This window comes from Ischnura elegans, chromosome 1 (assembly GCF_921293095.1).
Source record: "Ischnura elegans chromosome 1, ioIscEleg1.1, whole genome shotgun sequence".
NCBI lineage: Eukaryota > Metazoa > Arthropoda > Insecta > Odonata > Coenagrionidae > Ischnura > Ischnura elegans.
The window spans coordinates 129,563,870-129,635,958 of NC_060246.1; the positions used below are offsets into that span (position 1 = coordinate 129,563,870).

The following is a 72,089-nucleotide window of genomic DNA, read 5'->3' on the forward strand; positions in this document are numbered from 1 at the left end:
AACCTGTTGATTTGGTAATTTTGATTGATAATAAAATATTTTACGTCCAATTTATGGCTCTATTGGTGTAATGGGGTCGATGAGTTGATGATAACGTAAGATGAATGATGACAAACGCTGAAAAAGATCGCCTATGACGGAGCAGTATTTGAGCTTCGACTGGATGCCGCTGAGGGAGCCCAGAATTTGCTTTCCGTCAATGGCGTAGGCCAACGTGATACTCGTTTTTTATATGCCGTGTCACTCGTAGGCGGAGACCTTTCACCCCTTCCTCACACAACAGAAAATAAATGAGGGATCACTGCAGATCATCTAAATGAGGTTGTTACTACACAGCTGTTGCATTCCCAAAAACCATGTTTGAAACTATAGGTACTATTTTATAATACGAATTTGGAGTGTCCATACTTTCTTCATTACTTTGGTTGGAGTTATAATAGTTAAAATATAAATCTATTTCAGCATTTTAAATGCAACAGCTTGAGCAATCGGTCAGTGCAATAATGGACGACGTCTAAAGTCAAAAGAAATCTGTCTCTGCTTGGAAACTGTAGAGAGTTTACAGTGGCTACTAACGTGCCTGAAGAAACTTAGACCATTAGTTATTTAAACAGAAAGTTATTGGAATTATCTTTTGCGCTATATACAGAGGTACATAAAAATATTCACTATAAGATGAAATTGAGATGAATTAAGTAGTAAGGTTATCTGCAATATTTCCTAAAAAAGCATTGTCAATGTAATTGTGATGGACGTATTTTACTACGCAAACAATATTGCAACGAGTATCTCAGAAGTTTTTATCAGGGAAAATTTTAATTACTTATCCTAAACATTTTATTTATACTGCAGTTTTAATAACAGAAGTTAACTCTTCGATAAGTCAAGAACTCCCCCTTTTCAGGAGATAAAGTTAACTCAATTTAACCGCACATAGGAAATAACTTGCATGCCCATATATGGCACATCTTATCCTTTTTAGCCCCAATATGCCAAGATCACGAGAGTAATACTCGCATACAGTTTTTTTCTGTCAAGCGAAATACGAAGGCAAAATATATGAGATATGTTGTATTTTTATCTGGCATAGGCAGGGTATTTGCTTCTTCCTCTGAGGTAAAGGGTGCGGCAATGAATCAACTAGGAATTTCAGGGAAATTGATTAATTCTTTACCCTTTTCCAACGGTTTTTACGGCATTCAGAAGTTTTACTCTCAATTTGGCCAAATGAAGCAATAGCAATCGTATTTATCACAAGTACTGCATGTGAATAACGATAACACTACGACTTGAAAAACTAGAGAAAACTCTCGTCAACAACACGACTGCATTTAAAGCCACCGCCAATCATCTTCGAGCTTCCACTCATCTCCTACTTCGTAAGTACAAATATAACAATAGATCTTGAGCGTGGCGACGTTGCCAGGTCGTGAAAATCATCCCGTGTTGATTTGCGGATCGGAATGGAGAGGGTGCGGGAATGCGTCCCGCGCCCGGGAGCCGAGGGGAAAAAGCGAATGGGCCGCCATGGAATGCCAGGAAAGAAAAAAAACCGACCGACCGGAATGCAAAACTCAACAGAGCACACGAAAATGGCGCGGCGAGGATGCATCTGGACTGAGAACTATATCAAAGGGCAACGAAAAGCAAGTGTACTGTAGTATGTAAAATAAAACAACGATATAGTATGAAACTAAATTGTTTTCGCGGTAGTATCTGTAATCGATAAAAAAAATCGAGGTAACTAGCAATAATCTAAGATGAAAATACAGTAAGAAAGCAATAAAGGAAAAAAATAGTATGTGAATAGGTTATCTATCGTATAATGGTTTTTTGAAAAGATAAATATAGTTCAAAATCCTGGCCTGGCCCCATTCCCACATTAAATCACCATCTTGTACTCGGCACTTGCAATAACGAAAATGGGGTAATAATTTTACCAAAGTTTTTATGAAATTATGCATTACTGAGAATCTATTAATGACCATAGTACTATTAACGGTTTGAAATAAAATTTTACAGGGTTTACAATTGGCGGTTAATAGGTGCGAGAAGTAAGCAAAAATCACCCCATGAACTTGAAACGTTGTGTGGGTTGCAGTATTCCCAGGGGTTGAACCGATCCACGGAACTACCGCGGGCAGCGCATAGGGTACGACACGCAGTAGAGAGCGCGGACGGAATATGTGGGGGGGAAAGAGGGGATGATATTCGCGAAGGAGCTGTAAGCCAGGAAGGAGAGCGAAAATAGAGAAAAAAGAAGAGAGAGGGAGAGAGAGAGAGAGATGGGTGAAGACGGGAGGGTGAGGGGGGTTTGGGAGGGGAATAGTTGGGAAGGGGGGGGAGGAGATGAGAGGGGGGAAACGTCGTGCCAGGAGTGATTGATTGTGTTGTGGCTCGGGGGGAGGGAGGGGTGGCACATGAAAGGAAGGGGGAGGGAAAGAACGTCGGGTGAAGTCACGTGGTCCTGAGACCTGCATCTCTTTCCTCCTCATATCCTTCCTCCATTTCCTCTTTTGCGCCTCTCTCCTTTCTTCCTTTCGCAGCCCTACCGTTCACTTTTACTTCACTCTCTCCTTGGCTATACCGGACACCTCGCCATATGCAGTTTCAACGTGTTCGACAGTGCTCATTCGAGACAGCTGAATGCTTACACTGGTTGCCCAGCTACTCCTTTCACACTTTATGTGCGGTGTAAGCACAAACTCTGGAAAAATTATTGTAATAATGACTATTACCACTAAAATTCACACCAGTAGAGTCATAATTAACTACATTGATTATAGGGATGTATTTTATAGATGACATATTGTACGTACAGATTCCAGGTTAATTTCGGGATGGAGGGAATATTTCAGTCACTGGTATGTGTTATAATAAGTCAAGGTACGCCAAGTTCTCTTGCTGTAAACGTGGTTTCATACGGACAGTGGGTACATGCTACCCATTGCCAGAACCATATTGTCGCATTTCTCGGGAATGTTGCATATCACTAGCATTCAAAAAATCGATCTATCCCAATGAGGAACTCTTCCAAGCATTTATCATATTAATATTTTCATTTAGAAATTATATGCGCATTCCTTATTTTTATTTTAGGCTGCGAAAAACAAACTGAAAAACTGAGGGGAAATGAACGAGTATGTAAAATAAAATTTTTCCTCGGTTTAGATAGAGCACGGTTTATCAGAAAAAATATGGGTAAAAACAACGTAAGCGAAGAAGTTAGTCCGCTCAAAACCAGAATAGCCACTGGTTTGATGATTTAAACATCGTATTTTACGCTTTAAGTACTGCCAAGAGTGGCTAGTTAACGTCTCAGGAAGGGCAAAGTTAAAAATAATTCGTTCAATAAATTTTTGTTATTTCTGAGAGTGCAAAACCACGTACTAACTACCTCTGACACGGTATATGAGTGCAAATATACCCGACTAACTTCTTACAAACCGGACCCTACGTCCTCTACTGATTTCATTAAGATTTACCTGAAGTTTATAATTTTTCATTCGACTCTCTGCCCCCATTTTTTAATCTTGTTCTCCCCTTTTTACCTCATGACTTTCCAAGTCATGTCTCATTCCGAACTTTTAATTCATCTGGAAAGTACTTGCACGTGATCACGCACACAGAACAATTGCGTAAGTGCCCATCACGCGAAAGCACAAGAGAGAGATAGTGTCGCCGCAAGTCCGTGACTCCCGACCCTCCTTCCCCCAATGCCTGCTTCCCCCACCATACCGATCCCCCCTCCTCCTCCGACTCGAGGATCGTTACCATTGGAGGGTTCTTCAAAGGCGCAGCGCGCCTTCAACCGTACAGCCAGATCGTGATTCAGGGATTGCTCCCCCCTTTCCTTCGGGCCAACTCCTTGCTTTGCTATCCAGCCATGGCGGTGAGAAAATAGGTATCGTGGATGTCTGAGAAAAATGGAGAAAAAAAGAGAAGTTCTAAAGTAGTGATTCGCTGACTGTGGCCCACCAACGCTTGGGGAACCGTAGGGACCGTTGTGATGAAGATAAAGGAAAATATACCACAAATGCCTATTTCATATTTTAGCCCTAAATATTATGAAATTTTATCCTATACTTAGTGAACACAATTTAAAATTGCGTGCACTAAATACAAAAATTTACGATACTAAGATACCTAAATGTAAAATAGAAATTTTATATACATTTATTTTTTGTATTTAGCTATCTTGGTGACCAGAGGGTAGTTATGGGCACCATATTTTCAGATAGTATTTGATGAAGAAAATTAGAAATCATTACATACTATTAAGTTAATATTAACTCAACTCCCTTATTATATGCAACATAAATAATTTTAATATTATTATATATTAGATATTCTATAAAAGTATTAACTATGTATTATATTTTGAGGAGTCCTTTCCTTAGGAGCGTTCCTTCTCTGGTCCTGTTCCAGATCATCCCCCTCTACCTCTCTCTCTTCCACCGTTTCCCCGGTCTCATTCCCATATTCCTGACTGCAAACCTCAGCCCCGAGAACTCGACTCATGGAACGCGGAGCAACGCAAAGCGCGGCAAAAGCGTGAAAGTATCCGGCGTATTCCAAGCTAAAACTTTTTTACCAACCAAGTCAACGCCCATTACGGGAAAATATGAAATTTTCCCCATGCGATAGGAATAAATAACTAGACGGTGAATCATTTTGGAGATTTTTTTGGCATTAATATAAAAATTTACCGCTCACTTTAAGACTTTATTAAGATCGTAAACTATGATTCTCATGGCATGAATAAATTTCAGCATAATTATTTTCAGTTGATGCATCTTCCACAATTCACAGTCTTACACTCATGGAATGGAAGATATATATTCGGGAGAATTAAATCAAAATATTTCCTCCGCGCTAAAACTTTCAGGAAAATAATTTTAAAGCTATAAGATTCGCTAAAATTGAGCTATCAATCAGGTTTGAATAAAAAGGAGATGAACAAAGAGGATAATTGTTCAGAGAATCATTAAACTGCTTCAGCAGATTTCATTCGAAAGAGCTAAGGAAGTTAACCACAATGTCATATGCAGATTGCCTTACTAAATATACAAGCGTTTTGAGGAACCGCTATTCGTGATAACTAACAATTTCCTGTACGTAGATAGTGAAAATAATTCAGGGATATTTACTTGCCTAATAAGCCACAAAATAGTACATTCCTCCAAGCCCTGGTAACGCGATCAATTTCGGGACTAAGGTTTGAGCAAATTTCCCAAAAGTATTTCTAACCTGTCCGAATCTATATTATGATAATCAAGCAAAATGGCACCAATCAAACCACATGACAAATATATATTGATTGTATAAAATATCGTATTAACTCCATGAGAATTGTACCTCGGTCGTTGAAGTTTTTTTGGGCAATAACCCTTCAAAGCGCATACTCATAAAGAGCTAGCAGAGCGACGGCAGAAGACTTGAAAAACTACAGGAACACGCCTTGTACCTGCCGAATATGAGGAACTGATATAAAAACGTAACTACGTAGGTGAGAGGAAAACTCTATATGGAGATGCGGGTGGTCAAGAGTGATAAATGGGAGGTGTGGTAGGTTATAAATTCATTCAAAATGAATATAGTCTGTTTTCACCTAATTTTTCTTATAAACGGATTCACTGTTCCGAAAAGGTGAACGGTAACCTACTTTTCGTTGTACTTGGAGGTTTCAAATGCGCAGATGACTTGGAAAACTAGGTTTATTATTGTCATTTTTAGGAATATTGGGTGAAGGGTTGCGCTTTTTGCACTCCTTTCAATTCGCAACCGGAATAAAGAATCGCTATCCATTTAAAAAGGACTTTAAACTGCAAAGTGGTCAATATATTAGTTTTCTAGACCTATTTAATCTCATCTACCTTATGAGACTCTAATAGGAGAAAGGATATTAGACAAATTAGCAATCCTCCTTGTCACCGCTCTCATCACTATCAATCACTAGCGATTCTATCTCAACTGAAGCTAAAATATGGCTCTCATTCGGGATTAAATAAAAAAGTGACAAAAAGATGCTTGGCTGGTGACACATTTTACTGATTCAGCATACTTTTTTGGCAGAGCGAAGGATTTAACCAGCAATTTTATCGGCTGGAGGTCTCATTTAACATGAGGGGATCAACCATTTCAGTTGGGTTGATCCCCTCATCGTGGATACAACTAAAGGGCACGTTTTCCGCGACATAGGAGGGTGGCAGCAGTTTAGAAAATACAGAATACCACCTTCTCACCTATGGAGCCTCAAGCAGTCACGAGACGGGACTCCTCGTATCCACACCCTTCTCCTCCCGAACAGATATGCCGCGTCTCCCGCCTAATGGGCGATATCCCGCTCCCGATCAGTTGACACGGCACCCGCCCACGGCCGATCCGCCGACAAAAGCGAGCGGCGACCGACCGCGGCATACCTGGGCCGGTAAGGACGCCTCCCACGCCTCCCCACCACATCAAAACCCTTTCCCTCCCCCCTCTACGTAATCCTCTCCCTCGTCCACCTCTCGCCCGTCCGCTTATACTCTCCACCGGCATCGAAGGAAAGAAGCCACGCCTCTGCCGTGGATCGGGAAGGGGGGAATCCTCGGAAGACCAGCCCACCGCAGACTCTCTCCCCGCCGACTCCACAGAGCAGACACGTCCTCTTGCCGCCTCCGATGCCAGCCTCCTCCCTCCGCTTCATTCCGCCTCCCCGCCCCCACTCCATTGCAGCCCCACAACGCACCGCGGCAGTCGTCCCCATCTCCCGCGGCGGCACAAACTCTCTTGACGGCGGATTGAGGAGGTTTGAAGAGGGTAAGGGAGGCACGTGGGGTGGGGGTTGAGTGGGAGAGGGTAAGGGAACGTGGGAGGGATGAGGAAATGAGGGGTCGTCGAAGGCTACGCGGAATTCCGATAGGTGAGAGAACGAAGCGCAGAAAGCAAGAAAAAAAGTGAGTATGAAAGTGGGGTACAGGTATCTCTGTCGGTCAATGTGGTTATCATATGAATGGGCTATTAACGTTCGTATGGACGTGAAGTATTAGTATAAGTATACATACCTTTCATAAAAAAGACATTTTTTCAAACTTATCCCAATGGCCAACATGGAGAGAATATAAAACACACCAATATTTCCATGGGAAATGATTACGGGTGGTTGAAGAATTTTGCGCAATGGCACTTCAAAGCCTATCATCGGGGCAATGAATAGAGCGATAACAGTAGATTTTTTAATGGAAATGCCAATGAACGCGCATAATACATGCAATATTTCTGAGATAGATGTAAAATTTACTTACATTTTATAAACATTTTACTTCCCAATCTGATAGTTTGGAAATAATAAATTGTGAGAAAAGTTTTATTTTTTATCGATCTTCTATTTCTCGAATTATGGACAGCCGACTGGCAAAGGTCTTGATCTCATCGGCTTAAGGGGCGAGAAAACTCACTGGTGTCACTATCATCTACCGTCAAATTCCAATAGGCGTTATTGACCACCCCTCTTACTCATCTTTCCAGATTAAATTAATTTCTTTTGTATTTGTGAATCTATTTTCCATTCACAAAAGGGCAGAGATTCAAATTTTATCCAGAGGATAAAATTGCTACCTCCATAACTGAATTTGTGGAAAATTCTTACCAATAGCTCATTGCTAGTAGAATCATGGATACAATATTTTTGAAATCTTTATGGGCGCTTTGACTTTTAATGAGGAAGTATATGAAAAACAAAAAGAGAACGTTTTCTGGAGTCTGCGCGATACTAATTGGGAATGCTATTAAATAGTGCTGTCAAAAATTTTATTAAAATTACTGAAAGGGATAAAACAGAACGCAGGTTTGGTGCCCGGTCAAACGAATATTCTCAGCATGCTATATTTAAGGTCAAATCTGTTGTTGTTAGTTGAATTATTATCAGAATTTAACATATTTAATTTTTTTCCAAATACAAGACTATATTTTCCTGAGTGAATTCCGTATAAAAATCGGAACGCCTATTTCCATTTTCTAACTTCTGCGCCCGCGATAAATCTATTAAATTAGTCGAAGTTGAGGTCCAAATGCGTCAAATACAGTATGAATTCAATTTTCAGGTTAATGGCAGACAGAGTGACGGATCACAAGGCATTTTATTGAATCTCAGTAATTTCTGCGATTAGTTGACACATACATTCACTGAAAGATAACCGCGTGTAGCGGCTTAAGCGTAGTACATTTGGAATTGATGAACAAAAAAGACCGATTTTATGCTAGGAGAGGTTGCGGAAGAGAAAGAATGATTTTGTGTCACATCTCTTGGAATTTTAGTTTTTTTATACCTGCTATCGGATTGAACTTAATCAGAAGCAAGTAGGTAATTAATGTAGTAATGCGAGAAAATTAATAACCAACAAATACCTACATGCTCTAGGAGCATAACAATATCAATCTTTTCACTCTTTTAATATGGGCCATTCAAGTACAGCATAAAATGTTTGTGAAAAGAGTAACGTTTGGCATGCATAGAGAGGACTCGCTTGACTAAATGGCATATTTTTCATGGGTCACCGCAATGCTTCTCTTATATTTTTCTGATAACTGCTCACCTGAGTATCACCCTCTGTGCTTAAAAAAACGTTATACGTACAATTGAAATGAACCCCATCCTCTTCTGTCGGTTATTTCTTGAAACCTAGGCAGCAAGAGTATATAGATCAAATAGTATATATAAGACCAAATAATGTGCATGTTTGTATTTCCATACATTTTTCTTGAATCACCATGCGTTTGCACGCCATTATGTGCTTATTAGACTTAGGGATTTATGATTTCAACCTTGTTTGTTCCTATGATGATCATTATCAACGCATATGACTACAAGCAAAAAATAATGCAAGGCAGAAGAGGAAAGGCAAAGAAGGAAGAACAGTTAATCCAGAGTTATTGTCATTCTTATGGGGGGAGATAGAAGGAAGTACAAATCGTCTCATGTATTCATTATTTAATCTACTCTAATAACGATAACTATCGAAAAGTATTAGCCACCCAAGATAAGTATTGAGATACCCATAAATCGCATCAAGCGGTTTAAAATTTAACGAAAGTTGGTGGGGGTGTTTCGGTGGAACTCATGTACACTCCTTTCATCGTCGAGATAAAATTTGCATGGATTCTTTCAGTTAGACTAAATAAAAATGTCATTAAAAATTTCGGTTTTATGTTGCATCCAGAATTATATTCTAAACAAATGTATGCCATAGTTCACACAGGTCTCTACCCAGAAAGAGTAATGGAAATATCAATCACTAATTCCTGAACTTGCTAGCTCTTTAGAAGATTAAGTTTTCAATGCATATTTATTTTCACTAAATGAATAGTCTGAAAGGAGTATTGCATGCATTAAGTTTAACGCGCGAATGATAAGGGATTTTAGCGACCTTCTAGTTAATTACCGGCTTCCCGGGATACCAATTTGTTGCAATAGAACTGCAAGAAAATCCTAGCGGCACACTAAATGTATTGAAACGCTATTAATTCAATAGTATTTACGTACAATTTCAATCCGTAAAATTAAGCAACGAGGAAAATTATTTACTTTCAACGAATATCGACTCAGTATTTTCCAAATCACGCCAGGACATCATTGAAAGAAAAAGACTGCGATTATCATGAGCAACAATGGCAATGTCATCTGAAATATTGAATAACGTACTCCCGGCCTCGGAAGTGTCCAGGTAAAATATTCGATGGAGGACGCAGGATGGAGTCCCATCTTAGCGGAATCTTCACCAATCATGGGTGGGGCATAATTGTGGGTAAAGTTCTTTTGACTAGGTCACTGAAAAATTTAGTCAGCCTATGCCGAGTAGGATCAGGAGCTATCGGCCGATATACAAAATAAAATTTTTTCATCACCCATGGGGGATGTCTCAAATTAAGTGCCAACGTTTTTGCTAATCCTCGTCGTGCAAAGTAAACTCGAATCCAAAAATATTTCAACAAATTGAGCAGCGCCACTTTTGCCATAGTTCGTTTATTGAGTTTGCCAAATTAGAGATTTTTTACGGCCAAGTTTGGAGAGAAAAGCGAACAAAATTGAAATCTACAATAATATTATCATAACTTCGCCATTTTACGGACGCATTCGTATGAGGCTTCATTTTTCATTAATTTTGATTATCATACTTGAAATGAAACCCAGTACCATTTCACCAGGTTTGCACACCGTAGAATTTCTCCTCACATTTCTAGGAAAGGTCTCATAGCTGCCTACAGGGAGTTACGGAATAATAGAAAGAGGCAGGCGTTGATCATCCCCTTCACACTCTCCCGCCCCCTAAACCAATTCAGTCGAGAAAAAAGGCCCAGGTTTGAGAGTGAGAGAGCCGGTCGTCAGCCCCTAAGCGCACCGACACAAGAGCGATAAATATACACGGAGAGTGACTTGCTCCCAGCACCGATCAACGCCTATGAAGACCCCGGACGGTGAGCGAGTGTGTGACTGTTGATTGAATCGATTAATGCCGAAGCAATGAGTCGGCCGATCCTCTCCGGGCAGCACGTTAGGGTCCCTTCCGCGCACCGCGGGGTCCGCTGCTTTTTCCGAAGTGTGAGGGTCGCGTCCATTGACGTCCGCCTGAACGGTGGATTTTGGGCTCGTCATCCCGCGACCGAAATGCGTGAATGTGCGTGGATCCACGCGTGGGGGTGAGTGAGTGGTGTTGGGGACCCCGCGAGATAGCACGGGCGGGGGACGTGTGTGAAAGAGATCGCGGGCTTTGGCGCCCCGCGCGCACGCTAAAACAGTTGCCGCGAGCCCCGCGTGTTTGTGTTTGTCCCCACCCTCTTCCCAACACCTCCCACCCCCATCAGTTCTCATTCAGATCCGCTGAGTGTTTTTCATTTTTCTATCTCCCACCATTTCCCTCCCATTCTCCCTCAACCCGGAAGCAATCGGCAGCGTGTCAAATGAAAAACCAGAAAAAAAACAGAATGACGAAACAAAGTTCCGACGGTTTTATTGCCCTCTCTTTTTTTAATATTTTTGATGCCGCTGCGAGGTATGCCCCTCAAAAACGTCGACGGGGGGCATGTGGCCTTCGTTAGTGGAAGATAACGCCAGCCCACCCCACTCCACCTCCTCGCATAAACCGAACCGATCTCCATAGTATTCGTGAGGGGAAAGTTTTTGGCATTTTAACCCTCTCTCTCTCTCTTGTCAAATCATTTCAAAAATCCGCGTCAGACCGTTGAAAGCTGAGTTATTTAAGCGACAATTTTAATCTGTTACGCGGTTCATGAAGCGGTCGCTGCCGTCGATAAAAATTGCAGCGGGACAATATTTCCCGCTTCAAATCTCTTGCGCAAGTGTTGAATTAAACCGCGTATCACGGGAGAGGTAGGAGAAAATGACTCATAGAGTAAAAAATGAGAAATACATTCATGAGATTCATTGCATTGTTCAGCTTCGCTTTTGGCAATTATAAACTATTCTTCGGTAATTCCGGCGATGTTGTGATTTCATCATGGAGAGAAATAGTATTCAGCATAAGATGCGGAAAAGGGGTTGTAGGTTCACCTACTTCGGCGCATCGGGAAAGAATGGAAAAAATAATCAGGGCGTATGCGGCAAGGGTTCGCAGATTGAAAGAAGAAAAGATCGCCCAGAAAAGAATCAGGGGATGAACAATCATCGCCAATCACGATAAATGGAAGATCGTTCCACTCCAACGGAGGAAGGATCGAAGTAGCAGACGGTAACGAGGATGACTAAGAAGAAGGAGACCGCGGCTGGGGTCTGAAGGAACCACCAATATCATTCACCCCTAGTGGGGCCCCGGTCGCGAGGGCTGCGGAGTCCGTGACGCGCGGTGGATGCATTCGCGAATCCTTTCACGGGGGGTTGGTCCTCTCTCTGCCGACAAAAGGCTGCTCAAAATTGTCACTTCCCTCCCGTCGGGCCTTTGTGTCTCCGCACCACCACCACCACCCACCAGGCTGACACCAACCTTCTCCTCAATTCAGAAGCGGAGGCAAGCCTTGTTTGCTGTGTGGCGGTGACGTCACGCGCAACTCATTTTTTTTTCCTCCGGGTCCCTCTACTCTTTCCCTCCTCCTCCCCCTCCAGGGCCCCTCCTATATCAAGCAGGGCCTATCCCCTTCCCCTTTAACCCCTTTCCACCGAAAAGCCCTCCCACCCAATCTCCCGCTCTTTATCGGGACCCCAAAAAGGCCCACCCTTTTTCCATTGCACTCGCTGACAGACCACTATCCTCCTCCTCCCCCGTCCATCCAGGCAGGGATATCTCCTCCCCCTCTCAATCCTCACTCACCTCACCCCCTTCCCCCCCTGGGAGATCTCTTCCTCCCCACCCCAGCAACACTCCTTTCCATCCACTTCCCCTCCTCCTCCCTTCACTCTCTTTTCCCTTATTTCGCCGCCGCTGCTGCCTGTCAGTCAACGGTTCCGCCCTGCCCCCACCGCTCCGCCCCTCACCCCACAAGACCGCCCCCCTCCTCCTGCTGCCTGCCACAGCGAGCCCGCCCCCTCCCCCTGGCCCACCAACACCTCCTCCTCCTCTCATTCCTTGCCTCCTCCTCCATCTCTCTCCTTCCCTCCGCTCACTCCTTACTAGCTCCGTACTCACTGTCAGCCCGGCAAGCGCACCGGTGAGCGACAGAACTTCGGGAGCTCCTCCACGGGTGCGAAGTCGCGAAAGGGTGGAAGAGGGAAATGAGGTGCGAGTGAGACTCCGAGGTAACAAGAGTCCACGTGCTACGTTCATCCACAGACGACCCCACGAGAGCATTGCTTCCATCGTCAGTCATACCACGGAGGGACCTCATGTGAGGAGTTGGTGGTAGTTAGTGCTCGTTTACGTGATAGACTGTTGCAGGGGGCGGGGCGGACTTCGGTGATGCCCGCCGGGAGAGGCGCCGTCGTCCGACAAAGGTGCCGAGACCTCGGCGGACTCCGCGGGAAAGGAAATTCCCGCGAAAGCGTCGGTAAATTGGGAGATAACTTGACCACTGTCAAGTGAACTCAGTAAATAGTGGATCGAGAGTCAATGAGAGTCTCGGGTTTAGAGGTGATGGCGCCAAATCGGTGTAGGGAGCGCCCACCCAGACTAATCACTATTTATTTGCATACAAGTTCTGTTTCAGAATCTAGAAGAGCCGTGCTTTAAGTGTCACCGCGGCCCACCATGGTGTGAGGCGCGGAATTCGTCAATATCTCTTGGGATAAGGATGTTCGTCCTTGACAATCTGACCTGAGTGAAATGGCAAACACTACCTGTGGTCGGTTCCACGGAGGATTGTGAAGTTTTGTATGCCTCCTTAGGAATAAGAGAGTCAAAAGTGTTTTTGATCACGCTCCGAGAATAAAATAAACTGATGATCATGAGTTCCTTTCTGATGAACACCGCCCCGTACACGACGGTCGTGGAGCAGAAGTTCCAGCCCACCGATGACTACACCCAAGGCAGCTACATTCCGTCGCCCGCCACCACCGCCGACTTCTTCGCGGCCGCGGCCGCCGCCGCCGCCAATGTCCCCTCGGCCGTCGGCGGCCCGGTAGTCAACGCGGTGGCCCCGTCCTCGTCGCCCGTGCACCAAGCGCAGCACCATCATCACCAATACGGCGGGGGCGGTGGTATGTACGGGGTCGGATCGTACGGGGCCCGGGACGCGGGAATGGGCGGCTTCCAGGGGAACGGTTGTGACGTCGGAGGCGAGGTTTCGGGTGGCGGAGGATACGGCTATTACCATCCCCATCCACAACATCATCATCATCACCATCCACACCAGCAGCAGGAGCACCAGGCCCCGCACCACCACGTTCCCCCGCACCACCACCATCACCTGCACCCACACAACCAGCACCACGCACAGAACGCCGCCAACCTCCACGCACAACAACAGCAACACGTGCACCACCAGAATGTCCAGCAGCACGTCATCCCAGCTGCCATGCTCCCCCACGGCGCGCCACCGCCCATCCCCCAGCACCACATGGGTCACCCTGGGCTGCACCAGCTCCCGCACCACGTCCAAAGAGAGCAGGAGCACCCCCACATGGCCCAACAACAACAACAAACTCAACAACCTCAACAGGGCAACCCGCACCAACAGCCACAACAACACCATCCCCAGCTCCTGCCTCACGCTCCACACTCCCCGCACCACCTCCTGCAAGGACACCCGCACCATCTGGTGCCCCAACAGCAGCATCAACAACCGCACCAGATGCAGCAATCTCCAACACAGCAACAGCAGCCTCCTCCAACCGTCATGCCGACTTTAATACCGGTGTCCCACCTTCCGCCGACCACCCAGCCTCAACAGCAGGCGCCGCAGCCGCACCAGCAGGCGCAGGGCCCGCCGCCCCAGCAGCTCGCCCCCGGCGGGTGCGGCGGAGACTCTGCGGGCATGGTGCTGTCCATGGGGCTGAGCAGCAGCGGGGACCTAAGCGACGGGGGCGGCGGAGACGGTTTGCTGGGTGCGGCGGACGGGAGCAGCAGTTGCAGCGGTCACGGCAGCCCCGTCATGATGATGGGGCAGATGGCGTCCGGCGGGGGCAGCGGCGGAGATTGCTCCACGCCCCCAGGCTCGCCCATGGACTCTGGCGGCGATGACTGCTCTGACAGCGGCGACGGCGGTGGGAGCAGCTCCGGCTCCCGAGTCATCTACCCGTGGATGAAGAAGATCCACGTCTCCGGAGCATGTAAGTGCCCCGCGCACTATATAGAAGGTGAAGCGTCATATTTAGATGCCTCTCCGTTAAGAGCATAGCGATATTACAACCCAAATGTAACTCACAAGATGCCAAATCAGGGATGGAAAAGAGCGTATGGTATTATTGTTTATATCCACGATAGCTACATTAAATAGAATGATGATCTTGAAGAAATCTCTGCAGTATCCAAATGGAAACTGAATATTCTATCGCTAGTAAAATAGCTATTTCAAACACGTTGGCTAATCAAAAAAGACTCAAAGAGAAAACTGCAGTGGTATTTGGGACAAACCTAGAAATTCACATTACCATCTAAGAAAAAATTCCTCTGCATTTAATTAAAACAGAGTATCTCTGAGATAGTTGCATCAAGATTGTAAGCATAAATGGCGCTCTTTGAAGCCCATGGAATAATAATGCGATTCACTTACTAAACATTCTGCAGTTTAGAACTGAAATTCTTCTAAAACATTCACAGCACATTATGTATATTTAGTTGTCATAGAAATTAATGTTCGCAATTCCAACAAAGGGGAACCATTATAGGTATAACTAGAAGCAAATAATAATTACTTTCTGAGAAAAGAAATGTGCGACTGAAGTCATTTGTGACTTTCTGCCGGGAAGAAATAGCAAGGAAAGGCATTTTGGCAGATGAAAATCAACGAGGATGGATTTGATGAAAATCTATTATGTTCACATTTGCTCTCACTTCTTAATTACACGTGGTATAATATGACTTTCCAAATAAATAAATATTTAAACAAAATATTTCACTCTTCGCCGAATTATTTCCTTTGAAGGACATGGCGGTTCACGTTTTGCAAAGAGCACTCAAAGAATATTCGATATTTTAACCGGGCACATTGTCATTCTAAATTTTTAATTTCCGAAATAGGTTCGAAGAAACATTGACAGTGAGGTGAATTACTTGATATCAAAAGCGCTCGGATAAAATTTCAGGGCTTACTTTTTCAATATCATGACAATAAATACGACATTGATAGTGGAAATAAAAAAATTAAATTTCATTAATAAAAGGAATTACTGAACATTTTTACATTGAGACTTCAGGATAAGTTACAAAATGCTGTCTTGGAAAAAAAGCCATAGCAGGTATCAGCTCAGGGGTCCCTGAAGTACTCTCCAATTAATCTTCATAATTATTGATATTTGATGATTCACTCGCCATTACTAATGCTATGAGTTATTTTTAGTACTTGAAAAGGACTCTAATTAATAATACATCTCACAGGCTAGTAATATCGTCTCTCAGCAAAATCCAAGATGTTAAGACAAGAAATAAGCATAAAATACAATCTTTTTTTAATTCCTCCTTATTTATTTATTTTAATCATATAATTTTAACTAGCATAATTATTTTTAAAGATTGCATTATTTAAAATTATGATTAATCCCAAGAATGCACTTTTTTTAAATCATGTGAAATGAAATATTTCGTAAGCTATTCCCGTATTATAATTCCTCAAATTTCACCAACAAAGAAAGTAAGTACATTAGTTTAACAAGTTAACAATAAAATTAGGGAGTTAAGAAGAAAAACCCCGATGTTATGTAATTTTACGCGGGTCTTATGTCTAAAAGTATTACTTTGGAATTAGTGAATATAAAATAAAATTCACCTTCAACTACGTCACAACTACCTCTAATCAGTATAAAATCATGTACACATTTTGGCAAAATATACCTGTTAAACAGCTTATCTAAGCACAAACATCAATGCGCATTTTATAGTAGATTTAATATAGAGCTTCATCGTAAAACTTAAACTAAGGATATGAATGGTTAGTTTTTTGAGAAAGCTTACAACCATAAAAGAACATCTGAGGCAGATGCAAATAAGATAACATCATGATAATTGCGATTCTATAATATTATTACGGTAAAAGGCTATTTGTATTGAGTGGCCGCTTTACAACTGCCTTAATTATCAGGTGAATTAGCTAAAATTAATACTTGGCAGTTTAACAATAAGCAAGAATATATTTTTGGTGGAAAATTACGAACAAAGTAAATAACAAATAGTAAAACGCTTCACCATTTCATAATTATAACCGTTTAATGATCATCTTTATTCCATCAGATACCAAGCCGTAAATCATAAACCAAATGCATTAATCGGTATTTCTACAATGCCTAAGAGAAAAATTTTCTTCCTTCGCTACTTGGGAATATTGAATTACTATAAGCCAGCAATATTGGCGATTCAAACAAATACGAAAAGATTGTTCCAAAGTTTCTGATGAATTACTATCCTACAATAAGCTAGTGGGATTAATAGATCCATAGTGAATGGTAAATATTCTTTTCGTCTTATATGAATTTATGAAAAATAAAATTACAGTATCAGTTTTTCAACCATTACTTGGAGACACCGCGTTTAACACCCGCTTAGGGTACACTTTCAATTATACAAACAAAGCATTGCCTGCTTTTTAACTCACTTTGATGAATATATAAGGTGCCAGTTATGAATAAAACTCCAGTGCTTAATCTCATCTAAGAATATCAAATCTTCGGCCATAATGTCATATAATGTAATAATATTCCCTCGAGGGCCTATTTCAGAGCCTGTGAAATGTATTGTAATGTGTAATGTATGTGAGATTAAAAAAAATTAACATTGATACTGCGCTTCTGGCAATGCTTTTAGGCTCTAATATTAACTAATTTGGGAGAATATCTGTAAAACGTTACTTCAAAACAATTTATTTGCAAGATTGCCTCATATTGTCCCATTGCACAAACTACTCTGTACTAGACGCTCGCAACAGTAATAATACTCCCGTAACCTCACCGTCACTATTCTACGTGAAAATTAGCTTTGAAAATGTTCTTCTAGAAGTTACAAAAAGTGTACTTACAGCGCAAAATATCATTCTAAGCCAACAATAAGACAATTTAAACAGCAATCTTTATGTTCCATAACGGAAGTCACAAATGCTTTATACCAAACTTATATTACTAAGGCAAAAAGTTTATGAGTTTACTTTCAGAAAACTTTGATTAATTCCCTTATTCTTTACAGAAAAGTAATTATTTTTCGCATCTTAATCTATAATAAAGAATTGATTTCATTTGTTTCAAAAATTACTATTGGATAATATGATATTCTTAAAATATTAGAGAACTAAATCTTTCTTATAAACTACCGACAGTAAAGTAATATCTGTCACGCTGTTTTTCTCAGCCATTTTTTCACGAAGATATTCCCATATTATGTGTACTGTATTAGATGTTAAGAAATATTATATTAAGTATCAAAATTTTATTTCTCCGCAGAAAGGTCATAGCAAACCATGAATATACATATCCAATATTTAACATTGAAGAGTCCTTGTTAAAAATATTCTTTGGGCACATTCGGGCAGCACTTTATCATGTGTCGAGCATCATATCTGTTTTGGTCGCCTTACTCTGCAGGTGCAGATATAAAAAATCCCTTAGCTTAATCGAAATGTTTATTATGCTATTTGTCGCATCATTCCCTGCTTGAGAAAAACTTACGTAATAATTGAGCATTTTAATCATCACTCTCAACTTGTGTCGTAAATAAGTTACCGATTTAAGAGATTATTGAAAACAAATGTTTCGCATTCCAGAATACCTCATCTCATGAATTAAAAGACGGAGTCTATAAATATCAGCTGACAAAATAGTTGAAGTTATTAACTAATTCTTTAAATTCACTCACAATGTTGAGCTAATCGAGCAACCTGTATACTAAGACACATAAATGGATCGTAAATAGCTACATAAGGTGGATACTTATTCGTTTATAGAGTGTACTGTTAGATGGGAAATGAAAAATTGCTTTGCTCTGCACCACAGGTGGTAGGAATGAATCTCCTTTTTTTAGCTGCCCAACCATCGTCTTCTCGAATGCCACGAAGAAACAAAATAGACTAAATTTTTCATTGATTACACAAAAATTGTTTTTGACTAATACATTATGTCGATTTTTATAGGTATCACGTTTTATTTCCCAATGTTTTGAGACAGCGCTTTATGTCACATAATATAGACTACTAATCAATTGAGTTAAAACTCCCCAAATTTTGTGGGGTATTCGCATTGAAGGTGACAAAATTCACACGCACATTATAATTAAAGTTTACAAAACGGCTTGTTCTCTCCAATGTCAGTTGTTCTGTTTCATGTTATTTTCATGGAATTCAAAAGTAAATGCATATAACATGAGAGAGGTATTTCCTATTGGGTTCATTATTTTTTTGTTATTAAAGTAATTTAATTTTCAAGGTGTATACATAGGTGCCTACTCTCCGAAAATAGTAATATAACTTTTAAAAACAAGTTTTTGGCGAAAATATTATTTCCTCATTCCTGAAGAATTTTGTTTTCAAAAACAAGGCAAAATATGCGAAGGATACAGGAAAAACTGTGAAAAGGCACACAACCAACTCTTGCTTGATGACATGGATTTTTGCTTACCAAACCGCCTTCCTCAGAAGTAGGTAAAATGTGCAAGACGTGGTACGTAAGTACGGTTGCGGGGGAGGAAGAATATTGAAAGATTCAGAGAGTATTATTTTTAAGCGCTCTTTTGCCATTTTTCGTCCTATCTTGGTCCTAAAAATATTTTTATTAAGTGTCACATCCATCCATAATCTAATTATACAAGGTATCCAATGTACACAGGAAATAAAATCTAGGATCTTAGGGAATAGTGCTTCTGCGAAAAATAATTAATATCAAAAATATACCTCGTAAACATTTTGACAAATAGAATTCATACGGAAGGATTTTCAAAAACAGTACATGAATTTATTCGTGTATTTGGCACTTACATTAACTCCCACACATTCTCTAAATATCTTCCCTGTGTTTTGGAACATGAACGCAAGGCTCAAATGTGGAGAGCAATGCCTTCATGGTGTTCTAGAAGCGTCATTTCGGCTGGAGGAAAAAATGTAGTCAAACATATATGCGGACGAAATCTTAATGTGTTAGAAAATTAGAAAATGTTTATAAAACTAAGGAATCTCACAAGCACTTTCATATGGTTATTTTACACGCAGGAACGTATTGCCAAATTTACTACAAAAGGGATAAGAAAAAAATCACAGCTTCGGCTAACAGTTTTTCAAGTTCCCCAAATGGATACATATCCGCCTCGTTTATGATAAATAAAGAGCCTAAGTTCACGAGCTCAGCGCTTATATTTTATTAAACAAGAGAAATATAAGGCATAAAGATCAGAATGTTGGACGTAAAACGGCACTTAAATACACTAGACCTAATATATATTTAGAATGATCTTCTAGTAAGAACATGAATATTCGCAAGGTAGCAACTATTCTTTGATGAGCGTAGCAAAAAATTCAATAAAAGGTTCAATGGTATTCAATACATTCTGATAATAATTCCTGTAACAATTAAAAACTACCAACAGTCTAATTCATCTCTCCGTATTAGTTTGAAACATAGCATGATGAGATAACATGAGAGAGACTTTTGCACTATTTAGCTTCTTTTATTTTTTTAACAATATTACGAGTATTAGTAAATATCCTAAATGTACACATATCGAACTTTATAAAATTATATATCGTATTTATTTCTAACTTATTTCATAATGCAAGCAATAATACCCTTTATTATAACTTCATACGAGCCTCATCGTATCATCGTTGAAATATAGTCAGGTATCGCCCATTTCCATTACCCAATTTTCAATTTGTAACAACTCTACCAATGCTACAATAATGGACATTATAAATTAACCCTCCGTTGGTCGCGTGGCGTCTACCAGACTCCAAACTATTTTCTTTTCTTCGCCCACATCGTGTTAACATAGTTAGGAAACTCATATTCCGCTAGTCTTATTATTTTAGGATTCTGAAATAGTCACCAATATGATTACATGTTTTGTCTCATTTATGGAACACATATTGATATTTTGTTGCTGTTGGAGTCTGATAGACGCCACAAGACAACTTGAGTTACAATACATGATACGCTAATAGCTTCGTGATATTCATCGAAAATTTTTAAATACGTTCATAGTTTAAACTAACAACTAATTAAAGCATTAAATTTTGGATATGCGTCTTATTGCTACGAATTTTTTGTTGTAATCAATTTAGCACCTGAATGAAACTATTACTGCGAAGAATTTACTTTGGTTCTCACATAATTAGAGTGAACTTAGAGGTATAATTCACGGTTTTCCTCTCTGCTACATACCTTTATGGTGGCTTATTACATTGATTTAGATGAATAATATACACCGAAAACATACCCATAACAATTTTGTGGTTGCATCGAATAGTAACATCCCAATCTGATAGGAGATATTTTGGTTCAAGTTAAACTGAGCGCGCTATTAATGAAAAATATCTCCAAAATCAATAATTTCCCCTGTAGTCAGAAATATTTGTTAGGTTAATAGCAAAATCCGTACTGTGAAGCTGTGAAAAATATGTTTGCATTTACCGTCCAAATTAAACATGTTGATACCATTTCGATGAAAGAAAAACTGTAAGAAACGACAAAAATAAATAGTATTCAGTATTTTCATGAAATTAAGTATTCAATTAATGATTAATTGCAGTTAAAACAGTTATTTCTACTTTCATGAATTTTTTTTAACTATTCCAAAATGGTAACTGTAATACTCCGCGCGACAAATAGTGTTCCCAAATGTGTCGCGACTGACGGAAGATTAAAGATTTTGTGGCCACTAAAATTAATATTAAATGATAAACACTAAATAGCTCTAAGAAAATAACGCGAAATATTATCCAAAATTTTTGTATCCTGAATACATAAGTATATTATTCGCCATTGCAACCACAATAATATTAATTTTGGGAAGTTAAATATACTACGTCATATACATGAACAAAGCCCCCTAGAAAATGAATACTTTTAATATGATATTTAAGACTAATCACATTACGAGCAATTCAAAAGCAGTTGTTTATTCCACCAAATACTTGGCATCATCCTTGAAACGTAGAGCTACCATAAAATATAGTTTACAACGCTTCCATGGATCAGGCATGACTTTGGAGGAGCATAATTAATTAAACCATAGGTGTACTTCGCATTTGTTTCCATCCTATTCATTGTCAAAAGATCAAAGCTCAGCAATCAAAGGGTTCCACTAAAACACGGAATACGAACTCACGCATTACTCCCAAAAATAAGGCACTTAATAATATGATTTAAAGAAGTTTTATGATTAAGAAAATTGCAGAGGTGGATGAATTCTGTTATCTTGGAAGATAAAAATCATAATTTTTAAATATAGAAGTAATGAAACAATTCATCATTTGAAATATGTTTGCTACGGAAGTGAGGCATGGACAATGACAGCCGCGGAGAAATCAAGAGTAGAGGCCTTTGAAATTTGGTGCCACAGAAGCATAATGAGGATCAAATGGATAGACGAGCTAGTAATGAGGAAGTCCTAAGAAGAATAGGAGAGAAAAGGAGCCTCCTGAAAACCTTAATAAGAAGATATAACAAAGTTCTAGGCCATATCTTGTGACATGATGGCCTGATGACGAAAATCTTCGAGGGAAAAGTAGATGGCAAGAACCGAAAAGGAAGATCCCGAAAATAATATATATGGAGCAGGTACAGAAGGGTGTGAAAGATGATGAATACGTTGGAGTGAAATGCTTAGCTTACAGGAGAATTGAGAAGGGAGCTGCGTCAAAAAATTTTAGGATTGTTGTCCTGTGATGATGATGAAAATGTCTGATCTCTGAAACAAAATCTTACTATACTAGAGCAGATTAATGACTAAATAGTCTACACCAAGAGAATGGATTGGCAGCAATTTCACCAAGAAAAATTCATCTAGATCAAGCTTACCTATCCAATTCGAACACCGTGGGCGAATGCGGAAAGACCTCATTTGCTTTCTGGTCAATGAGTATTATTTTTCTCAGAGAAATTTCCATGCAAGCTATTGAGAGTTATGATATCCTACGAGATATGACAGTTAGCTTCAAAGTTTTTTAAAATTCTGACATCATACTACACCTCCTGAAATTGCTTTCAATTGACAATAAAAAAATCATTTTCCAGATGCTGATCAGGCTGAACTGCAGCGCTTTGCTTGGTTCACAGTATAGAGATGTTCTGTGTGAATAACATACCGCAATAATGCAGATAAGATAATAAAAAGTGTGCCCATTAATTTATGATGTCGTAATAAATACGCTTTTTATCAAGCTATGAACCTACTTAAATCAATCACTTTATGAAAGGGCCATGCATTAGAAGGGTCGTCCGAAAATTCCCTCTCTCTCATAGAGACTGTTCTAAAGTGTAGCTGTTACCACGCAGTGCTAATAGGTAAAGCATCGTAACACTTTCCTTTTTTGCTAGATAAAATGAGCAGCCAAAGTATCTCGTGCCAAATAAATAAACGTCAATTTCACGGGGGTATTATACATTTCTACGTTGCCTTTAAAACGATACTGGCCAGCAAAAAGTGGACTCGAGCCATCATTTAAGACGTCTCTTTTAAACGCGTGAATTAATGATGGATAGAATATTACCCGGTGCAGAAAAACCACAAGATTAATTACTGAATCCTCTGAAGGGCCCTTTGTTGGGCTACCACAGTCGATATTAGTCGAGTCGATATTCGAACGGTCAAAGCACACTTGCTTCTCCGCACACCCTCTTTTCTCCTTCACGGTATTTTACATTGCATCACACCCAAGAATGAAAATGTCTCATCCCACGCGATTATTTCCAATAAAAATCATATGAATCGGAAAGAAATCTGATAAATCCCTCGTCAGGTACGAAATCATTCGATTACTTCACAATAGATTAAATAGATTTAATTTAAAATCTCCTTAAAACGTATATCTGTTTCCATCTTATTTATTTGTACGTTAACACATTTAACGTAAGAAATGGAATTTTTACTCCACGGCACCTGTTGCATTCTGTAATATACCGGATGATTTCATAAAATACTTTTTAAGTACTTAAAACTTTGCTGCATGTTCTCTTTCACCACTAAAAAAAGAAAATTGTATGGAATAACTTACGATAGGTAAGCTGATTTAAATCTACACTCGACGATATGAACATGGAAGATTTTGCAAAACATTTTCCATGTTCCCTAATTTACTACTAGCACTGGTTCAGATTAGGCCCAGTATGATTTCCATCAGATCCAATGATTCAGAAATGTCCATGCTCAGATTTGCTTCATGCTGGCAGGTTACTGATTCCAGGTGAAACATAATCTGAAACACCAGTCTTGAACTCCTAGTACCACGTCTCCTCCGTGGTCTGTATAGCAGTCGATCGTCAAGGCTCTCAAAATCAGACGCAAATCGACATTTCCCGACGATCCCCGCCATCATCGCCTCGCGCCGATGTTTTACATCGCCAGACTCATCTGGGGAAACCAAAATAAACATTGCCTTCCCCTCCGCGAAAAACCCCTTCTCCCTCACTCACACACACACCTCTTCTTCCCAACTTCCCACCACCAACACCACGGTAAAGCTCGGTCCGACATAAATCTTGGTGGCCCTTCCTACTACTCCGCGCCCTTCCCCGCCCCCCTCTCCTCACCTCGCCACCCCCCTCCCCCCCCCCCCCGAATACTCTCACTCTCTCCCCACCCCCCTCTCCTCACCACCTCTCGCGTACACACCACCTCTTCCTTCCTGCCACCCTCCCCGGTCCACGAAACGACGGCAATAAATGGGCCCCCATAACCATAAATTACACATGGCTCCCACTGTTGCGCTCATGATGATGTAATTGCGTGCCTGACCTCAGACTATTAGGAATAGTGTGCGCCTTTACCTGCCGTTTTAAGAGACCTACCCGAGAGATCTCCCGTTTGTCTTCCCCCCCTCTCTCTCTCTCTCTTCCTCAAGTGTAAACAAGCGCAGTCAATTGTTCAACCTGCAGGAGGATGCTATTTTCCCTCCTCTCCCCTGTATCGAGGACAGAGGAGACCTCCCGTGTCTTTACCGAAAGGTGTCGCACTCTTCCGAGGGCGCGACCGGAGCTTATCTCCTTAGATACGCCCCTTCTCCCACCAGGGGAGGGAGGCCTATCTATCTCTCGAAACGTGTCCCATCGCGGGTCTTTTGAGGTCTCCTTCCGCCCATCGACGATTCAATGGAATTTCCATTCATTATCAGCGAGAAAGATGAAGATATCAACGACGGTCTCGGAAAAGGACGCTCCAAGTTTGAAAGGGAAATGGCTGTTCTCGATTCGGTAGTTACCTTAAGTCCTTTCGAGGTAAATCCACCTTCCCATTCGAGTTTCAATGGCAACCTTTATCTAGATCTGGGACAAAACCGGAATGGTGGAAGAACGCGTATCTCCTAATAACTGTTGGCGGAGAACCAGTAAGCTCTCCCAGCCTATTTGATATTGCATGTTTGCATCCATTTTGAATAGGAATAATCCACTAGATAATTAGTTTTCCTAACATTTTGTGGCATACTTTGTCTATAATGATGTCCCATATTTATTAGCAGAATAGAAATTTTTCGATTTTGCCATTGCTATTTTAAATCACGGAAATACTATTTTAAAAATTTTATACAATATGTTATGCATAATATATATTATGTTTCATACATGTAAAATATGCTAAACATGCTTTTATCTGGCAATTTTCACATAAAAGGTAACGGCTTCTACGATTTTATATTTGCACATAGTTAGGTTTTATATGCGTTAGGAGCATTCAACAAAAGTTTTTATATCAATATAAATTTTGCCGCGAGCCCATTCCCATGTAACAATAACACTCAGGGATTCAACCTGAAGGTTGGTTTGGATGGATGAGGGTTAATCTGACCCCAGATTAAGCTACAGCCGTGTATCCGAATATCACACTTTCAGGGTAGAATGAGCAGTCCCTTTTCCTAATATCACGAGGATTTATGTTTCAGGATGTCTTAAAGCTTCACCCGAGGTTTGAACCCGGAACTCTTCGGCCAATAACCGATTGCGCTAACCACTTTACTGTTAAATTACCACTAAAAATATGATTTTCTACTCATTAAAAAATTTTAGAAAGAGGGACACCCAGTTATCTTATTTCAATGGGTAATTTGGAAAATAAAAGTATTAAAAAAATTAATTGCTCTCAGATCAGCAGTGAATTAAATTAAATCCTCAGCTATGCTATAACCATTAATAATGGCGCAAAAGCATAAAGTATGCAGGAATTATCCTCTAAAATGAAAAACATCTGTCCTAAAAATAAAACAGATTTGACAACAACAGAAACAAAAGAAATTCCAAACGTATGCATTAATATTGCTATTCCATGGGTCTACTATGTGACGTTATTAATTAGATGAACCCAATTGTAAGCGAGTCAGCTTTGAAAGTCCTCAAATACACTCTTATCCATGACTGTTTACCTACCTTTTATCAGAAAATCCATTTTTTAGTTTCATGGAGCCGAAATTCTAATAAAAGTTTTCAAAAACTTGCAGGTAAAGCAATAAATATGCTTTTTTAGAAATTTTTCCCCAGCTGATGTTCTCCCCTCACAACTAAAATTCAATGTATACTGTCAAGGATAGATCCTCTCCCCTTATGGCTCACACTTCCTTCTGTGGAAAGCATTTAAGTCTACCATTGTGTATTTTTATCATGAGAGTAATCATGAGAAAAAATCCCCTAGACCGGACTCGAACCACGGGTCTTTGGCTGTTCGCTTGCAAGCCGGAAGTACGTCCCGAATAAACAAAGGTCCGTGGTTCAATTCCCAGTCCAGCGGAATTTTTTCTCATGGCAATTCATGTAATATATTTCACCCTCGTTCAAGCGGTAGGCTTCGATATATCAGACTATTTCGTCTTGTTCCATTTCCTTCACGCTTAATATTAGTACGCCGCTCTTTCCTCTTCTAAAACGAACGGAAGTTTCTCCAGCCAAAACTTGGAACACATGTTGCCCATCAGGTATGATCGTATCACCTGCTCTCCTCAGCTATCCCCATGATCCACTTAGATAACAGTTATCAGATTTCTCTTCAGTACCACATCTTTACCTTTCCTCCAAAAGATAATAGCTTTTTGATTTGTTGTTGCAATCATTAAAACACTTCTCCATTCAGGCTTGAGTTCAGTTAGATCCTCTCTCCTTCCCATAGAACGTCTGATGTTCGATGCGGTACATTAGAGCTTGTTTTCTTAATTGAATCTCTTAGTCGATTGCACTTAACATATCTCAACTACATCCACTATTTACGCTACGCTAGACCAGTTTTCAGGACCATGTATTCCAGCATCTCGTAAAATAAGCTTCTACTTCCAACTCTAGCTCGATGCATAAGCGGGAAAACCAACACTAAAAGCTTGGCTCAAGCTACATGTAAGAGATTAATATTCAACATAATTATGGTCGAAATTCTACTTACGTTAATGCAATGGAACAAATATGAAATCCTACTTTTCCCGCACCTACTTTGTAGGAATTATAAGTAATCCGGCATTGTAAGATATAATCTATCCACCATGTAATTTTTCGACTGTTTATCAATATTATCAATTCCAATCTTAGGCACATCCTACATGTAAAATTCCATTCATAATTTATCATCAATATTATGATTAACCTCTTCGCCATCGTAATTCCTCATCCTTGTTGAAACAAACGATAGCACCTTAACACAAATTAAAAGTAATGATAGTCAATAATAGCCATGAGATACAATAAATATACAATAATAAAAGTCATGAGATACAATAAGAATACTTTGTTAACTTTATCACTTATATATTTGATATATTTTTTTCTCATCCTATGAATACCTCTTTATCTCGAGAATTTTTTAATACTTGAGCAATCTTAATCAAATTCAATTTTTATGCGTGATTTATTCCGTACCAAGAAATACTTAAGAAGAAGGCAAAGTCGAGCCAAGTCAGCTCGGCATAAGAAACTGTTTCTCCATGGATTTAAGACCTTGTAAATTAAGCGACATCAGTGAAGTACACTGTCAAGGATAACAAGGCAAAAATTACAACATGCTTTTTGGAATAATTTACAGTTAGCTCTAGCCTAAAAAGCTCTGAGAGATTCGTCATCTTATATAAAGGAATTACTTCTAAATAGTCGAACAACTAAAGCCCCTAAGAAATGGATAAAAAGAAAACATAATATTTTACAGCAAAGCACTTTAATCATACTTTCAAATTGTTTGAATTCTGTGCTTGAAAGCATCTAAGCGAACATAATTAGCAGCTCTCAACAATATCTTAACTGAAAATTGATAGGATTTTAACTTAATATACATCGCCCTCAATAATGTAAGTCATATCTCATGCACTTAAAATGGTAACAAAGTACGAGAGAGTATTTATACCCTCGGAAATGGCTCATAGACCATTATTAGTGCATCTCTCATTTGCATACATCATTAGTTCATCTTTGCTTGCACAGTATCCTGCTTTCATTCTTTGTATTTGCCACCTTGACACCGTGAGAGAATTATCGAAAAACATCTTTCACATTTCCTATCCCTAATCTCATTTCATTATCAAGAGCAATCCACCTCTATTGTAAACATTTTCCGAAAAACATCCTATTTTATCAAAATAATGCTAAAAAGTTGAACTTTTGTAGTACATCTTCCAAAATTTAAAGCGAATAAGAAAGGAAAAGCTCCCTAGTATTTCGAATGTATTCGTTTACATATTTCATTGAAGTAAATTGATTTCAATACCTGAACTATAATTTCTCCACATACATTGGCTTTTCATGAAATAGAGATTCTGAATGTCACCCGACAAGAAAGAATATAAAGCATTCTTCGTAAATAAAAATTCTAAGTAGGAAATTATTTTTAATGGTGATGTTATAGCCATGTAAAAATGATCAAGTCAAGTTAAGAGCCCAAGTCAGTTAACATTTAATTTAATACTCTACTTTGAATTTCCTAGATTATGGTATGCATTTTTATTGTTCATACGCTGGCAATCCAGGTCTAGCATAAAAATTGAATTCCACAAGAACTTGTATCGACCAGAAGCACGTCAAAATGGCATCTTAGTTATCCTGAAGAAAAGATAATTTGTTAATTTCAGGCAATCTCGGAAAAACCTCGGTTGAAAAACTGTCTTTGCAGCAACATTTATCAAATTCTATAATATTTTTATGCATTACATTGTAACGTTACGTCGTAAAATCTGGTTGATTTTTCACGTAAGTCCAGACAAGGGAAATACTCCAACCGTCGGTCACATGCTGGATCAGGGTAAGACTCCACAAACAAGAAAAACAGCTCACAAGAAAAAGGTAGCCAAAAACAATTTACGAGTTATTACCGTACGATATCTATTCAAAGAAGAGTATTCAAAAAATCAGAAGTATTACAGAAAACAATGATAGTAAATTCATGATCCCAAAGGAAACATTACCAGCAGAAAATTGCTCTAAAAATCTCATGGCTCACAAGACATGTGACTCCCAGCAGGTCTCGACCAGAAAGAGGGCTTGCCTATGCAAGGCGAGACAGCATTTGAGGGGAGGGCTTCTTCCAGGGAGTGGAGGGGTAGCCAGGCGAATTCAACAACCGCCCACTGATGCGTCACTGCCCCTGCAGAAACGGCCGCTCCACAAAACACCATTCCCTGGTTTTGAGACAACAGCCAGCACCCAGAATTTTCCCCTCAACTTCTGGGTTGAGACATCAGAGGAATCGTTCATTGGAACACATGGAGGGGAAGGAGATACTGGGGTGAGGTGTTGGAGGGAGAGAGAGTTTGTGATAGGACAATGGTAAAACTTCTCACTCCAAGTGCAATACTAAGGCCTTAGCACCGATTTCCCCTTGCTTGCCAAGGAGAAGTATTTCTCCGCAGTAGTCCTATATAAGTCTTGCATTGCAGGTAGGTTGGTTCGGGGTTGGTTCGGGGTTGTTTCGGGGCTGTTTCAGAGGCTGATTCCAGAGGCTGAGTTTCCAGAGGCTGAGTTTCCAGAGGCAGGGTTTTCAGAGACAGGATTTTCCAGAGACAGGATTTTGCAGAGACAGGATTTTGCTACAGGCCTTTTGCGCGAAAAATCCTTTGCGCGAAAAAACCTTAGCGCGAAAAGTTCTTGGCGGGAGAAGTTCTGCGGATAAGTTCGGAGGAAGTTCGAGGAATTTCTGGGGGGGGGGTACCAGAAATTTTTGGGGGGGGGGACACTAAAAAATGCCACATCCTCTGTGGGAAAATGACCACAAAAATTGCTTGAACTTGTGGACAAAGACACGTCCACCAAGAACTGATTAATGCCTAGAAAACTTATCGAGGCATCACAGGTCCACTGGTTTTCACTGGATGAACCCCCACTGTTTAACCCCCATGAATTTCACAAAAACCATTATTCAGTGGTTAGAATTGAACTGAATATAAAAAGTTTATTGATTGAGACAATAGTATTCAAGAAATATCACTCAAAAATAGTTTTGACAAGAACATACATTTTTATCACTCTGTAAATAATAACCTCAGAAGTGATGTTTGGAATTCAACAGAATTCTTAAGTGAGTAACATGACATAATTACAAGAGTGAGACAAGAAATATTGCTGAATTGATATAGAGTAGATTAATTAGTATTACATAGCAAGAAAATGAAATTAATAATCAATATGTCATAATGTGATGCTTGTTTCGGTGAACAGTGAATCAAAATTACAAATAATTATCATCAGCGACCAGAAGGAACTGGGAAGATTTTTATTGGTATAACACCAGGATATCTTTACCAAACTCAAATGTTCCTTTTCTCATCAGAGATATTTTGTGGTTTTTTTTAAAACCAAGTAAAGCAATACAATAACCAACCACTTAGTAAATGGGCAAAATTGGGTTGGTGAAGCAGTTGGGTTCATCAGAACCCTGGGTTGTCCCATTAGTTGGGTTCAACCACCTTATCAAAAATCAACGATTGACAAAATATGGGTTTTAACTTCTACCCAAAATTCATATTGCAACCCAAGAGAAAGTTAGGGTCGACCAACAAAATATATACCCCATATTATATAATCATTAAGTACAAGTTTATTCAAAAATACGGTTATTCACTAAATAATTATTAGTTATCAAAATACCAGCAAAAATATTCAGCATAATATGTGTCTCACTTAATTAATATACATTGGCATTAGTATTTCTCCCATTTAAACCCTCCATGTTTGTAAATATTATCAGTCCATAATTAATTATCAATAAAGAATCCTCCAAAATTCAACAAGATTACGTAAATGACAAATAGATTGCACTAAATTCCTCGATTTTCCAATAATTATTAACAATTTATAAGGCATAAGGTATTCATGTCAGCTATTGAACAAGTACTGAATAAATTTAATCAAGATGTGTATATATATCTCTCAGTATTAATTAAACAAGTCAAAAAAGAATCATAGGCGATGCTAACAAAATGAGAACTGCATATTGCATCAACAAAAGAAATCACTCTAAATTTCACTCTTCAATTAACAATAGAAATGAGAGCTACATGCTGGTTGCGACAAGATGAAAGTTCATACTTGTAGGGCGATGAAGGTCGCAACTCAACGCCAAATGCCACACTAAAACACAGTAGGCAGTCTTAAGATCAGCTGATCAATTCAATCACTCAGCCATCGATAGAATATTGAACACTGCAAAATCACGACACTTATCACTGTCCAGAATTGTGAGAATGTCCATAAAGTCTTGGTGGAGGAAAGGTGACACAAAACACAATTGAATCTTAATAACTGGGGCCACCTCCACAGCTTATCTGGAAACGAGCCATCTCGGGGATTTCCCCCCAAGTTAATCTCCCGTCCTCTCCCTCCAAGCACCCATAATTCCTCCACCTTACCCCATCTCACAATCACAGTAGACCAACACTAAATTACATGAGTGAATTAAGCAGATGAGAATAAGCAAGTACAATACAATATTTCAGAACAATTTCAATTACAAGCATAGAAATAGACTTATTATTCATTAATCAAAACAATATTATTAGGAATCAATAGAAATACAACACCGAAATCAAGCATCAAATAGTATTTGAGAGAGCAAACATTAGCATTCATTGAAAAAAAAAAGAATAAAAAAAAATCAATGATATTTCTCTCCTTTTAATTACTGGAATTAGCAATGCCACCATGATATGCCTTTAAATGAGAAACATGACAAATTTTCTCTTTCCCAGGAGAAACTTCCAGAATAACTGTTACAGGAGAGAGATACTTTTTAAGGACGAAAGGTCCTTTCCACAGAGGTTCCAGTTTTGCCATTTTCTGTTCACCTTTAGAACTGACAGGATGGTTTTTGCAGAGAACAAGATCTCCCACACAGAAAGTGATTTGGGAGTGAGATTTATTATAGGATTCTTTATACCTGTTTCTGGCCTTTTTTAAATTAGCAATAACATGATTCAGGCAGGCTTGTCTGTCATTATCGCTGAGATCATTCTCGAATAAAGATTTTGGAATGTCCCACTGATTAATTAAAGGATGCTTAAGTTCTCTGCCGAAAATTATTTTGGCAGGAGAATAACCACTGCTCTCATGAGAGGCAGTGTTCAAGGCAAAATTTAAGTCAGCAAGCATAGAGTCCCACATATGGTGAGCATTATTGCACAAAATAGCAAGTGCAGATTTTAGATTTCTATGCAATCTCTCTACCTGATTAGAACAGGGATAGTATGGAGAAACAAAAATTTGCTTAACCCCCAGTTGCAAACACATCTCCTTAACGGCATGAGATTTGAAAACTTGTGCATTATCAGAAACCAAATATTTTGGAAAACCGAATTTTGGAAACACTCTTTGAGTGAGTATTGAAACAACCGAACCGGCCGTAGCCTTGCGAACTGGCTCAAGAAAACAAAACTTAGAAAAACCATCAATAAGAGAAAGTACATATTGGTGTCCACCTTTAGTCAGAGGTAAAGGACCCACAAAGTCAATATAAAGTCTTTCCCAAACTTCAGAAGGATTGTGCGACGATAGCATGCCAGGAGGTGGAGCATTTCTGGGTTTACAAGTTTGACACAGATGGCATTTTCTGACCATGTCATAAACCTCTCTTTTCATATCCTTCCACCAAAAGTGTCTGCTAATCTTATCATAAGTTTTAGCCATGCCCAAGTGAGCAGACATACTAGAGCAGTGAAAATATTGAAAAATCATAGGCCTCAAGACCGTAGGCAAAACAGCTCTTCCTCGCTTAATTTTAGAATTCCCATAACATAATAGCTGTCCCTTCAGAAAATAGTTTTTGTCGTTCAAGGAATTATTATTAATCTGATTGAAAATATCCTTTAGAACGAGATCAGTTTCTTGGTGTTTTCGAATGTCGACAAATGACAAAGGCAATTTATGTAACACACAAGAATAAGGAACAGCTGACTCCTTATGAGTGTTAGATTCCACATCTAAATGACTATTTGTAGATGAGGATGGCTCAATGCGAGAAAGACAATCTGCGACAGAATTAGATGCTCCTCGAACATGATGCACAGTGAATTTATAAGAGGATAATTTAAGAACCATCCTGCCTAGTTTACCCAACTGCTTAGGATGAGAGAAAAGCCATGTCAAGGCACCATTATCAGTGTACAAGTGAAATGGTTTTACTTGTAAGTAAACACTGAATTTTTGAATTCCAAAATGAATTGCGTGACACTCCAATTCATAAGAAGAAAATTTACGTTCATGTTCCAAGAGTGCCTTACTAGCGAAAGCCACAGGGACAAAATCACCATTTACTTTGTGATTCAAAACGGCACCAACCGCCAAATTACTGGCATCGACAAATAAATGAAATTCCTCGTCAAATCGAGGGAAAGATAACACTGGTGGATTGGTGAGAGCTTTCTTCAACTGGCAGAAAGCCTCATTTTCAACGGCTGTCCATTGAAAAGGAACATTTTTACGTTTCAAGCGATTCAGTGGCATAGAAATTTCAGAATACCTTGGAATAAACTTGCAGTAAAACCCACAAAGTCCAATGAATCTGGCCACTTCCTTCACATTTCTGGGAACTGGGAATTGTTCAATTGGTCTCACTCTCTCAGGATCAACTTGCAAGGTTCCATTTGTGATGAGATGGCCCAGAAAAGTGAGTGATTCCACACCAAGCTTAACCTTGTCCTCGCACACCGTCAAACCGGCACTGCGTAGTTTGTTGAGGACAGCATTAACATGAGATACATGGTCTTCAGCAGACTTGGAATAGATACACAAGTCATCAATATATGGATAGACACATGAATATTTCAAATCGCCCAATACTTCATTAATGAGACGAGTGAATATTTGAGGAGAATTTACAAAACCAAATGGCAATCTATTATACTGGTACACTCCGAACGGCGTCACAAAAGCAGTTAATTTCTTAGAATTCTCAGATAATGGTATTTGATGAAAGGCAGAATTGAGATCAAGAACAGTGAAATATTTAGCATCAGCAAGATATTGGAATGCATGTTCAACAGAAGGTGTTGGATAACCGTCTGATTTAACAACTTTGTTCAACTTACGGTAATCAACCACTAATCTTTCAGATCCATCCTTTTTAGGCACTAGAAAAGCTGGCGAACACCAGTTTGAATTGGAAACCTCAATCACTTTCTTATCAAGTAAAGATTGGATGTGCTTCTTCATTAAATTAGCCTTTGGAGGTGACAACGAATAAGGATGGGATCGAATCGGAGTTGAATCTAGCAGTTCAATTTCGTATGTCATAACAGATGTGACCCCCAATTCTTGAGAAATCACATCAGGAAATTTTGACAATAAGCCCTTCAACTTATCACACAACGTGATTTCAGTGGACGACAGAACATGAGATTCGGACGAGTTACTAACTGGCGCCGATTTAAACGCTTCGCAATTGTCCGTAAAAGAAAAAAGAGAATTCGGGGCAATTTCAAAACTGACGTTCGCCGGACGAATAATCATCTTTGAATTACAAATAAAATCCACACCCAGTAACACGGGAAACGGGATTTTAGCTAGATAAAACACGTGGTTCCAAGAAAACTTGCCTATTTGAACCTTGAGTGAGACAGAGGAATTAATATGAAAAGGCTGCCCCGACACAGTGATTAAATCGACGTCAACATTCTTACGAATAACCTTTCTCCGGCAACATTTCAGAGAAGCAAAGAAATCTTCATCACACAGTGAAACTGAACACCCAGTGTCAATTAAAGCCTGGCATGGCATAGAATGAAGATTAATAGATAATATTGGCAATCGAGTCGAACACTTGTCACGGACGCTCATCAAACTCACGGCAGGCTGAGTAAATCGTCGTCTTTTGCGACACTCGTTCACTTTGTGGCCAGGTTTATGACAGTAAGAACAATTAATAGGAAAAGAAACTTCCCTAGGCGCACTGGAAGAGGCAACAGAAGACGGATTCCTAGAGATACGATGGAAAGTGTTGGAATATTCAGCACAGTCCATTAAATGTTTAGAAGCCTGCGTGATAACAGAGTCCAATTCTACAAATGTGTTAGGCTGATTTGAGAACATAATTGCAGATTTTGTTAAAGGATTTAACCCTTGAATAATGAGTCGCACAATAGAAGACTCGGAATACTGCAAACCCAGCACCTGAGTGGCATTACGCACAGAACACACGAAATCGTGGGGCGTTTCGCGAGGGAACTGAAATCTCTTAACTTTCGTAGTAATCAAGCGATCAAACTCTCTGTCACTAACAATTCTAGCCCAAACTTTTTCTGTGATTTGAGACCATGCGAGATTCAAGTTTAACATAGACAACCAAAAATGACGAGAGCTGGCAGGAAGTTTAGATACTACAAGGTACAATAACGTTGACAGAGGAACCAAAGACAAAGAAACGATTTCATTAACTTTTAACATGAAATTAAACCAATTCTCACTGTTTGACACTTCAAATGGCGGAAAATCACTGAGTAATTGTTTGACAATCACTAACCCTTCAGAAACTGGCAATGTCTGAGAAGCAGACATTTCGTGAGAGACGTGAACATCACAGCTTTCCTCGTGCGTTGGGCGAGGTGGAACAACTTCTAAAGAAGATTCCCGTTCATTATTAGAAACTTCACTTCCTACGGACACATTAGCCGTACCCCTGGCCTTACGATCCTCGCCCGTGGTTAAATAAGTTTTTTCGTACGGGTTTTCAGTACCTCCAGGCATTTTGAAAAGTAAAGTGACGACAACGAGAAAAAGAGAGAGAAAAAGCGAGAAATAAAACTATCTCTCATTACTGGAAGAATCCAATAGGAAAAGAGGGGTGCGAGAATAACTAGCTGCTATCCAAACTATCAAGAACATTACGAGCATTACGAACATTAATGTCAAATGGCATATGACCACGAGGAAAAGTCGGCAACACTAGTCACGTAATCCCACACGAACCAAAAAGCACTTAATGGAACATAAAATAACTCACTTTTAAGAGGAGAAACAACCAGAAACTGCAAAAAGTGGAGAAATAGTGGAGAAATGTCACCATTGTCCAGCACTCGGGAGACCTCGACGAAAGGACAGGAAATCGAACCACGCTCTGCTACCAAAATGTAACGTTACGTCGTAAAATCTGGTTGATTTTTCACGTAAGTCCAGACAAGGGAAATACTCCAACCGTCGGTCACATGCTGGATCAGGGTAAGACTCCACAAACAAGAAAAACAGCTCACAAGAAAAAGGTAGCCAAAAACAATTTACGAGTTATTACCGTACGATATCTATTCAAAGAAGAGTATTCAAAAAATCAGAAGTATTACAGAAAACAATGATAGTAAATTCATGATCCCAAAGGAAACATTACCAGCAGAAAATTGCTCTAAAAATCTCATGGCTCACAAGACATGTGACTCCCAGCAGGTCTCGACCAGAAAGAGGGCTTGCCTATGCAAGGCGAGACAGCATTTGAGGGGAGGGCTTCTTCCAGGGAGTGGAGGGGTAGCCAGGCGAATTCAACAACCGCCCACTGATGCGTCACTGCCCCTGCAGAAACGGCCGCTCCACAAAACACCATTCCCTGGTTTTGAGACAACAGCCAGCACCCAGAATTTTCCCCTCAACTTCTGGGTTGAGACATCAGAGGAATCGTTCATTGGAACACATGGAGGGGAAGGAGATACTGGGGTGAGGTGTTGGAGGGAGAGAGAGTTTGTGATAGGACAATGGTAAAACTTCTCACTCCAAGTGCAATACTAAGGCCTTAGCACCGATTTCCCCTTGCTTGCCAAGGAGAAGTATTTCTCCGCAGTAGTCCTATATAAGTCTTGCATTGCAGGTAGGTTGGTTCGGGGTTGGTTCGGGGTTGTTTCGGGGCTGTTTCAGAGGCTGATTCCAGAGGCTGAGTTTCCAGAGGCTGAGTTTCCAGAGGCAGGGTTTTCAGAGACAGGATTTTCCAGAGACAGGATTTTGCAGAGACAGGATTTTGCTACAGGCCTTTTGCGCGAAAAATCCTTTGCGCGAAAAAACCTTAGCGCGAAAAGTTCTTGGCGGGAGAAGTTCTGCGGATAAGTTCGGAGGAAGTTCGAGGAATTTCTGGGGGGGGGTACCAGAAATTTTTGGGGGGGGGGGGACACTAAAAAATGCCACAACATAATCACTAAATGAGCTACAGTCACTGCCCTAGAGATTGCACAAGCCCTAAACGTTCTGGAAGACTTATTCGATCCTTAACTACGACTTTTTATTGGTTAACAACGCGAACTTTTTATGATTTATCCGACGAAAATTTTCTACCAATGACAAAGATATAGGACAAGAGATTAAATAAATGTTGTTTTCAAATAACAATCACAATTAATGATTCAAGTTTCATACTCATAATATTCCTATGACCCTTCTCAAAATTAAAAGTTACTCGCACTTAAATGTTTCATTAATTTAAAAGCCAATACACTGTTTTATCTAATAGTTTTGATTAATCTATATAGGGATTTGTAAAATAGATATTGCTTGAAAGTTACAGAAACAATACGTTTTAAATCTTCTATATATATAAAAGAAAGTCGAAAATCGTGTTAGTTAGAACACTTATAACTCGAGAACGGCTGCACCGATTTCAATGAGATTTGGTTCTTTGTATTCGTCACAGGCGGGGTTAACATATAGGCCATTAAAAAAAGGATAATTTCACAAAAAAAATTAATCTCTTTCCTATGGACATGCATTTAGGAGTTATAGTAACACAACAATTGATAAGTCGGTCAAAACTACAAATTAAATAATTTGTTTGGTTTTTACCACTTTAATAACTGCATTTTGTAACAATATAACATTTTAATTACTAAATATATTCAAAATATTAATTAAATTGAAATTACATTTAAAAAATTTAATTCGAGCTGATTGTAAGCCCAGCCGTGGCCCAGCTCGAGTTGACACTTCACTACCGTGTTTGTAAACAAATCTCCAAGCAATTGTTGACAAACGGTAATGTCCGTGTTCCTGTCGAGGAATCGAGTAGTTTGCTCATCAACAAAGAGTTCCAGAATATGATTGATCACCAAAAGAATCAAAGATGGTTGATTTAGCGAGCAAGAACGAAGATGTGGATGACTAAAACGAGGTAAATTCAAATAGTTCGTACTCTGCATGGATTCGAATCTTTTAAATGTGTAACAAACGAAGACGAAATCACCAACTATCTATCTGAATATTTTAAGTCCTTGGACGTACCTGGCTTACCAAGACACGATTTACAGAAAAATGTAGTTTCTGTGCTCATGATCTTTCGAAGCCTAAACCAACCATAACTATCCAACGGAACGTGTTTGATCATTAAAAAAATTGGTGATGAATGTGATTCACGCAACTTTACTCAAAGGAAAATTCAAAGGTTAGGAAGTCCTCATTCCGTAGATTCCATGATCTCAACTCATATGCCCTTTTGAGCTAAAACGTATTCAATTTACAATTCGTGTTGCATTCGTGATAACGATTAAAAAATCGCATGGTCATTCTTTCAGTTTTTGTGTTTTTTGTGCTCATGTGCTAAAGTCGATAAACCATCCTCTGTATTTCATCCTTCGCTTCAAGTGCGTAGCTAGGATAGGGGTTTTGGGCGCAGCTAATACCACGGGTCTGTAGGGTATAGAAAACTCGCTAAGGTAAGCGGGAAGTGTGGGGGCACTTCCCTCAGACATTTTTTGAGATAAATGGTTCAAAATAGTGGGTTTTGTGGCTGTGTGAATAGTTAAATATGTTTTGTTTGTTAGTCATCCGTCCCCCTAATATTAATAACAAAATCTTTCAAAAAAAAATTCTCTAAGCTCTTGGGGGGGGCGGGGGGGGGGGGGTTATCCCCCAAAACCTCCCCTCGCTGCGTCACTGCTTTGCTTCGCTATATTTATTTAGCTTCATCCGCTTCATCTTGCGCCTGATAACAAAACAAAAACTGTTGTTTCTCAGAAGGTGCTTGACGCAAGACATTAAACCCGAATGTGTAGGGCTCACCGTGGTGCGTTTACGCATGCAGTACGTTTACGCAGTGCATTTTTTCCAAACAGAGATACAAAAACTGGCGCGCCTTAAGTCATTTAATGCGAATGCTGCTTCATAGGGGCTTTTCTTGCACGATTTTGAGCATCAGTCAAGCGTCGGTCTGGGGTCGTGTCAACCTGCCCCCTGAATGGGCCAAGTGTATGCAACAGACTTGGACCTGAAAACATTTTTTTACAGCTAATAACGCAAATAGCCAACAACTGAATGCGTATAATTTTTATTTCATGAACTGCTTTATTAAACCACAATGCCCAAAATTTCTTATGCAAAAACGTAAGAAAATTTGTTGAAAAAATCCGCGTAAACGTGCTCCGATTCACCCTCTGTAGATTCAATAAAGAAAATGTCTTTCTGACAAGCAATTTTGGTACTCATTTACGTATTTTTATATAATTTGTATCCTTATTTTATTATAATGAATTAAACATGATTAAAACGATACAGCCGCTCTTGATTTATAAATGGTGTAAGTAAACTGTAAGTTCATTGATTGTTAGGCGGTACGAAGTTCGCCGGGTCAGCTAGTTATCTATATTTTAAGCTAATGCAATGTGAAGCAAGCTCACCTAGTTGAGGAATGGAATATGGAATTCACTCACTGTTTGCGCCCTCGAGTCATGCTGGTATAATTTGGTCAAAACAAAAGTATTGTTTCCATAGGAAACTCATTACAGTTTTGCCACGAAGATTAGTTCAAATTATTTCATATCATGGTCTCATTGTTAAATCTCGACTCACATTAGGATAGTTCATACCTACTCCGTCAGTCTATCCATTATGACAGCAATAAAATACTCTGCAATTATACTTCAGGAGAGGCTTTGCTGTTGAAAATAATAATGATATGAAACTAAAAAATAACTATATATTGCAAAATTCACACAAGCCCTTGATTAAACGTTAATCACATTTTTTCCGCCAAAATAAATACAAATAGTGGGCCCTCGGTTGAAGTTTTACTTTGATTATCTTGGATAAATATAAGATAATTTTCATATTAGGATTCTTAAGATCTCCTGAGGTTAATATTTCTTTATTATTTGCTTTTAAATACTTGGATGCTAGAGTTAATTTAGCATATACTTACTTAATTCATTACACAGCGTACACTTAGGTCAATCATACTACTTAACACTCTGCCTTATATTCATTGCTCTTGACTTAATGACTAATCATGTTTCGGAAGTTATTTTTAACTACATATATTAGCAACCAAGTATTACAATTCCTCACAGGGAAACTAATCGTAAATGCTGTCAGGAAAAGAAACATGTTTTCCCCTTGTGCAGTAAAATATAACATTATATAACATTTTTATATAAATATCCGAAAAGACATGGTTATATATATCGTAGAATGTGAATTATTTCTCATAAATTAGCATTAAACTTGGAAATTGAAGGAAAAAATGAAACAAAACTCCAATAAAATTTATATCAAAGTCAGTAATGGATTAAATTATCGATTGGTACGATTTTACAATGTTACACAACAGTTATGGGAGAATAAGTAAAATTACGGCTTAAGGCAGGCACCGTTGAAAGTAATGTGTCTGCGTAGGCATAGTATGAGGCGAAATCCAAGGCATATATTTTCACCAAGAGAGTTATTGTTGACCGAAGATGAGTAACACAAAGAAAACTTACCCAGGGTTTGACCAGTGGTGACCACGCACTTCACATTCATTTTCGGTGTTCAGCAGCATGTTCAGCACTATCAAATTCAACAGTTTTTTCCTAATGTCTCAGAGCATTGTCACCATAACTGGAACGAAGAAGGAAAATTTTTGTTACAGCAAACAAAACACCGAAGACCATCAAACCATAAACTATATCGTTATCACTGATAGACAAATCTTCGATCAGGCTTTTTAATATATTTTCCAAGTCCTCAATTCAATTTTCATATTGCAAAATCCTTCAATATTAAGGTATATATTTGTTTTTATTTTCATCTTTTATATATTGATGCACATACTTCACGCAAATTTCTTCACTTGCCCCATCAATTTTCCTAAACTTCTCTTGTCATGTACATTTGAGTAACACTTTTAAACACTAATTATCAAAAAAGGAAACCATCATTATTAATTTAGAAGGGGATGCATGAACAGAGAGCTTGCAAAATTCCAAGAGAGATGAGATACAATATGCCGTATAAAAATGCTGGATACCAGCATGCAAAAACGTACATATTCTTTAAAAATATTTTCATCGAAAAAAGGAATTCCTTAGACAGAATATGCTTGATGCTAACCTAATAATATTCTTTCAACGGTCTCACTCTAAAACAAATAAACATTAAGTTAAAATATTAATTTAGGATATTTTTTCTTCTTCCATAAGCTTTTTGTATGACTTCGCATTTCATCTTACTCGCGGTGTGAAAGCTATTTTAAATTGTTTATTGGTTAATCTCCATAACCTGAGCTTAATAACAAGTATGATTAATTTAGAGGAAATTAAGCAATATTTTTAAGCTGTTGCTAGAAAAGTCCACATCCTTTGACATTCATAGGTATGGAATCGTTGATTTATAGCGTTTTCAAAATATACGTAGTTTCCATTATTGTACAGTTAAATTAAGATAGATAATTAAAAAAGGCATGAGACACAGCAGGAATATTTTTAATGCCTTAAATTGGTGAAACTCGGCTGACCTCTGTAATTGTCGTAATACACACCACGCATTCCTTATGTTATTAGCAAGAGTAGTAAGCCACTAAGCGGAATAAACTTTAATGTAAAATAACTTCGTTTAGGAACGGATTGTTATTTACAGGTTAGTAAATAAGGATCTCAGCAGCTACTGTATAGTTATTGTAACACACAAATGTTTTCTGACTTGCCTAAATTTTAAATTGGATTTCTTCGCATTTCTCGCTACAATCACTACCATGGCAGCTTTGCGTGAATGCAGTAAAAATTTGATGTAGTTTTATGTCTTTTAAAGTACCTTAATCCTTACATAGTTACACAAAAAGAAAAGATACTAGCACTTTTCAAGGTTGGCCAAACAGCTAAAATTTGAAATATTAAGAAGTGTATATGGACAATTATTCTGCGCATAATATGATGCTACTGTTCTATGTATGGAAAACAAAAAATGAATACTGATTCTAATCCGGGCTAATATTTTAGGTAGCACAGTGTTCAAATAAAAGCACTCCTTTACACCTATACCACACCAACTTTATCCATCCAACCTGGTTTTTAACGCAATTAATGTCATTATCAATAAATACATAGATTACGTGAAAGTTGGACCGATTAAACAAAATAAACGGAAAATACGCATGTACGCTTATTTCTTTCCAGTGTCACTAGGAGAAAACACCGCATAACAAAATATGAATTATAACATAGTTAACAGCTCATTTTTTAATGATGAGACCGTAAATATCGGATTCAGGCTAGTAAATCATAGTGCAGGAGCTTCAAATTTATTATAATACGTTTTCTATAATATCTGTCACACTTATTCCCCGCAGTAACGTGGTCACTCACATGATTAAATGAGATATTACCAAACACTTAAGTTTTCCATAAATGTAACATCTAGTATGAACTTTAAACCACATTAGGCATTGAGAGAAAATATGAAATAAGGTTATTTCTAGAACTTACTCATAGTAAATTCTGCAACGGAAATATAACATGTTTTTGATGAAATAACACATTTTCAAAATTAATAAACACAAATCAATGTGCAGTAATTACAATTCTTCGTAAAGTGGACTGCAATCTCAATACGTGAAACTTAAATTTTTAAATAAAAATTCAAACTAAAATATAAGAATAAATTGGAGCACTCGTGCTAACAATATGTTTTACGATAAATTTTCTTTCCGCTAATCTGATGTAGTTTAGGCATACGAATTCGCGATCAGCTGATGTATGTCTCCCGAATAGAAACTCATGCAATCGAATATTTTCAAACAAATTTCAAGTAAAATTATTAATCGCTGAATAGGATTATATGAGGGTTCCCAGAAGTTGATATACTTTTCAAAATGCCTTGTTGTAAGATTTTCTTTTCGCAATACGCCACCTTATACACAATCACAATCTACTAATTATTTTATTCCATCAGCGTCAAATCAAATAAAATTTCGGCTAAAAATTAACAGAATGTATAGATTGATGAAGCGACAGCAACCACTACTCGGTAGCATTAAATCACCGAGTACTCTAAGCAATCTGAAATCAATAGAACCCGGTAAATTATAATTAATTGACATAATAAGGCACAAATTTACTACATTCATTAAAAATTCCACCTCAGTTACACCTGAATGATTATGTATAACATATATAAAATCTTTTTAGCGATGTTTATATACGGGCAACGTTATATTTAATTAGCTGGTAGCTGTTGAATTAAAAATCCTTAACGAAGGCTACGTGACGATGAGGAAAGGGAATTGCTTGTTATTTGTATTTTCATGCCTCCCTCAAACTCTAATGAGGAAATTATTCTTTCTCTTCCTTAAATGTAGCGAACGGTGCTTTTCAACCGGGCACGGAACCAAAGAGGCAACGAACCGCGTACACCCGCCACCAAATCCTTGAGCTGGAGAAAGAGTTCCACTTTAACCGATACCTCACTAGACGGCGGAGGATAGAGATTGCCCACTCGCTCTGCCTCTCGGAACGACAGATCAAAATATGGTTCCAGAACAGGCGGATGAAGTGGAAGAAGGACAACAAGCTGCCCAACACGAAGAACGTCCGACGGAAAACGAACCCCGCGGGAGTGACCACGACGGCGACCGGCGCTGCGGCGTCCGGCGGATCGGGCAAGGGCGGCGCGAGGAACCGCGGAGGCGGGAGGCAGGCCGGCGGCGGAGGCGGCGGGGGAAGCGGCGGTGGAGGCGGGGCGGGCGCCGCCGGGACGCAGCCGGAGATGCAGCAGCAGGGGCAGGGACACCTGGGCGGGAGCGGCGTCGCGGACGGCATGCCCTCCTCGGCCTCATCGTCTTCCTCCTCGTCTTCTTCGTCTTCGTCTTCGGCGGGCCGCACCGGTGGCGTGGAGGGCGGAGGGCCCATGGAGAACATGTCGACGCAGAGGTCGACGCCGCAGACGCCCTCGACGCCGCCGACACCTCACGCGACGCCCAACAGCCACCTCCTGGGGGCCCAGGGGATATCCATGGGCCACCACCACCACCAGTTGACTCCGCTGACGCCGCAGGCATGCGGGCCTTCGTCACTGCCGCCCCCGCCACTGAAGTCCGACTACGGCCTCACCGCTCTGTAGGTAGGATCTTTTTTATCCCACTTTATTCAAATTTAAACTTTCGAACGATCTCTAATCCCCAAAACTAAGCGTTCCCTGATTTCGAACGCAAAGAATGTGCTGATAATATTTATTGCACCGTTACAACAATTACTACCCTCAGAGATTCGTTTGAAGGTCCATTGCTGAGTGAAGCAGTGAGGTTATGTGGTGAGGGTCGGAGACGATTGACTCGAGGCCTTTTTACCCTTCCAAATGTGTTCAAAACGGTGGTCGCACGAAAAAGGTTACCAGAAAGCATGTGAGAAGTGTCCCCAGAGGGCATGTAGTGGAGCAAACAATAAGTGGGGATTTGGTGGTGCTCCTTTTTAAATTTACGACTGATATGCCGGAGCAAATTTTGCGTGTGCTGACTTTTTTGACCGACGTGAAAAGTTTATAGTGATTGCGAATTCTTAAGTCGGGTGTGAGTTTCCTTCAAATATAAACATCGTGGACACTTAAGTGAGTGATTTTTTAAATCAAAATAAAACGTGATGTGTGCCATAAACATTGGACCTCATAGCTAAGGAGGAAATCGAGCGTATTTTCAGGAAAGAGACCAGTCAAAAATATTTGAGTGTGAGAATATGTTGTGTGATTAGTCATAAAAACCAGTTACACGTGGCTATTTTTCTTCCCCATCAGACTTGCAATAAGCAAACTCGTGGTAACTGTTGACCATCTCAAACCCGTTGCATTATTTTCCTAAATGGTAGCGATTTTTCAGTCCATCAGCACGAAACAAATTACCACGCTGGTGTATTTTTTCAAGTAGAATAATTGTAAGAAAATAATTTATTGAAATACGTGTGTCACTCAGTCATGTAAATATGAATACATTTGAAGAAAATACAATCCTACCTTGATATAAAAATGCTAGAGTACTTTTTCCATTCATATACCTATAACTTAATATTTTTTAGAATTTTACAAGAGTAAAAGAATTGTTTGTCTACTTATTTGTCAAATGAATTGTTTACTTGAAATATTATTTTTGTGTTATGAGGTAGTGGCATAGTTACAAAGGCACACCAAAATTATAATAAGCATAGCACCAAATTTCTGGGTAAAGAGGAGTGAAAATTATTTTATTTTAAGAGTCTTTTCATGTTATAGCATTGTCTAAAGTTATCTTACACGATCACAGACTTTGCTTTATTCACCTTCCTTTCTATTTTTACCATAAATTTCCAGACCGTTTATTATTGGGTAATTAATTTCTGCGAGACAAGCAAAAAAAATGAATGCTGTAAATATGGAATATTTTTATAAGCATACTCAGTTATTCATCACTGTAACAGCAACCGTGCATATGGTGCATATCATGCTTATACCGTAAATATTACGGAGAGGTGTTTCCTTGTTATTAAATATGTAACCCTTTTCAGTTCAAATTTTTACGAAAAATCTTTATAATTCTATGAGGATTGTCTCAATGATGACATATTTGCGACAAGAAGAATTGCTGTCGCGCTTTATAGGTCGTAATTTAGGCTTTATAATATCTCCAGTCTTCACTGTGCATTATACCATTACGTAAAGCATGGCCTTTTGGTATCTCAGCCTTGTCCCATTCATATTGCGATTCCACCGTATTCTTTGAGCTCGCGACGTTGGAGCTATTTATCTTGACGGATTCCATCTTGTGAGTCCTTTCGCAAGACATTTCGTCATCCATATTGTCGGCGTTACCGGAGACGTTTCTCAGAGACGAATGTGCAAGGATATGCTCATAAAATCTCGAGGCATCCAGGACGAGTGATGTCGTGAATCCACATCAGAAGCGCATTCTTTGCCCATGCCTCCTCGCCTCATATTCAAAAAGTATCCAAATTTCCTTTCAACTTCTCCTCCAATATGTCGTCGCCTCTTTCGTGACGTCGTCGTACGTTTGGGAAATCCTTCAGGATGTAATTACGCAATCCCACCCCGTCACTGTAACCGTCGTTCTTGAATGCAAATTCTTGAAGGCATCCTCCAGAAGACCTCGAATATTTGGTCTTAGAAACACCATCGGATAAACATGCACTGAAATTTTCTATGCTTATATATTATCCCGTGAGCGCCCAGAATGAACGTTAGGACATTTTTCAGCCCTTTTACCTGAGTATTCATTGTTGAATTATGGGTATGAGTTGGAGTTTTTTATTATGGTCTTGCTTTTCCATTCTTTAGTGAGGAAATAATGCAAGCCTATAAGTACGTACATGAAATTAGTATTCTCTTTCTTATCGTTTCATATAGTCTCCCACAATTGCAGGCAGAAAGCAACGTTGGCAGAAAGTTGCAGGCAGAAAGTTGTGCAAGAGGAAAAATATTCAACTTAGCCTGGACTTGCCCCAGGATCTACCCAATATGGTCACGAGTGCTTTTGGCAAACAGTTTGAGCATTGGCAGGTTAAGCATTTAGAGCACTCGACACGGATTCAGGCTATCCCGGTTCAATTTCGGTTCAAAGTGAACGATTTTTCCTGCGTGAAATTTTCGCACCCTCCGAAAGGCTTGTGTCGTGCGCCCGGTAACACTCCAAGGCAGTGCGCTGTTCGTGCCTCGGGTAAACAGCTCCCAGGAGACCGTAGTCAAGGGAGAGGAGGCAAAATGAACCCTTTCTCACGGTCTGTGAACGAGGAGGGATGGTGCATTGCGGCGCTGGTGACTCGCTATTGTCAGAATTTGGCATGTATAGGAGTGCCTTTGGCAGTTCCACGTCTGAGAGTAGTCGGTTCCTGACCTTTTGCCGTTCAACCCTTTGGCACCTTCCCTAGGATGTTTATGGCTCCCAAGGCTACACTCTGAGGGCAGCAACGAGTTTTTACCCAAGTGACTCATTACAGGATTGGCACGACCCGGTAAGAGTGTAGGCGGGCCCGTCTTGAGGAGATACTTTTTCATGCAACGCGTCTAAGGTGAAATTGTGAGTTGTGCTAGATGCGAGGACTATCTGAAATTATCTTGGAGAGCATCGGCATAGATAGTGCTGACCGAATCAAAGGCTGTCTCGGCTCTTTATTAAACTTTAATAAAATATAATATGATAATAACTACTATAAATTTACTGAAAAATATTCTGTTTCCTATTTCCCAAAGTTGCATGCCGTTATAAAAGTTTTTTCAAAGAGTACCGATACACGGATTTACTAAAAATGTCTAAATAGTCTATAGGACTTAAATTACCTTATATTTTGAATAATGCTTTAAATTAAAAGTAATGTATTCGTGAATGTGTTCGGAAAACCATGCATTCGTCGAAAGCTTTTTCCATGATGCAGGAGTATTTGGTAAAGATAAGTATATTCGTATATTGGATAAATTGAACTTATATAAAGACTATTCTGAACTTATGATAAAGTGAACTTATGTAAAGACTATTCAAATTGAAATAAGTAAATTTTTCCTAATTATTTTGAAACATCGAGAGTCCTTTTGTCACAATTCTCATATCTTAATAAATCTTATCAATTTATTTTACTTGAATTCGTACATTGGATAATTTGAACTTATATAACTGTAAAGACTATTCAAATTGAAACAAGTAAATGTTTCCAAAATGTTTTGAAACATCAAAAGTCTTTTTGTCACAATTTTCATATATTAATAACTCTAAACGATTCTTTTTACTTGATCCTTCTGATCGGGCAAGTTTTTCACCTCATCCGAGCCATTGCGTCGAAAAAGAATTTTTTGATAATCGACAAAATGCTTAACATTAGTTCTAGTAGAACGCTGGAGCCTAATATGAATTTTAAATCTTCATATCCAGTTCCTACTTCCCCAGTGACAAAGTATGGCGATTTTATCTTAAATTCGAACAAACTAAATATTCTTTAGAGGAAGAATAATATATTGCTAGGACTAGGCAAACGCCAATCACAAAAAGAATAATGGATACTTATCTTAGGAAGAAGACTAATAATTGAAAACTAGAACAAAAATCAAATCGGTGGAAAAAACATTGAAACAATTTTTTTATGCCAGTCAAATTGAAAAGTCGAAAAAAAACAGCCAGGATTCTTCAGCTTATTTAGTTTATTGAAAAGCTTTTGGGAAATAGTAGTTCTCCATTATTTTATTTGTAACTACGAGGAAATTCTGTATTTTCACGAATGTATTCATCAAATTAACAGAGAAATAACGAATAAACCAACGAAACAAAATATAAATATTTTCATATTTTCGGTAGAGGTAATTGCCTATATGTTTATGGAAATATAGAATCATAAAAATTCAAAAATATTACGCATCTAATAATTATTTCGCCGCCAGATGCAATATTGGTACAGTGTTTTGACTTTTGCGGCCATGCAGCATGTTGTCAGCCACCATATCTTGGCGGGAGTGAGCACGCCTCCGCTCTCAACGATCGATGCGTAGCGACCCACTCAAGTCAAAAGGGACGCACTGCACAAAAACAGCCAATCAAAAGAGCCAACGGAGATGGAGGATCGAAAATCGTTGGGAGGCGACATTTTTTATTGGGTTTCCCGGAAAAAAGTAAGGTTTGCGCAAGCAGCGGGGGAGAGGAAAGGACGAGGGGTCAACGGGTGGGTTCCGCAAGGCATCGGCCTGGGGCCCGCGGCGTCTTTTCCGGGGCACCGCCGCCGCCCGTCCCGCGGTGGGAGGTCCGTAACCGCGGTACAGAAACAGAATTGTTGCGTGTTGTTTGCGGCGTGCTGCCTGCAGTCGCGAAGGGCCCCCGTGACCTTGTTGTGCTCTTCCCATGGTCTCTTGTGGCGTGATGGATGACGAGTGGTCGAGGCGGGCGAGCTAGAGAGAGAATGGGGAGTGGTCAAAATAGCCAAGAGGTGGGAGGGGGGACTGGCAGGAAAATATTAGGGGGGGAGGGGATCTCAAGAGAGAGAAGGTGGCATAGTGATCGAGACCCTCTCAGACACCCACCTCTCTCCTAGGCATCCGTCCTGCCATTTTGTACGTATTTTTCCCTGCGAAGTTTCTCATTTATCTCGCTTTTCTCATCTCGAGAACACCCCCTCCTCTCCCAGGCCCTGAACAGGAAAGCTAAAAGAGCCCGAGCTCTGCCCTGATGAGTAGGAGGGTGCCCCCATTGCTCCTAGAGCCTAGGGTTGAGGGGGGATGTGGGTAGAGGGGTGGGTTTTGGTTCTTTCGTGTGGAGCGAGGTTGGACACGGCAAGCCTTTTGGTCGAGATATCCACTCGGCCTGTCTCTCACAGTGGGGTCGCTGATTCTCTCCCGTGTGTTCGTGAAACAAGAATGCCCCATTAGTCTCCCTTTTCTCCTCTCACGTCGATAAGTCCTTGCAGTAGGTATACCTCACGGTTACTTATTTTTTCCCCCAAGGTTTGCCATTTTTAAAAGATCTGCCACCATGAGGTCTGAAAGAAATCCATTGTTGTTACATCGTTCACGCGATAAAACACTCCACGTTAGGACTGAATAGAAAATAAGTTCTGACACCGCCTCTTGCATTGATACTTTATGCATAACAATAGGTCAAGGGAATTTTAGAGGCTTGAAAGAGATTTTAGCCCTAAGATAAGAGAGAAAGAGAGACGCGTTTTAATAGAATATTCCAAAGGTCAAAAGAGCCATTAATTCATAGATATCCAATGAAATATATTCTATATCAGGATATTTGTCAATTAGGTAAATATGGTCTGCTTATTGCACTGTATTCTCCATTTATAGAAATGAGACATTTTATGGTTATCAACAGTTAATTTCCTATCACAAAATCGTACATAAATAATGCTGAAAGAGACTGAGTAACACATCCGATACCTATAAACGACTAATATTGTAAAAATGTCGTAATAAGAGATACCTAATACGTTTTTCTCAGTTTCATTCTTTCTCTCTTCAAAACGTTAGAAAACAATAGAAATCACAAGTATCGAACCGAATCAATAGAAGCACAAAAAATATTGTAAAATGTATAAATTGAACGTAGAATTCAGATGAGCTCAATATATTTCTGACACATTTCTCGATTATTGAAGGAAGAAGACGTTCATTTTTAATTTCCTTCATTTTTGCTGTACATTAATTTACATTTCATTCCGTGAACGCTTTCCTAAGGATACTAATTATGATGTATCAGATAAATTATAGACTATGATCTCACATTACTTCATTTGTCTTGAGGCAATAATGCCTGCTGAACAGCACAGACACAAGAGAGACGCAGAAGAATAACGATTAAAATTGGGAACACAACTACCTACCTAAAAAATGAATGGAGATAAATAAAATCATACAAGAAGTACATTTTCACGTGCAAAGAGGAATTCCGTCGCACTAAGAAAAACGAGGTGGTCGTAATCACTGCAAGTTATCTTTGTGTTGCTAAAAAAATCAGACGTAACTACAATTGCAGTTCATTACTTAAAGTATTCATTTTTATAAAAACAGCAATAAAAATCAGTCATTTGCCTTGAAATATTTATTAGGTAATTTAGTGCAGCTTTCATTCATAATTACACTATACTGCCATAAATCTCGCAGTAAATGCACAGTTGCACTGGAAAGTGCACTTTGCGAGATTGTCCGCGCTTTGATAGTTTGTGCCGGCCTTATGTGATCAGATGATATTTTTATAGAGTTCTTCCGTGTAATCAAGAATAATTGTACAAAAATAGACAGCATTTTTTTTACTTCAACCATATAAGAAAAAGTAAACAGTTATTTTCGAAACAATCAAACCTATCAACCGTGAGGAGTATTGTTGATTAGAAAAAACATGCATATTTAAGTACTGTTTTGTCAATGAAAATTCTCGGTTTTCGATTCTTTCATAAGTCCATAAAAACGCAATTTCGCGTATATTACCTCGATGTGTAGGTAAGAGCCAAACCTATTTTCCTGAGGATTGAATCGCTAATTATTGTGGCATATATTCCCTCATCACACCACCTTTATTCAGAGAAAAATTTTATGTGAGAGAGATTTTTTTATATCTCACCAGTGCGACACAAACTGCCACATTGAAAGAGTGAATTACAATAATATTCAAAAATATTTATTTCTCATCCTTTTACATAAAATTCAGCTCCATTATATTATTCGTGCTCCAATTTAAGGAAACATTCTTCGTTTCCGTGTTTGTTACACGAAACAATAGAGCAAGGTCAACAGATCAACGAAAATTTCAATTAAACTTAACATAAACTAAATAATCTTTCTGTGATGACCGACGTTTTCAAAAATTCCAACGCCTGCGAGGCACCAGTAGGTTTACCTATTTGTATCTCATTTGGAGTATACATATATATAATGGTGAAAATAGTATATTTATGGAGCTCGGCCCCTTTTAAATGATGTTTATACGTTGAAACCTGGATCCATATATTTCTGATTTAAATTGTGGGTAATATATAGACGAGAGTTTCTCTTTAGAAGAGATAGAAAAGTGTCACAAGTAAAACCTGTGTCGATTGCTTTTAAATATTAGTAAATTTAACTCTTTTCAATATATTTCAAGTATGAGTCCTTCATATATACTTTCTGTTGAATACTGCACTGAAAACATCTTCAACTTGCAGAGTAAACGAATCGCATTTGGCTCATAGCTGTAAAAAAGTGAAAAAACTCTATAAGTCACATTTTAAATTTGCTACGCGTCTGGGCCCTCCAGATATGATCAAGCCACAGTAATCATCAATGCTATAACAACAGAAACGCCAGATAAAACCTTCTGAATGCTGTTCCAAACGCTAAATAAACGGGCATCTTCTCTGGATTTTCCCCCAGTCAGCAGGGACATCCTCCAATGACTCGGCAGTTTATTCCGTGAAATACGCTCGTCTCGCGTGCCTAAATCAATTTAATTCGGATATTTTACGATAAATGTTGTTTTAAGAAACGACAACGGACCATAATTGACTACATAATTCGATTTGCTTCGCTTGCATTAAGAAAAAAACAGTATTTGATGGATTGATAATTCCAAATACCCTTGGTTCCAGAGCAAGTAAAGATAAAATGAGCGGAAATTCGTGGTCTAAGACTTCAGTAAGGAGTATTAAATCGCGGGCTACAAAAGTACTCCATTTTTCCTTCAACTAAGCATATAGTCATACCAAAGAATATTCTCTCAACGAGAAAAATGTTCTTTGCTGCCAAGTGTAACACCTGAAAGGTTCTAAAAAAACACAGGAATCGGATCCTCGGCGTAAAAAAATAACATACAAATTTAATTATTCGTCCTGGTGTCCTATTATTTCCCGCAACATGCTAATTGAAGCTTTCATTACATGGAACAAATCTAATCTTCTGTCACAATATTATGATGTAAGTGAGAGACATTGCAATCAGATAATTACGCCTGTTTTTATTCATCTCGTGTCCTCGTGAGTACGTCAATAAAATTAGAGTCAAACACGACGTTCACTCTATTACAGAAATTTTTTGAAAATACGGTTTTTTCAGTATCCCATCGTTATAAGAGTTAAATAATAAGCATAACACTCATTTAACCATTTCGATTCACGTACACTGCAGTAAAGACTGCGGGAAACATATAGGTTAGAGATAGAATGAAACTTAACCTCTGAAACAAATACATCTTAGCGCTTCGGCCTTGTAAAAATGGTTTGAAGCTATAACAGCTGAAAACAAGTAATGCAAAATGCCTGCTAGCAAGATATGAAATTGCATTTACAAAAAAATAATTCAGACGATTTACTTTAGGATCCGGACCCCGTTTGCATTTTCATTTAAAAGCATGTAGGTTATATTCAATACGCTCACTGTCGGTTGATTTTATACGAAAAAATTAATGGATTTCCATAATAAACATTTGAGCGAGACAACATAAGAAATACTGTCTTCAAGGCCCACAGTGGAGGTTTAGTATCAAGTGAGCCTTAATAATATAAAATTAACCACGCTCATACAAGTAAGTCGAAAATAGGGCATTTGTAATTTTTCTTAGTGGTTAATTTAATCTTACAATTGAGATGGCTATAAAAGATAGTAACAATCTTATTAATTGTTCTCCCTATGACACAATTGATTAAATATTAAGAGGTGGAGATAGCTTTGATAAAACTCGAAAGACTCCTGGATAAACTCAAAGTGATCTCCAAAGAACCATGATCATGCATAATTTTTAGTTTGGTACCGCTATATGCTTGAGCAGTCATTTTTGAGAAATAATGTTGAATTTGCGTTGGAACTATATCCCTCACTGGTCAAATTTCAGGATTCCGTGTATCATACACACCATGAGAAGAGTAACATGAAAACAAGTGCCCAAAAGCGAAGTTTCAAGGCGAGTTTCTGTTTAAAATGGTGAAAAAATTATCTCTTCTTAATGTAAGGAACGAAAAATCCCTGCTAGCAAGATATGAAATTCCATACACGAGGCAGAATGCTAAACCTATAGAGACTGAGAGAGGGGGCGATTTTGTAATTTTCCTTTCAGGGGAGACCACTTGGATTAGTTATAGGAAGAAGACTTGGGACGGCCGGTTTGGAAGGTGGGGGGAGTATAAGGATAATAAAAATAAAATGATGGAGGAAGATCGAAGCAAAAGGGACCGGGGAAGAAAATTCTAATTACGCCGCTGCTTTGCCCCAGGCTGTCATGTCACGTCAAAGGAAGCTGAGATCAGAGAACCAACCCATCTCCGCTATTCTCTTGAGCCCTCCCTTCACCTTCGAGGTCCTACCCAGGCAACCTCGCAGCCAGTCTAGCCCAGCCCGTCCTACCTGACGCTAAGAAAGCTGGGGTGATGTTAAGGGACGAATCACGGACAGACGGGAACCATCTTACCTCACCATTGTACCGTATCACCGTCCCTTACAATTACCGGGGCAGGTTAAGAGAGACAAGGATCCAACTCTTTATTCCTCTGGAAATTCAACAACTGCCGTTGAAAGCCCTTAAAATATCCCTAACTCAGTCCTTCAACCACGAATATTACATTAAGAGGATTCTCCAGTCGGTCACCATGTATTTTGTCACTCACCACTCTTTTGTAATGGTTTCACATGGGTTTCATAAAGGTCAGTGCTTTACGAAAATAATGGGGAAACATTTTTATAGTTAAGGCTGTTGACCGTAATTTATATTCGTGATAGTAAAATCTATCAAATTCGTAACTTTCCCATGCGTCTTTGGGAGTGAAAATATTGCATTATTTGCCATGCTGTGGATACTTCTGAATACCGATTGAAATGCAATCTAAGCGGCGCGCCGCGACGACTCAAACAAAGCTTCTACGGGCGCGACTGTGACCTCCCCTATGTAGTCCTCTTGACTTTAACCCTGAGGTTGGTATGGATAGGCTAGAGCTCACATAGACTTTGCAACAAGCGAGTGAATTTAACACATGCATGGCAGTGAAATAGGTTCCCTAACCAGGATCGCCTGTCCTCACGAAAATCTTTGCTGGAGATGTCCGAAGAAGCAATCGGACTTGAAATCTGTACTATACGGTTAAATCGACCAATTATATCCATTTGTATGTTTTAGATGGTGTCAACATGAATCTGACAGACGAAGTGAAGTACCTGGGAGTTACGATGACTTCGAACCTCATTATCATCACTGATCAACAATCCTAGGATTGGTTTGACGCAGCTCTCCACTCAGTTCTCCTATTAGCTAATCTTTTCACACCTACATATTTCTTCTCTTTCACATCCCTCTTTACCTGTTCCATACATTTTGTTCGAGGTCTTCCTTTTCCGTTCTCGCCTTCCACTTGTCCCTCGACGACTGCCATCATGTCTCAAGATGCGGCCTATAAGGTTGTTCCGTCTTCTTGTTAAGGTTTAACTTCGAACCTATCGTGGAAAATACATAAAATAAATATTGGTGGCAGATCCCTGAAGCAGTTAGGATCCGTCGTGCGTGTTTTGGAAGATTTTTGGGCAAAAAAGTAAACGAGAGGTGCTATTTCGGACTCGTCTGGCCACACCATGAATATACTGCGAGCATGTGGGGTCCGGCACAGAAATATTCAAACCGCAAACGAAATAAATTGCAGAGTAAATATGCGCGATTCATCAAAAACTGCTACGGGAGTACAGAAAGCGTTACTCAGATGTTAAAAGAATTAGGCTAGAAGCCGCTAGAGACTCGGAGGCTACGCGCTAGGTTTAGATTGCTTGAACAATTGAGAATAGATATCACTCAGAGTGACAAAGAGAACATCATATTAGAACCCCTCGGTTTTTTCAGGTCATACAGAAACGATAAATTAGGAAAAATATTTTGCCTAACCGATAGTTATGGGAATTTTTCTATCCGCAAAATAGACTGTAATAAATAATTGATGGAACTTCTTCACGGAATTTTCTTTTTTTGTTAGCGGCTGGTGTACCTACACTCCCCGCCACACGCCTAAGAAGGCGGCTTGCGGGGAAGTATGTAGATGTAGCCAAAATAGCTTCTCATCTATTCACCCAGCTGCCCCTTTTAAGAATATTTTTTTAATCAATCCTCAAACGCTCTGTTACCATAAATATCTCGTAGGTTCTTTCCCGGATAATATAGAGAATCAAAGTTTCCCATACTGCCAACCGGGTGGGGTTGTCCTCGATAGCTGAACAAGGTTCCACTCGTTCCCCGTAATCACGGTTAAAAATCATTTAAATTCCACTATTAACCCTGATGATAAGAAACGAGCAGGTCTTCGAAGCGTCGGTTATCATTGGCATACTCAACCAGGAAGCAATCACGGAAAAATACATTTTCCAAGTAAAATCTGCAACCTCGCCAGCTCATAGTAAAATCGTCCCTTCACTGTACAGTAGTCTCACCAAAAAAGACGAGAATGCGATTGAGAATACTTCAGAAGGCTCAAAAGTTGCTATTGGTAGGTCTTATTATATAAAGATGATCCTTAGTCTGAGGATAAATCACCACCAAACCTTAATTTAAAGACGATTATCTTACGCTCTTTTAATGCCCAATGATAGGAAAAAGAATAAGAACTGATTCATATTTAGCTATTTCTGTACAAAAGACAGTCCGTTATCACAAAATATGAATCAAACATTTTTGGCTAGCGCTTCCACCCTAACATTGGTTAAATAGAAGAGGTTATATACCAAGCCATACAAGTTTTTAATATGTTTTACAAGCTGAAGGAAGGTCAAAGCATAAACAATGCAAACATAAATCAAAATATGCAATTTCATAAGGACTAAAAACTCCCAACGGCCAAATAAAATAGGTCCTGGACCCCCGCATACCCAGACCAGGTTACACTACAGTAGTGCGACATTCTTACGTTCAGAGGTGATACCCTGAATGACTTACCAGGATGAGAATGTAATGTCATGTTCGAAGACTTTACCACGGATTTAAACCTGGGATCCTGCGATCGAAACTCTTGGCCGCCACGCTTCCCGTCTTCATAACACTTTCCTGTGACGGTTAGAGTCTTTAGAACTAAACGAGGTAAATATTACGATTAATGAAGAGGAACCGATCCACAATATTACCGGCAAATATATATTGGGAATATGAACAATTCATTAACCAACACATTGTAATGTTTTAATTAAAAGTTTTCATTTTCACGCGTCGAAACTTCTTTGTAAATATTTCCTAATCAACATAGAATTATTTTCGTAATTAATTGATCGTAGTCATCAAAGCATTAATACACGGACCTGGAATCCCAAAAACAATTCTCACCCATTTCAGGCACGAATGCAAAGGCAAAAATCTCTATTCATAAATCTAATTTCATTATTACCAAAACAATTTATATATTAAAACAGATTTTCGAATCTCTATGGAAAAAATTAACAATGATATGTATATTATGATAAATGTGAAATTTTTGCTTAACATATCTCTACCAATAAGAACTGATTACATGGATGTACATACATTTTCTTATGCATGCACTCGTGAAACCTTTAACCAAATTTCGTATTTTTCATTTAAAAATCAATTAAATGAAAATTTATTTCGATATTCATACCTTCTCTGTAAGTCAACCACTCCGGACTAATTAAAACAATGAGACATGTTTTTTATTACATTAAAATTGCAATTATTTCTCATGCCTTAAGGCAATGTCAGTGATATTGCTTAAAAGTAGAACTTGAGTTTATATGTAAGCAAACATATCTTAATGGCATTTTAAATAATAAAACTTATTAACTACACAAATATTTTAGCTATCTTCATCACTATAAGAACAAGAAATTCAATCCATCCCTATCATCCACTACTCACCTTCAGATACGATTTCGACTTCAAATTTAGCAAAGCCATGATTTATCCTATGTACAAAAAAAGCTGACTGAGTAAATATATTGTTTTCTCTGACGTTTGGTGATATATGAAAACATTTGTGGCCAAAAACTGTTGATAGGGTTCTTCGTATTCCATGGAAGAGATTTTTAATCATTTCTGAAACCCAATAGCACACCTATTCGCCAATAAGTCGCATAAACACTCGGTTTTAACTACTTTCACGTAAATAAAAACATGCTTGCAGTAGGTGTAGTTCTTAAGAGTAAAAATTAATAAAGGTTATCAAACGAAATTGATAGTTTCAAGTGTCACTTTGTTCAACTTAGAGCTCATCTTGCATTAATTCAAACTTAGAATTTTCCACAAAATCATTATTTTTTCTACGACAATGGCTTCGATTTCACGTTATTTAAACGGAGAATACAACGTTTAATGTTATTCAAGGCAAGGAAATCTATATTAAATTATAAAATTTCAAAAAATATGAATCGAAGATTAACGCTATTCATAGTGAAATGGTTAGATAGGAGAACAGAGTATTGATGTCAACAGTATCGGTTAAGCTCATGAAAAATAACACTTTAATGGAATGACCTCACTGTTAATTATTTAGCCTCGGAGTGGTGGCCCTTACCCCATTCTATACACTACACACATCAGTAAACGCCAGTGGAAGAAGGCGCAAATAGTAGTCTCCCTGTCCTCCATAATCTAGCGTCTCTGTATCCAGCCGCTTTTATTGTCAGGCGCTAGAAATAAAGCCTGAAATTTTCCCTCTACGGCGTGGTTGCTAGCAATGGAAACCACCGACCAATCCATTGCAAAAGAGGCGTGACTTTGTGACCACAGCGATATCCAAACCGCTCTACGTTTATCGAATATTTCTGCCGATGAAAGGGGCACGCATGCAGCTAAGAAGTCTATCACGAAATGATCGAAAGTCATTGTTATACTAAGGTTTCAAATTTCACTTTCCAAAGCCACTTGTATTTCCAGATTATGATGGATCGAATTAGCTATGGAAGAATGAAATTTATCTGATAAGGATGTAAAATAAACGACCCACTGAAAGAGAATTCAGCAAATATTCAGCAAAAGACCCTATCCTATCAAAATTCATTCCTGGAGGGTAGAAAGAGTTTCAGTAGCTTAAAGCTACAGCCACATTTGTACTTGACACAAGCAAATGTCACCTGATATTTAATGAGGGGACTAAATCTTCAAAAAATAACAATGTGATATATTTATTCTCCAAATTCATATTCTTTCTTAACGCCTTTGTTTCCACGCTCTTCTTCTTCATAATTTTAAACGGCTGTTTTTATCTTATTTACGTCATTGAAGAACAGTGAACGGCAATATTTGAAGTAGCATTAAATCGTTTAGCCATTTTCTGAATCCATTTTTCTGCTTTTCTTGTAACGTTTTATCAGCTATTTGATTGGGATTAATTTATTCCATAGGGCAGCTACTTCTTAATTCTTCATAAAACTTCTTCACTATCCCTAGTTTTATCTACGAAAAGCACACTTTCTGGAGTATATTCATCCTGACTAAGGAGTTAAATCCTCGCCCTAATTCACCCTATTACTTGGGTAAGAGACACTGGATAAGGATCCACTTTTTCTGCAAATAAATACTACCTCTAATATCCTATATTCAACATGAGTAAATATTCGCGTACTTCAAAAATTCCCTTCCAGCATGAGCTCTTCAAAACCGACACTCATTTATGCTTGATCGCAAATATATAATGTGATCCACTTTCCGTAGTACAAAAATTCACTGATATTCAGCGTGAAGGTGTCAATAGTATTGACAACTGGACGATAATTAAATTGAATTATTGACTTCATTAATGGTACTTCGGTTAATGTAAGGATTAAAACACTCTTAATTAAGTTCATTTCTCCTTTCTGTTGATTCTTTTGTTTTCATGGTAGATCAGTTGATCTTTACGATGATGTATCTCCGTGACTTCTGGCTATAATTTACCAGCAGAAGTATCATCAATCAAAAATCAAGTGCTAACACGCTGACAAAAACAAATAAGCCATTGAATGTCTTCTTTTTCCGTCCCCGATTAAATTATACCCTCATTTGCGGAAGATATACCAATATCAAATAAATAAATCCGTTCATACCCCTATTTTTTACCAACCTTTAATTTAGCCTACTTACCATTATACCCTTTAATAAGTAATTTTCCCGATTTCTGTTAATTTGTGAAATCTTTCAACAATGGTATTCTTTTCAGTATTTTCTGATAGCTGGAGATATTCACATGACAATGACGTGGTTTTCTCATTTCTTTACATTTCCATTCTATGTTATAGTTCTGAATGCATTCAACGGCGTCTTATCTTCCTTTCCATTTACTTCCATATTTTCAACACTCTAATGAAGGTTTTTTTCTATACGTAGTAGTTATGAAGGCATTTTCACAGCGATACTATATTGGCTTCGTGGGCAGCAGTAATTTATTCAATGAGGCCACTGATACCAAATATCCGGGAATTACAGAAGAAAAATAATTCGCTTGAGTGACGCCTGTCGTCAGGTTATACAAACCTCGGAGTAAACGCGTTATCACCCCGTTGAGCAAGTTCCCCGCAGAGTAGCAGCGCAGTTGCAAACATCGTAATTACAATCGCTTCAAAAACAATTGGAGGACTGTCCAATTGAAATTGTATCCGGAACCACAAACAGCGAAAATCACACAGCCGTCGTTGGTAACCGGAATATATCCAGCATATTAAGGTAGCTAGTTATCTCTCGGGTCAGAGAAAGTTGAAAAGGCTCTCAGAAATGCACTTGCTTCTATCTCGGAAATTAATCTTTCGGCTTGAGGAGACCGCTGCTCCGGACGCGAGGTCACGTGGTCCTCCGCTGTAACAATCGGGGCAATGGCGAAAGAGGGGAGGGGTGTATGCAGAGAGGGGTGAGGTAGGGGAGGATCCGCTGAGCCCCCTGGAAGGAGAGAAAGAAGGTTTATGCAACAACACACGATGCTGATACTCATTTATGGCGGTCGAAACCTCACCGAGACTTTTCTCGTCTTTTTCATATCCGTTGGTTTTCGCCTTAACGATTCAAAATTTCAATTGTGGGTGAGAGAGCGTGCACTGAGTAAACAAATACATGTTCGGTCAGGGGATCGTCCAATTCTTAAAACGAGCCAAATGAGGAGCCAAGATAGGGAATCTTTTTTTTTCGTCCATTCGATTAACAAGCATAATGAACGTACTCTGGCATAATTTGTTGCCAAATGATCACAACAGCTTCTGAGGAACTAAACTAGCTTTAAGAACTGTAAACACATTTATGACTCGTACAACTACAACATTATCATACCTGGCTCATACCGTATGATTTTAAATAACTTTTCATCACTTTGAAAATGAAATTTATTGCTCTGAGAACAATTCTGGGTACAGAAGATATATTGCCATTTATATTTAACGCATGTTGAAGGCTTTCAGTTTCAGCAATCTTAACACATGAAATCCATCCTTTATATAAGTCCTGTTATCTCTGGCATTGAGAGCCTAAAAGTTAAGGAAATTGATGTACCAGTGTACCAGATAATAGGTAAAATCTCCTCAATCTATGTTTTTCCTCTTGAAAAAAACCTGGAATTTTCTTTAAAAAAAAAGGTTTTACTTATGACGGGAGGAAGCAAACAAGAACTTATCATTAAATAAAGATTTATTCACAGAATTTTGGGAGTGAAGCTCAATGGTAAGCTTCATCTTCAGTCACCAATATAGATCGGATTGCAGCCACAACAGGTGGTCAATGTAGATCTCTATATGACTCTCGTGTCAACATGTATGTCGATATATGCATGTTGCAAGTGAATTTCACTATGGCAAAAGTATGAATACACTTTATAGCAATTGAATATACCTTACAACCATGGTAACAACTGTACACAGTAGGTACAGTGTAAAGATGTTTATCTACAAGTTCCAAGGGTTTATTGTTCCTTAGTTTCCTCCTTAATGAAGCAACAATTACAAGCAATGAAAGCGGCCATTAGACCTCCTTTGAATCAACATCCGCGACTCTCGGCTCAGAACATTCTCTCTCTCTCTCTCTGCAATAATATCGTCTAGCATAATGACCGCGAGCAATTTTCAGACTCGATGCTTCGCCGGGGAATCTAATTACCGGGACGAAACAGGAATAAGAATGCTCTCTAGCAAAGTCTCGTGCGTGTACGAGGCGATTGAGGAGGAGAAGGAGTGGATAATGAAGGAGGATAAACCAGATGAGGGGCTTGCGTGGGAGAGTTTATGCGGAGAAGTACACGCACGACAAGACAGTGGTCGTTCGAAGAGGAGGATAGGCGGGAGTGGAGGGAGAGGCGGGCCCACAGGGCCGAGGAATGAAAGAGGGGGGTTGGGGGGTTGGAGGATATCATTGGCAGCGTAACATCGGATCGCTCCTCCTCTTCCCCTGTCCCTCTCCCGCGCAACCCTTTCGTCCAAGAGAGAGCCCACGTAGGATGCCCGCAGACGGACCGAAACCTCCTCCTCCCACCGCGGGCGCCCGCTCCCAGCCGAACCCCCGACTCGCAACCGATGCGTGTCTCCCATGGCGATGCGGTTTTGTTTGATAGGCCCCGTGGGTGGCCGGCTATGTCCACACCACTCCCCCCTCCCTCTCCCACTCTCCGTCTCCTCCGTGCCGATGCTATCTTTCGATGCGGAGGTGGAGGCGACCGATCGAGAGGAGGAAGGGTGTTGCGAGGGGATGGGAGGAAAAGGGCGGAACGATGAGGAGGAGGCGAGGAATCGAAGAGGGAAAATGAAAGGAGTGATCGGACGGATAAAGAAGGGGTAAATTCACGAGGGCATACGAGCAGCGACAGTGAGGAAGAAAAGGAAATTGGAGGTGAAGGTAAGAGAGGAGGAACAAATGATTCGGATTGAACGGAGAGTCTCAAATGCACACAGAATCTGATTGGGTATCAAGAAGACAGCATCTCAAAGATAGCCACAGAAAAACTTTGGACTTCTGTTTCCTTGTGTTGCACAAAAATGTAGGGTGCAAGTGGTGCAGTGAAAACTTACGGCCCAAACACGCGTAGGTGGAAAGTAGCCTTGAGATAGTTTTCATTAAGACTAAAATAAAGAGCGTTTATTCCATGATAATTACATTTCAAGGGAGTTTTAAGTAAATGATAAAAATTGGAGTCTATGGTAAAAATAAAATGATTCATCTGAAGAGTAAGAGTATTTGTTTTAATAATTTTTAATAGGAACTACGACTTCCTTAATATCCTTTTTGGCCCGCAGAGACGGGATTCCCAGAATATCTTCCCTACAGTATTTCTGAAATCTTAAGAAACACAACTGACCCCAGCATATTAATATTTATTTTATTTACGTTCGGTCACAGTAAGTTATCATGCCCACGCTAAACATGGACTATTTTTGTAAGGAGGGAGGAGGGCCCTCCAGGATACTATACCGTAATAACGTCAACTCGCAGCAACTTGACTTCTCCACGGGATCACTTTTGATAGTATAGAAAAGAAACGAATCACTTAATATTTCTTACAGTTGCTTTGATATTTAGGTGAATAATTATTGGTTCTAGAAGGATATCATCGGCTAAGCGCATGTTCTCCGCTAAATTTTGCGCAATAGAGTCAAATTCAACGGGTTTCTCTGTCAAGACTCTGAAGCTAGCTTTTTCAATATTCGTCGATGCTGTATAAAATTGCACGCAGTTACTATTCTGAGAGAAGGATATAGCGTGAATATCCTCTTCAAGTTAAACCATAACACAATAGTTGTGCAAGATAAGTTCTTCGTGGTTGATAATAACGTATTTATGTAGTTGTGACTCATAACTAAATTTATTGACTAAATCAACGACATTATTCACAGTAAAATCGTTTATTGATACTGATCTTTTCCCTATCAATCAGCTATTTAAATTGAGAGAGTTATTTAGATGGGATTCAATTTATCCGTCCACGTCATGAAAAATGCAAATGCTAAGTTTCAGTAACGTAAGAAAATTTAATTTTTATTCTGATTTCAGTATAGCATGCAATCAATGACTGCCTTTTAAATAAAACTTGATGAGTGCAAAGACTTGACTTGTAATCCAAAACACGTAACAGAAAGCCGGAAAATTCATTTCTACTCTCTTGTATCATTCCAGGCTATTGAAAATACGATAATAATCAAACATGCATCGTTAAACAAAATCTTCGTAAAAAAGATGGGGTAATGGATAACGCAGATACAAGCAAAATACGCAAGCTAAGGCAAGTTAGGAAACAACGGGAATGTGTCCGTGGGTACGAGGAGAGTAGAAAGAAGGCCAGAGAATGCGCCTGAACTCGGTGGAGGATGCTTGTACAGGATGCCCTCTCCGGACCCGGATCATGTGCGGGGTCAGAGGTCAAAGGATGGGATCGCACGCTTCGATACACCTTACATCCACCATCGTCAGGTTATTTATTGCCCCGTGTTAGGAATTTGTATTTCAATGAAAAGGACGGATAGGATAAATAGACGCACGTTGGGATGACCATCAGAGGATACGGCATTTAAGGATAGAGGAATACTGCCGCCATATGATCCAAGTGTGAGTGATTGGAAACGGCACCCAAAATTTTGATTTATGGTTATCCTCTCCTATTACCAGGCTTAAAAACATCACCAGGATGGGAGTTTACCCTAAATTCTGCGTTTTGTGATATTCAGTTCATATGATAAACAAAAAAAAACTTTCAATAAAATGCAAAGCAAGACATTATGAATTATATCACGTACTACAATTGAACATGTCTCGAGCACTCGATATTCTCTTTTTACCGTACATTATATTTATTTCATAATTGGTGTGATAAATAGCACTTATGAGAAATGTTTTTTTAGTTCCTAAAGGAAACAAAATCAATAATACTAACGTATACTCATAATTTTCAATGCTTTTTAATCCATTCCAAAAATTTCAATGAACAGGCATCAAATTTCAATTGGTTACGGCCGTCACTTTTCTTTAACATTATATGCTCAAGGAGAAATATTTAATTGGTTTTAAGAAAATCTTAAGCATAAAAATAAATGCCAAATTAATACTTATTCACAATAATTCCTATGTTTATTTAACAATAGAGTTCGACCTTCGCAATGAAGACGACGACCACGATATATATATATATATATATTTCAAATTCACATTCACACAGGTCGCCACAGGCGAATATACAATCATAATAACATATAATAGAAATTGAAACAAAGGGATAGAAACATAAATACAGGACGATCACACTGTGGCGTGGAGATGGAATTAAAGCCGAAAACACATGGAAAAAAGTTCACCTGAACCGGGAATCGAACCACGGACCTTCTGCTTTCCGGGCAGATGCTCAGACCACCGAGCTATCCAGGCTAATCTAATATCCAGTGTTTTCGGCGGGGGTTTATATATATATATATATCAATGCTCCATTGCACCACCTCATTCCTCCGATGCAACTCGTTTGTGATTAAGGAAAGCGATAGGGTGCCGCCATTATGTCAGTGTATATGAAAAGGCATTCAAAATTTTTGATTTCTCTCGGACTGCATCGACAGCTGCAGTTGATAAAAGTTGGTCGCATTTCGAGATAGATACGTCCTAAATGCAGTAAGAGGGAAGGAGATCGTTCAGAAAATAATTTTAAAACGTGGTATTATACAAAAAATCTCAAAGAATCCAAAAATGAGTGTTAACATTTTTTTTCATCGATGATGATACAAAATACCGTACGGAAATTATTAGAAATACATGTGAGGAGTTTCTGCCGTTCGATTTGATTTTGGGAGCACAAGTACATCAATGAAGTGCAACGGATACAAAAATTCAATGCTGCAACAATCAACGGGTATCAATAATCAAGCTCATTAAATTAGTTAAGTTTAAGAGGTTTATGAACGATAAGATGACACAATATGTATATAAGAAGACAATATACGATAATAATTTGAAATATTTTCAATTGAAATTCAATTCAATATAAAATGAAAATATCACGAACAATATATATATAAAATTGACATCCATCGTTTAAGAGCTTAAAAAATTGAAGTGCATGCTTATAGCGGGTAAAGGTTAAACAAAACACACATTTTCAAAGATAACCCAGAATTCAATTTTAATGCCATAGCTAACACGATCAGCTTTGCCAATGGAAATAGTTCGTTCAGTGAGGTGATTTGCACTAGTTTATGGTGCAGAGAATTGCAAATTGCATTCTTCTTAACAACTTCTCAGAATCTCTGGGTGAAATAGTTCATAGGAAGAGATCAATTAGCAGAAGTACTCGTGCAAAGGAATCTGGGTTCATGACCTTCTCACAACGAATTGGGGCTTCACAGTTATAGATATTAATCAGAATCCCATTATCAATTTCTTAACGTACCCGGAAAAATTAATCCTATACAATTATGCTGCAATGAGCTCTTTACATGCAACTTCAATTGAAACGTGGACTGTTGTAGGCGTGATTACTTTGAAAGACTAGCAGTGTTTAATCGAATGTATCAATTGTAAAGTTTATCTTGTACTCAACGATATATTCTTGTCTTCTTTAGTATTTGCACCGCAATATTTGGCATGAAGTGTAAGAATCTATATTCCCATACCTCTGCTTTTAAAAACATCCAATATTGAGGACGGACGTTGAAGTCACCGGGTGGGTCTCATTTTGAACTACCCAACGATAGTATTTTTCGCACAAACCATGCCTTTCCCTTCAATCTTAAGTCATTTATTACTACTATAATATCAATTCAGCCCTATCCTATGGAAAATTAAATAGGAGTTTGACGCAATAATCCTTCTACGGAAAACAACTCTCACGGAGTCGGTCAATGCAATACCTCTCCCTGCAGCTACCACTTACCTATCACTCATGCTGCGAACCAATCTTATTTAGGTGTATTACGCATAAATACCAGAATTTACTCACTTAGTGGCCGTGATAATCACTTTTGAGCGTTTGGGCTAATTGACTACGAGAATGAGTTGAATAACACGCTGATATGGCGAAAAACCAAAAATATAGCGGTGTAGGCCATATTAAATGGACATGATAGAAGAGTGCAAAAAACTTTAAGCAGTTTTTGTGCTATCGTTGAGGTTTATTTGAGGGTTATTTAAGTCATTCTCTCATTCATGATTTCATTACACACGCAATCCAAATCAATACCTATCTCAGGATTGCTGTTCTTGGTCAGCGTCTTTCCCTTCTAATTAAAAATCAATGCAGCATCACTAGTAGGAATGAATGAATGCATTTTCAATTGCCAATATATATAAAACTAATATATTTACTAGCAACCTTAATTCAAAAACTGCACACACCAATAAATAACTCTAAACATGATACTTTGTTTATATTCATGCCGCACCAATTAAGAGCACCAGTAATCCGTTTCACTTTTCTATAACTTGATAGCTACGAAGTTAAATACTTGGATGAAATAATGTATTTAAGCGTATGTACGTTACATATGAAGGAACGGTTCTACCACATCGACCTTGGTACCCTAAGTTAGAAAGAATTTGTGCTGAAACGTACATATACCTGGATTAAAACTATAATGCTACATGCAGCATATCCTTGAATGTGGATGAGGCTGCATGATATCTCTGGATCCGAACAATGCAGCGACTGAATGAGGTGAAAATGTTTCGAAAATTCGTCTCAAAACTCGTTTAAAAGTTTCTGTGCTCAAACAAACTTGTTACCGTGATCAGTCCTTATTTCTCTTGAAATTCTCCCAGGTTAAGTGTAAAATTAAGACACATATTTCATTAAATATTATGAGTAGAACTTGTTGAAAATATGCACCGACAGCTTTATATCAGTTATATAATAGCAGTTACAATGTAGTTTTAAAGCAGTTTCTACGTGAAATCCTCCAATTATTTTACATGTTACAGCTTATTGTAGCTAATTATTGCTCTTGAAAGTCAAAAACAGTTTCAATCATCTTACACATATTTCACAAATTTTTCTATTAGAAATTTGATAATGAAGGTATCTTTAATTTATTTTGTAATGAAGGTATGAAGGAAATTTGATAATGAAGGACTTTAAATCAGTTTTGACACGATAACTTGATAACTTCAAAGTAGTTTTTGTACTAATAAATCCCTATTTTTACACGTTTCAGTGTGAATAATTGCTATTATCGCTTTAAAAATTCATTCATTTGCAAGTGTTTAAACTCAATTTTCGTTAAGTATCGACACAGCTTACATTTTAATATTGTAAATAAAGCTTCGATGCATTCTTCAACGCAGTCAGTCACTACACTAATTCCTCTTCTAGCGCCGTCTTGCTCGCGTATCCCTCCCGCAACTGCCACCGCACACACCTTGTACCCCTCCGCAGTTCCCTCCCCCCCCCAATCCCTTCTTCACACTCTCCCACGCACCCCTTCACCCCCCTTCCCAGTCTTCCTCCCGAGCACTTCATCAATTCCCAATCCCGGGGCCCTCGATCATTCCTCATCCTACCGCTCGCGCTGTCAACACCTGTCGCTAAATCATTCCGGGTTTGCGGGCCTGCCCCGAGTGAGATGTTCGCCGAAACCCTCGGAAAGAAAATCAATAAGATGAACTTCCGTCGCCATTCGGGAGACATATTCAAGAGATTTGGCTACTAAAGTGAAGAGGAGAAGGAGGGAAAATTAAAAGGATGATCGAGGGTCTCAATTAATGATAATTTCGAGGGGTCGATTATTTCATGTCCGCCGCCGGATCTCCTGGACATCTTTTTTATCATCGCGCTGAGAGGCTTCAGAGTTTTTCAGGAAACGGGGAGGTGTCGAACCTCAAGTGAGTGATAAACTCAAGCCATCAGGGATAATATAAAAAAAGAAACACTTTGATGGGACCAATTCACGGGTCTAAAAACAAGACTAATAACTGAAATATAAATCTCCCATCAATTTGTCTAGAACTTATCCATTAATTACACTCTTAACAATAGGCAGCTGTACCTAACTGTAAATCATATATTGAATAAAGAAACATACACTGCCACACTACAAATTTTTCCGTCAGCGTGTCTGCTTTGAAATAGATGAGGTTGGAAAAAGTAAAGATCAGCCGTTGGAATGTCTCTTTTGGAATAAACATTTGGCTATTACTCTAATCCAGCATATCTATAGTGCATTCAAAAACGCATAAAAATCAACTATTTCCATTCAGAAATAGATGTGATATAGCACAAATATTATATTGTGCGGTTAAAGGCCAAGTGACATGAATGCTTGCATTTAATTTGAAGATAGAGAAAACGACCATTAAAATGCCACTTACACTACTCATGGCATGCAGATTAATTTTGGCATTTACGATCTTCAGAATAATTGTAAATAAATTCGCCTTATTTGTTACGAAAAGAATTTCACCGGGAATGGCTACTTTCAATAGTTCGAACAATGAATCGTGGACGTAATGAGATTAATACCCACAAATTTCACTGAGCTCCTCAATTTTTAGACCCGGTATATCTAACTACGACATTCTGGAATATTTTTTATGCTAAAGAAATGAATAAATGTTCCAAAAGCTTTTTCTTGCTAAAAACAAAAGTAGTATGCAATAAAGTTGGAGAGAAAACAATCCACTATTAACATGAATGGCATAGAAATAGTAAAAGTAGGTAGTAATGGGAAAAGTAGCTATTTTCACTACATAAAATACTAATAGCTAACCTAGCAAGCTCAGAGGAAAGATTCTTTCAGACGAGGATGCATTACTGGTCTGAAAAAAACAAATACCTAAGAGATGTAAAATATATTTTTGTTTTTGAGAGTTTTACGATAAGGTCACAGTGATGATCTCTCCCTCCGTATTTTTCGAGAGAGATTTACCTCCTCGGTCGCCAAGAATAGTCGGGATTGAAAAAATGTTGGAGAAAATTCGTTTCTTCATAGAGATTCATTGGGTCACAAAAACATGGCTACCTCCATTTTATTGTTTTCATTGAAAGAGAGATAGTGAAATCATGTCACTTTAGGACCATTAACCGTCATCACTGACTGGGGTCACTTTTCGAGGTCCCAAAGCGGGCGCGAGGAGGAAACCACCACCCCGCAGTGACGACGCGGCAAGTGATACGCCCCCTACCCCACACGACCACCTTCGGCCAAATACCCAATAAATCTCGTGCACGGCGAAGCCCTCAAGGGTGCCACAAAGAGCTGCTGGCCGGCGTAAAACACGTGCGTAATGGAATGGCTACTTGAGGTGATTCACCTGGGAGGAATTATTACCCCTAGCAGCCGTGAGAAGGGCTAAGGTATGACTGCCAAGGGAGAACATGGATAAACGGATCGAGAAATGGAATCCACGCAAGGAAGGGTGGATGGTTCCCACAGAACAGAAAAAAATCTACGTAGAACAGGACTGGTGACTTTCAAACACCTCTTCGTGGTGCATGTTGGACAGATGGCTCATTGGTCGTTTAATCAAGCCCTGCAGTTTACTTCCAATCCTGTCGCCATTTTGTCCTTCGTAAATGTAGGCCTGTGTGGCCAAATTATGATAGCGAGCTATTGCCAACCCAATAGCATTAACATTTTGAGTATCTAGCGCTAACTGAACAATATTTCCGAAATTTAAACATTTTTTCTTATTCAATCACATATAATCGCTAATATTAAGTGACAATAAAGCCAAATATTTAATTATGAGCCATGAAACCACTAATGAACATATTTTGTTTTTTTTTTCGAAAAAAATCGAAATTTTGCAACGAAGCACAGTCTAAAGACATTTTCCGGATGTGTTTTTATTTTTAATGGGCCAAAATTATCATCAATTTAAGTCACCGGCTGGTCAAAAAAAAATTTCCGATCCACCCTAGTCTACTCACAGTGTAAACGTTTCATCAGTTCAATGTTTCATAGACTGAAAAGGGGTGAGTGTTGGGTGCATAACAGGCGGGGGACGGAGGGAGGGAGAGAAGACATCACTGAGGGTCGTAAATTAGTGTTCGGGTCCCCATCGGCGCTCCCCAGACTCCACCCTAGTCCACCGCCGGCGCTTTTCATTCTATTTGTCATCGTTAAATTCGCTGTCCGGCGAGTAATTAGGTGTGATTAAACTTCTCCGCTAAGAGGAGGGTTGGTGTAGGTCCAAGGGCACCCGGCTCATCTCATGATTCCCGCAGTGAATGGTCTCGGCAGTTTTGTGGGGATGAAGGGAAGCTGGTTGTGACTGGGCACAGATAGGGAGGCTGATTCCGTGTGTTTGGAGAGGAAGGTGATAGGGATGCTGACCGCGACCAAGAAAGGCAGCCTCGTGTTCAGCGGCGGCCCTTCGCATAGCTTCAATAATATTCGAGGACTAGCGATGGAAAAATCGATTTCGATTGAAATCGAAAATCGATTTTTAAACTCCATATAATGAGGAAATCGAAATCGATCCTGGATCTTTGAGTTTCGATCCAAACTCGATTTCAACTTCGATCCTGACCATTTCGTTTCACATCATCAGCGTAAAATTGATAATTTGTATGTTTAATAATGTGTATGTTCCAAAGGAGTTAAAACTCCTAGAGCAATAAATGAGTTAATTATTATTAAAAATTATTGTAAAGCTGAACGGTTCCAAGCGGTGGTCCCAAAACTTAAATGTGCGGGCATTTGTAAATTTCTTCTACTAATGTAATTCACACGAGTATTCTATGTATGGATCATGGGATTTTTTTCTACATATCACATAAGTATTTTTAGTGTTTTTAAATAGATAATACGCATTTTTTGTACAACTGTTTTTTTAATAACCATCAATTTTTCAATTAATCAATCTATCGGTTCAAATTCCGATTTTTGTTGAAAATTGAGCTTTCTGTTTTGATTAAAATCGATTGCTCGAAATATCGATTTTGGCCGAAATTTTTCTTTCGCCAACGAGGACCAACTAATGAACTCTTTTTCCCCTGGATATGAAATTAGATGGCAATGTTTCTATAAACACCTCATACATCTCCTTAAGCGCAAAACCCGATCGATAGACTTCGCGGAATAATATCAGGAGAACTATGGCGTAGCCGCAGCTCCGAAGCTTCAGAGGGTGAAGCTATTAGATGAAAACATGAAAGTTATAAGTACCAGTGACACGGAAGTTAATGGTTTAAACACTGATACTACGGAATCTTTATATCCGCAATTGCCTGAGCCCAATAAAAATAGATAGCCGGGTTAGGTTAGAGGAATTCCCAATTGGTTTCCCTCAGAGCCTCCGAGAGTCATGGTTACTTCACTGCATTATGTGAAGAAATTACGAGAGGAACATTTAAACGGAGGAAATGTCGGCGAAAAAGTCATCCAAGGTTATTTATGAGAT

The 72,089-nt window shown here is 39.1% G+C and overlaps 1 protein-coding gene across 1 annotated transcript; it reads left to right on the top strand.

Annotated features, from left to right (window-relative positions):
* The first annotated feature begins 12,635 nt into the window (after positions 1–12,635).
* Positions 12,636–45,376, top strand: LOC124169564 (homeobox protein B-H1-like). The gene is made up of 2 exons (XM_046548205.1): positions 12,636–14,698; positions 43,728–45,376. The coding sequence occupies exons 1-2, from the start codon at positions 13,375–13,377 to the stop codon at positions 44,486–44,488; spliced, it is 2,085 nt and encodes a 694-aa protein (XP_046404161.1). The 5' UTR covers positions 12,636–13,374; the 3' UTR covers positions 44,489–45,376.
* Positions 45,377–72,089: the final 26,713 nt, after the last annotated feature.

Bases quoted from the DNA above. Each gene is read 5' to 3' on its own strand.
- LOC124169564 (XM_046548205.1), top strand. From the start codon at position 13,375: ATGAGTTCCTTTCTGATGAACACCGCCCCGTACACGACGGTCGTGGAG. The intron at 14,699-43,727 runs GTAAGTGCCCCG...CCTTAAATGTAG, and splicing joins GATCCACGTCTCCGGAGCAT to CGAACGGTGCTTTTCAACCG.